This window comes from Bidens hawaiensis, unplaced genomic scaffold (genome assembly GCF_021521415.1).
Source record: "Bidens hawaiensis isolate Kalapana, Puna unplaced genomic scaffold, B.hawaiensis_p1.1 tig00004818_1, whole genome shotgun sequence".
Lineage (NCBI taxonomy): Eukaryota > Viridiplantae > Streptophyta > Magnoliopsida > Asterales > Asteraceae > Bidens > Bidens hawaiensis.
Window position 1 is genome coordinate 1,374,562 of NW_027491301.1, and position 72,089 is coordinate 1,446,650.

Here is a 72,089-nt window from a genome sequence, read left to right on the forward strand (position 1 = left end):
TAGAACACGGTGTGATTCCACAGCGTCATCGGTGGAAGAATCGGATAGAGTTTCTTCTGAATCTGCCACAGAAGCAATCGACGGGCCCACAGATGGGCCCGTCACAGAAACCTGTACACCAGAAACTATCACAGATGAGACTTGAACCTCAGCTTCCGGATGAATTCTTTCCATATCAAAGAAGCCTTTCCCTCCAAAGGCAACTTCAAGATCAACTTGTTCTTCTGGGGCCGCAACAGGGTCAACAAGAGGTGTTTGTTGTACCACAGGTGGTTGAACGACAGGAGGTGGTTGTTGAACCACGGAGGTGTTTGAGGGATATCGGCCTGTTGCTGTGCTGGATCAAGAATATCATCTTCTGGAGGAGCAAAATACGCAGGATTCACCAAGTACCCAAACAATGTCGTGTGCCTTGGACGTAGCTCTTCCCTGCTACGTGCACTCGATGATCGACATTGAGCAAAAATTCTCTTAGAAACACTCTCCACATTAGAAATAGGACGTCGTTGTGGCAGATTGGGAGCTACATGATTTAGAATCATCTGGAAGAATCTCGGGTACATCAAAAATCTTTCCCGTGCTACTGCACGTCTCTGACGATCGATCTCATAGAAAATCATCTGACTAAAACTGTAAGGCTTGTTGTATGTCAACGCAGTCATCGCAGATTGCATCGTCGCACCCATACCATCTGCACCAGCTTTGCGACCGGTCATGCACATAATCATCACATGCATAAAGAACCACCACTGATCTAACAAAAACCCCTTTCTCCTATAAGAGTCCCCCAACGGACCCGAATATCCTGTGCGAAGAAACGCACCATTTCTGAACGTAGCCGAAAAGTCCGTGGGATTCTCAGTTGTCTCACCCCCAAACTGTAGAGATTACCTTATCTGATTTGCCGAGAACTGTACCACCTGATTGTTAACTGTGGCACGCATCACTGGAGGTTCAACCCTACAATCGTATTCAACGGTTCTCCAAAAGTCTTCAATGTTCGGTAGTGAAATAGGAAGAGTAGTAGTAATGGCATGAAAAATACGTGAGCGAATGAGAAATGAAATGATTTCACGATAGTCCTCAATTCCCCGAGCATCCGGATCCAATGTGATATACATGTTGTGACCCGGAAAAAACTATCTCCTATCATCTCCACCTTCATCACCACCAGCGCCACCAGCACCTGCCACATCAGCCATATCTGCACAACAAACGAGCTAAGTTAGACAAAAGTATGGGAACAGTTAACAACTTCGCTAACTTTGAGTTGGGCGAAGTTGTGAATGTAGCAGATGACAACTTCGCTCTGCAAGATACAAGCGAAGTTGTAGCTTTAGCGATGTTGAGATACAGGCGAAGTTATATCAACTTCGCTGAAAACCTAACTTCGCCACATAAACGACCAATTATTCACATCCTATTAAGTCAAGGAATGGCCAATCAAAGAGTATTAATAAGAAAAGAGTAATGCGATTAGAGTGTCGAATAACTTATTATCACCAAAAGAGCCTTCAATCGGACCGACATAGTGTGAATAGGGTTTGATACACAAACGGATTCAAACCAGATCATTTAGAAACTGATTAACTACATACAATATGAATTATGAGTTACAACGATCAGACAACCTTGATTACGGATTAATAACTGATAAAACGAGGTGTGATTCAACAAGTAAGCTCGCCGAGGGTTTAAGAGTATAAAAGTTTGACCAATTTTGACCACAGTTCCCTCTTATATAGTTTTGGAAAAACCCAGGGGCAAAGTTAAATTAACTTCGCCCCTTCTGTTAACTTCGCATAAAGTCAAACCAAAGTCAACTTCGCCCATAAACACGTTAAATAAAATTAAGAATGAACAATCAAAAACAGGTAACCAAGTGTTTATGAAAGCAAACCATAAGACATAACACATAACAAAAGTTAAGTAATTAAATAAACGGGATCAAATTTCAGTCTTGCAGAAACCCAATATGTTTTTAGAAAAGATCCTAACAGGAATCATACTGATTAAGAGGCTGTCACACAGATCCATGTTCAGCGGTATTATGACATAGAGAGACAGGTTGTAGGCAGGTATAAAACTTAGTGTGGTTTAATTGCTTCTGTGATACGGATTAGGTTCAATTAAGCTCAAAATTTAGATGGACATCACATGAGAGATTGTGATGCCTCCTATGTATTCTCAAGGCGTATTTGGCTTTCCCCAAGTCACCCCGAGTAGACTTCAACCAGTAGTGTCTGATCAATCAATATTCACTTGTCGGCTGTCCGATTCGTCTTCCAGAACTTTCTTATACTTTGAAATATGAATTCATGCCTCTTTCATGATATTTATAACCAAATAATCTTCATTAGGCTTAATGATAATAATGAAAGTATATATTTTTTATTTATTTATTTATTTTTTGATAATAATACAACTGCACATCTGATACAACTGCAAGTCCCGAATCTGGATCACTGCAGATACATAACACTATCTTTGCGGGAATCAGAACACTTACGGGCTCGTGTATGACTGGGTAATCACTTTTCTGCCTATCATTCGGAGGGATGTATGTGGAGACATGCACAACTCAAAATGACTCTCCACAGTAAATCGAGAAGATTTAGTTTGTATCACTTCTACTTTTACGCATCATAGAAAGCTACCATAACATACAATGGCTGTTCTAGAGTCTTTTAGGCCTAATTACTTCACCGGTTAAGCACACAAAATCAGTTTATCTATCACTTTCCAAGGTTGGATCAATTTTCATTTTAACACCAATATTGAAACTTCTTGCGAAGTTATAGACTGAAAAATTATAGCATTTCCCAAAAAAAAAAATTTTAATTCAGAAGCCCCGATCAAGTCAAAGTCTTTAGGTAAACGGCTATCCTGAAGATCGAGTGGATCAACAGGACCAACCACATATAAATATGTGTCCCTCCGACTAAGTATAATCGACTAATTTTTCAGCGAAAGAATAAAAAGTCATCATAAAACGCCCCGGTCACTTTCAGTCATCTGGTCAATGGCTATCCTTATCATCTACATGTAGATGTAAGGACCAAACATATTCATGGAATATGTCCGTCAAACTTGAGCAACCGACATAATTTTGAGCGATAGTGATGTTTTTTTTAAAGAAAACAAGAAACAAGGTTACTCGGGATTGATCATCCCATTTAGCTCAACAAGGTTTTGAAAACGGGATCGGTCAAACGCTTTTGTAAAAAGATCGGCAAAATTATCCAGTGAATCAACCTTTTCAAGCATAATTAATTTCTTCTCAGCACAATCCCATATAAAATGATGACGAATGTCAATATGTTTAGTTTTACTATGTTTAATGGGATTGTTAGTTACTGAGATAGCAGCAGTGTTATCAATGCAAATAGGAGTTTGAGTGAAATTCAGACCATAATCGCGCATTTGTTGTTGTATCCATAAAACCTGGGAGCAGCAGTTCGATGCTGCCATGTATTCTGCTTCGCAGGTGGATATGGCTACTGAGGTCTGCTTCTTGCACTGCCACGACACCAATCTTCCTCCGAGAAACTGACATCCACCGGTTGTTGACTTCCTGTTCTGATTGCAACCTCCATAGTCCGAGTCGGTGTATGCAACCAAATCCAGTTCTCCTCCTTTCGAGTACCAGAGTCCCAACTTGGGCTATCCTTTTAGATATCGCAAAATCCTCTTCACTCCTTTCATGTGCGACTCCTTCGGGTTGGCCTGAAAAACAGCACAAAGACAAAATGCAAACATAATGTCAGGTCTAGAGGCAGTTAAATACATTAAAGAACCTATGATTTCCCGATACTGAGTGGGATCCACATCTTCATCACTGTCAGAATCAGCACCCAGTTTGTGGTTGACGCAGATTGGAGTGTCAAACGGGGTACTGTCGTCCATCTTAAAGCGCTTAAGCACATCGTGAACATACTTAGTTTGATGAACGAACATGCAATCTTTCTTTTGATCTACCTGTAAACCCAAAAAGAAAGTTGATTCGCCCATGGCGCTCATCTCAAACCTCTTCTTCATGATTGCTTCAAACTCCTGACACATAGAGACTCGCGAGGCAGCAAAAATAATGTCATCCACATAGACCTGGACGAGAAGAAAATCTCCCCCTTATCTTTTTACAAACAAAATATTGTCGATCTTCCCTCTCTCAAACCCATTCTCTAGCAAGTAATCTGACATAGTTGCATACTAGGCTCGTGGTGCCTGATGTAGGCCATACAATGCTTTGCTCAGTTTGTTCACATGATCAGGAAAATATGGGTCAGGGAAACCTGGAGGTTGTTCCACGTATACCACTTCATCGACTTTTCCATTAAGAAATGCACTTTTAATATCCAGCTGGAACACTTTCATCTCTTTGTGTACAGCAAATGCCAAAAACAGTCGAATTGCCTCCAATCTTGCCACAGGAGCAAACACTTCGTTGTAATCGATTCCTTCCTATTGATTAAACCCTTTAACTACCAAACTTGCCTTGTTGCGAATGATTACTCCCTTCTCATCTCTCTTACACTTGAATACCCACTTTGTACCGATAGCGTTCACATCTTGTGGTTTTTCAACTAACTGCCATACTTCCATCTTTTCAAACTGTGCCAGTTCTTCCTGCATGGCTTCAACCCACGAGCTATCCTTCAGTGCCATTTGATAATTCTTTGGTTCTATCTGACTGATGAAGCAGGCATGCAAGCATTCATTTATAATACCAGTGTCTTTAATGCTTGCATATACACATGTGTTTTCATCCAGACTTCTTCTAGTATGTACACCATCAGAAGGATTGCCGATCATATTTTCTAAAGGATGATTCTTATGAATTTTGGTGGTTTGTACCGGACCGACTTCCAGATCATTCTCAAGATTTGAAGAGAGTTCATCAGAGTGATGCTGAGTGTGAAATGGATTGTAGAATTCATCTTCATTCGAGACAGCTGGAGTTTCAACCGCACTTGACGAGGTTGGTTGATTTTCATTATATTGCGGACGTTGTACAATGGCCTCATCTTTGTCAAACAACATCTGTGTGGCCATTTTCTCATCTATGTCTCCAAAATCCAAGTAAGGCACATTAAAAGATTTGAATAGCTTATCATAGTCAAAAGCCTCTGGTGGTCCCATGCTAGGCCTAGGTGATTTGTAACTAGTGATGTCAGTGTTACAGACCACCTCAACCTTGCTGTTTGATAGATTAAAGGCTCTTCTGTTGGGTGTCCCAACAACATAGCCGACTAAGATACCTTCGTCAGCTTTTTCACCAAATTTAGAGTTAGTCTTTAATATCGAACATGGGGACCCGAAAGGCTCAAGACCTTTCAAATTTGGCTTTCTACCATGCATAAGTTCATAACAGGTCTTATTTAATCTTTTAACAGTTAAAACACGATTAAGGATATAACAGGCTGTAGCAACAGCCTCAGCCCAGAACACCACGGGAAGTTTAGCATCTGCCAGCATGGTCCTGGCGCCTTCAATTAGAGTTCTATTCTTCCTTTCAGCTACTCCATTTTGTTGCGGACTATATGGGGCACTGTACTGATGTTCTATCCCTTTCTGCACACAAAACATCTCCATCTGGTAGTTCTTGAACTCTGTACCATTATCACTTTTGATGTACTTAACCTTTCTCCCAACAATATTTTCCACCTTGGTAATCAAGTTAATTACCAACTGAACTGTTTCATCTTTTGCCTTCAGAAAATAGACCCAAGAGTACCGCGAGTAATCATCGGTCACCACCAAACAGTATGACGTTCCTCCTAGACTTTTTACATTCACCGGACCAAAAAGATCCATGTGAAGCAAATTCAAGGTGTTGACAATTGAGTTAACCTTCTTGGAGTGATGTGGCTTTTTGTGCTGTTTTCCTTTCTTGCTTGACACACATTGGTCTTCAAAATTTAAGTTCTTCAATGGAACCCCAAGTACCAGCCCATTCTTGACAATGTAATTCATCTTACGAAGGTGAATATGACCCATTCGTCGGTGCCACAATTCTGACTCAGATTCTGTTGCTTTTGACAGAAGACACGATTCTTCCGTCACCATGTCAGTTAACCGCATATCCATTACATATGTGTACTTTTCTCTTGGAGCCTTCATCACGATCCAGGTCTCTGGTATCTTGAAACCAGGATAAAGCACGAGTGCCTCATCTTTAGTAAAATGAATGGTGTATTCTTTGTCACAGATATGAGAGATACTCAACAGGTTGTGCTTCAACACTTCCACAAAATTCACTTTTCCAACTTTATTCTTCCATTTGTCACAGTCCCAATACTATTAATTCTTCCTTCACTTTCTCCTGCAAAACTAACCCTTCCTCCTTGAACAGTCTTCCAATCATGTAACAATTTCTTGTTACCAGTCATGTGCCGGGAACAGCCACTGTCAACAACCCTCATATTGTTTACAACCCTGCTTGACTGTTCCTGCACAATTAAAGAAATAGATTAAAATCTAGGGACCCAAGACCTTCTGGTCTTGGGTTGATTAAACCTGTTATCCGGCATCCAGTACCTTGGTTACCCAGTGTTCTTTTGAGGAGAGTTTCTATAAGTTCTGTAAGGAAAATTTATAGATGACTGGCTATGAGGCCATCCAAACCTTCGTGAATTTCTAGAATTAATAGAATTATAATTGTTGGTTTGGTAATTCACTGGGAAAAAACGAGACTGGTTTCTTTAAAATCTTGGATTAGTCCAATGATTGAAATTTGATGTGTTAGCATTCTTACCAGCATCATATTTAGTATTCGTTTTATTCTCAGTTTCAGTTGGCCTCATATTTCTAGATTTCCTGTGTTTCAGAGGACAGTCACTGACAAAGTGTCCTATCCTGTTGCATCTAAAACAACTTCTGTTCGAACTATTCTTGTTGTTTTGAACATTCGTCTCAAAAGTTGTTGTAGATGATGGGGTTGTGTTACTATCAGTTTGCCTCACATACGGTGGAACAAAAGAATTTATGGAAGATTTCTTTTCATCAAACTTATAGTCCTCCCCTCGTTTTAGTAACACGACCTCTTATTTTATCTCACCCGATTCAGACGATTTGTCCGAATTTGACGAGACGGAACTTGTGACATTAGAACTTGTCTGACTTGCTTCACTCTCATTAACTTTAGTTTCTTTAGTAGAGACTTTGATTGGAACTGTCTGACTAATTTCAACATTCACGGATTGTTGATTACTAGGATTATAAGTATAGTTATTATTATATGGTGGTGGAACTTCTGTGAATCCAATTCCCCCTTTGTTTACCGGGGAACGTTGAACACTTAAAACATGGTCCAGCACTACAGAAGAATTTCTAAATTGTTCAATTTTCCTGTTCAGTTCCAACACTTTTACCTGGTAATCAGCAATCTGTTTATCTTTTTCAGCTATTAGTTTGGTTTTTTCTTCTAACACTTCCTAGCTAAGATCAATTACTTGTACTTTTTCAGCAAGTGTGGCTTTAAGGCTTCTGATGTCTTTTTCACTAGCTTTTATTTTTACCGAGTAGCTATTTTCTTTAGTTTTAGAATAGTGATGTTCTTCTTTTAATTTTTTTAATTCAATGTCCAAACTAACAAACTGATCAGTTAACGCTTTCAATTGATTAGACAGTTTTTCACATTGTTCACACTGAGATTCAGAACATACCTCTGAGAGCTGATCGTTCACTTCTGCCATGTATGCTTGATTCTCAACCGACTCTTTGTCACATCTTCCAGTTTCGATGTTTACCAGATTTGCCTGTTCGAACACCTCTTTAACTTGTATATTCCAGTTATACCCACCGTTCTGCTGTGATACCATAGCCTTGATTTCATTTCCACTTCCATTCTGTTGAGTTGGCCTGTTATGACTTCTTTCGACTCTCTCATTTGTACATTCTCTAGCAAAGTGACCATTTTGTTGACAGTTGTAGCAGCGAACCTTTGATTTGTCGAAACCAGGTCTCTCTCCAACGAATTTTCTACCAGTCTTCTTCATAAATCTTTTCACCCTTCTCACGATCATTGCCATTTGCCACCGCAAATCCATTTCCTCCATGTCATCAGCACCTATCTGATCATAATCCTCATCCGAGGTTGCAGGGTCGACAATCTTTCCCTTGATGTAATTCTCATATGAGGCGATGAAGGATGCATAAAAAGCAAACTGTTGTTCAGCTGATTTCACACTCAGAGGCATCTGTGAGTAACTTTTGTTAGAGGCATTTTCTGAGGAGTTACTAGCTGAGGATTGAGTTTTTGACGAACTACTTCCACCCGCTACAAAGCATATGTCACCATCCATATTCATCACCACATGACCATCTTGTGTAGAGTTTGGTTCACCTCCTGAGTAATACGCAGTCGATTCAGATTTAGAGCTTGAGTTTGAAGACCCTTCGCACCATACATTCCCAGATCCTGAACCTGATCAGTAAGCGTCTCCTTTCCAACCATGTTAAGTTCAAAATTACGTAACTTATTAACCACCTTCTCCAAGTCAAATCTCTAAAAATCCTTATCTTCTCTCATCAGAACTGTGTACATCTCCCATTTTGGTGGGAGAGCATCAAGAAGCTTTTCCACTATCTCTTGTTCCTTGTATTCAATGGAGTAGTTATTTAACTCGGTCATCAGGTGATATGATCGTGTTATGATGTCATCAAGTGATTCATTTTTCAGATACTTGAATACAGAGAATTGAGTTTTCAGCAGCTTTGTTTTGGAGGTACGAATCCCAACGTTTCCTTCATAGCGATTTTCAAGCGCTTCCCACAATTCTCGAGCAGTCTTGTACTTCTTAAAAGTATGGAGAATCTCTTGAGGAAATGCCATTGTAATGGTTGCATGTGCTTTACTTTCTGCTTCATACATTTTCTTTTCATCATCCTCCATCTTACTATACTTCTTAATTTGCTCTCGACCTTCAAACTCAGTAGTTGGTGGAATGTACCCATCTTGAATGCAGACCCACATCTTTGCATCTTGATACTTCACATACTGTTCAAACCTATCTTTCCATGCAATGAAATCAGTACCTTTAAGCAGTTTTGGAGCTTTAGTTACTGAACCAGCTTCAACCTCCATCTTTACCAGTTCTATGATGTTTATCGAAGTCATAATTGAAAGAAACGAGACTTAAAAATAAAAAACAAGATTCTGTGAACAGTAAACAGCGAAGTTAATACAACTTCGCTAGTCTTCAACTTCGCTGGTTAATAACTTCGCATGTTACTAACTTCGCAGGTTCCTAACTTCGCAGGTTCCTAACTTCGCCAAAACCCTATATGTTCGCTAAAACCCTAGTTTGAGTATCGGCAACTTCGCCAAAAGAATGAAGCTGTTTTACAGGTTTTGCACGGCTGATTTCGAGGGTTGTAGGAGTGATGGGTAGGTGTAATTGATAAGTATTGTTGATAAACTAAAAAAGGAGAGGTATTTCAACGTAAAACAGTTCCGTGAATCGTCGAACGGAGCAATTTTAACACTCGTGTGATAATCCCGAACCACACTATCACGAGCAAAATGCTCTGATACCAATTGTTGGTTCCGGTCCGGATCTACACAGGAGTATCTCGTAACACGAGGGTGCGGAATCCTCTACGTATACGATACGAGTGCTAAGATGATGAACACGTAAATCACACGCAACACACAAGTATATAAGAGAATACTAGTTATATTGCCAAGGGTAATAACCAAAACCAAACACGTGACACAGAGTATCACACAAAAGCTAGCCGTCTAAAAGTTGTCTCAAAAGAGCCGAAGCTAGCCGTTTAAATAACCTGACAACTTCGCCTAACATACTAGGCGAAGTTGTCCTAACTTCGCTCAACCCAAGTTCGCTGAAACACAAAGCGAACATAAAAGAACAAGTTCAACACAATCTGAACAATGTAAACAATTATAGACAAAAATAAACACGAGATACTGAACTACTGGCATTATGCACCAACAAAGCCTCTTCTTGAAACTTACCCCAATTGAATACTACCGAATTTCGGGTCATACCGTTCAACGGTGCGGCTATCTTGGAGAAGCCTTCGATGAATCTCCTATAGTATGGCTATCTTGAAGAAGCTTCGTATATCAATTGGATTCTGTGGAGTCTTCCAATTCGTTATCGCCTCAATCTTAGTTGGGTCCACTGTAATCCCTTCAGGATTGATCACGTGACCTAGAAACTGCACTTCTCGCAACCAGAACGTGTGTTTCGAAAACTTAGCATACAACTTCTCTTCCTTCAGAACCTTCAATACTTCCCTCAGATGCTCGACATGATCAGACTAAGTCTTTGAATAAATCAATATATCATTAATGAAAATGATAACTGACTTATCCAACATCGTCCGACGCACCCTATTCATCATATCCATAAATGATGCGGGAGCATTGAGAAGACCTACCAAGGATCTAGCCGCGTCGATACATCTATTAAATAATAGGGAACACGAATACGTTAAATACGGTTTATTGATAAATATGGAAGAATACATTATGGAGAGAAATAACTTAGACTAGGATCTCACATCTCTCGTGTGTGTGATCTCACTATGTACATACACCATCAATTATGAACGGGAGCTACCTATTTATAGGCTAAAGCTCCCATTCGTTAAGTTAGTCTAATTCGTTATAGTTTAGTAACAAATCAGATTCCATTCGTTATGATTCCATAACGAATGGTAATAACTTAACGAACTAGCCATCATTCGTTATGCCTCCATAACGAATGAGGCCTCCATTCGTTAAGATTCCATAACGAATGGGCTTATAAGTTAACTAACAGTCTAGTCAACTAACGAATGGGCCTCATTCGCTATACAATCCATAGCGAATGGTCCATTTTACATTAAATAAACAACCTAGACTATCTATAACTTATTCGATTGCGCTACGGACACCAAAACCATGCACCAACAATTCGTTAGACCGAATAACATCACGAGGGACTCGTAGTGTCCATACCGCGTCCAAAACGCTGTCTTAGGGATGTCTGCCTCTTTCACTTTCAACTAATGATAGCCTGATCTGAGATCTATTCGAGAGAAACAACTCGAACCTTGCAGTTGGTCAATCAAATCATCAATCCGTGGCAACGGATATCTATTCTTCACCATAAGATTGTTCAACACACGATAGTCAATGCACATTCTCATACTTCCATCCTTCTTCTTAACAAATAACACTGCGCCCCATGGGGAAACACTTGGTCTTATAAAACCTTTGTCGAGGAGTTCTTGTAGTTGGGACATCAATTATTTCATCTCGGAAGGTGCTAGACGGTAAGGTGCTTTCGTGATGGGTTGGGCTCCTGTTATTAAATTTATCTGGAATTCTATCTCACGCTTCGGTGGCAACCCCGGAAGATTCTCAAGGAATACTTCTGGGTAGTCGCACACGATAGGAACATCTTTAATTTCTTTCGTCTCGGCTGTAGCTTTAACAACATACGCCGGGTAGGCACTGCACCCTCGTCGTAACAAACCTTCGGCTTTTATCATCGAAAATGACATTAAGCCCTGAACTTTCTATATCACCATACACCGTCACCGTACAACCATACAAGGACTTTAACCTTATATCCTACTCTTACACACTATCTGAGCTTCAAACTCAGATAACCAATCCATTCCCAAAACCACATCGAACCCTCCTAAGGTCATCACATATAAGGTAATAGGGAACTCACGTCCCTCAAACTCTATCTTACAATTCTTAACCTTTTTCATTATTTTAGCCGAGGTGTCACTAGCGGTTTCTACTATAAAGGTTTCAGGCACTCGGCAACATTTCACTTTAGCTAATTTACTAAATGATGCAGCTATGAAACTCCTATTAGCACCCGGATCAAACAATACTGAAGCAGAAATACCGTTTACTAGAAACGTACCTGTCACAACATCTGGGACCTGCGTGGCTTGCTCCTGGGTCAGCATGTAAGCCTTGGTCTTTGGCCTAGCTTGATCAGTATCCTTCTTACCACTTCCTCCAGCTCCACCATCGGTGCATTCCTTATCAAAATGAACCGTCTTACTGCACTTGTAGCATGCAGGCTTTGCAGTACAATTTGGAGCATAATGCCCCACCTTTCCACACTTTTAACAGACATTCTGTGACACTCGTCAATTTCAGGTTAACTCCGTTAATCCAAACTCCGTCAATTCAAACTTAAGATCACTTTATCTATAACGCACATCTCATTACATTTAAACTAGGGTTTTAAATGACGCATGACAATCACTACACATGTAGTCTTTCGGGATTGCACCGAAACGTACACGAGTCGACTCAAACCATTGGTGAAAAAACGACAACCATCAAAACAACAAATACGTGATAATTATGTGTTAACATATATGTTACTTGATATGTTATGTGTAATGCTAAACACAAGAAGCAAGAACTAATTGTTTACACTAGAAAATTAATAACTAAAAGTAGAGGGGCCATTGTGTAACATATTATCATTATAATAATTAAAAAAAACCCTACACTCCCTCCCCTCTCCCTAGACCGATCGGCCCCCTCTCCCTCTCTTCTTGGCTGCCGTAAACACACACACACGCATACAAGGATTTTCAAGCTTTTGTTGAAGAATTAAGGTGCTATTAGGCAATTAACTACTTCTCTATGCATTCTATGTGTTTAATTTTGATATTGAATGGGTTAATCAAAACCCTAAATTCTTGAAAGTGATGATTAAGATGAGTTAGGGTTTGATTGTATGTTTGATGATGATTTGCTAGTGAATTGATAACTAGTTGTGTTATAATTGCTTGTTAATTACTTGTTCTTTGATTTTAAACTTTCAAGTAAAACCCTAACAATGTGTGTAACGTAAAATTGATATGCATGGTTGGTAAATCTTGTGTCTAGAGTGTGATATGCATGGGTTATGGTTCATAGATTGTGGTTATGTTGAGTTCTGATGTAAACTTGTACTGGCCAGATTGTTGATTTGATGTTTAGACGACTGTAACTGATGTTAATATGGTAATTGGTCGAAATTATTAACATTACAGTGTACTAGGTTGAGTCTAGTTTCTAAAGAGTCCAAATTTGTAATTTTTGGACGTGTAAAATTAACTTTTATTATTTTACAAAAACATAGCGCAAGTCTGAATTGTGGGGTCTGCTGTTAGGCTGTTTTGAAATTATCATATCTCATAAACTACAAGATCAAATGGGTTAGTTCCACTTCTGGAAGTTAACATATTGAGTTAAGAATCTAACCCACTTGGTCTTGCATTAATTGAATTTACCATTTAACAGGAATAACAAATATCATTCTGTTGCGCACGATTTTGACTGCTGTGATTTTACTGTAATGTTTTGGTCTTTGTGAGAAAACTATGTGGAATAAAAATATTTCTGATAACCTAACTCATGTGTGCTTTTGTGACGATTTTTGGTGAATTAATTGATATATTATGATCTGTTGAATAGAGTAATCTTTCAAGTAGAAATCTGTCTTGATAAAACTAGCTGCTGAACTATGTGAAAATTCATGAAACGTGTTTGTTAATAGATAATTGCCATGTTTTGATTAAATTGCCCTTGTGGGGAGATAATTTTCTAGTAATGTACAATGTTAGTATTTGATGCTTAAGTAGTTGTATACACATGTAACGTGTCACCAATGTGTTTGTCGAGTCACACATAATTCACAAACGAAACACAAAACGTATCTCATGCATAGGTATTATGTGCCGAGTCTAGAGACTCAATAGCAGTTTAAATACTTATAGAATCTCATTTTTGTTTTAGAGCACTAGTGAGGATTTTCTTTGACGCGCATCTCTCGGATTTTTTTTTGAATTCTTCGAAAACAGTGAGTTTCACGTTCCCCTTGTACTCTTTTAAATGCTTTTTACTTGGGGGAGATAACATACTCCAAACACTTTAGATTTTGTTATTGGTTATATATCGCTTGTAAGGCTAAGTGGCAAACAAACCAACTAAAGTCCTTCATAACATCGAACCGTTTAGTATTTGTATAATAGCGAGTCACTGTTGAGTAGTACTACTGGGTTTGACAAACCCCACCCAACTCTAAACTCGACTGTAGGTCGAGTGGGTGTAATCTTGGCTAACACATTACCATGGTCGTGGTTGACATGGTGGCAAGGCATATGATAAACAGTCAGCTTCGGTGTCGAACACTTAGTAATACTTGTTTTATAGGCTAGCTACCTATTGATATATAATTGACTTAACATTATCTGGTAACGCAAACGCAAACACTTAAACGTAAACGTTTTCCTTTATTTATATATGTGAACTCACCAACCCTGTGTTGACACTTTTAGTATGTTATTTTCAGGTAGCCGAGGCAGGCGCGCGGTATAGGGACATGCATTTCATTGAACACTATCATTTTGAAAACTTGCTTTTAAACTTTTATTAATTTGGTTTTAAGTCGTCCTGTGTGACGCAACACTTGGCTTATGATTTACGCTTCCGCATTCATTAAACTTTAATATTTGTGGTTTAAAAACTTTGAATATGATGTTTGATTATAACTAATGATTCCGATCCTGTTAGTTCACACCCTCTGACGGTAAAACTCCGTTAGTGGATTTTGAGGGTGTGACACATTCGACCCAAGCATGCATTCTCCACCATGAGCCGTACCACACTTATAACAAACATCAGATCCTTTACTCCACTTTCACTCACCACCATGCATCTTTCCACAGGTCTTACACGACCTCTTCTCCCAAACTCTCGGCTTCTTGTTCTTAGAGTTCCACAACTGAGTACCGGGTCGTTTGACAGGAGCGAACCATTTCTTATCTTTCTTTTCTTCCACCACCACATCGTCTACTGCCAAGTCATCATAAACCATCCCTGCGAGTTCGACAACAGAGTCAAAAGTAGTCGGTTTATTTGCCCTGACTAGCGTGCGGACATTCTGTGGCAATCCTCTCACATAACACTTGATCCTTTTGGCTCAGAATTAACAATATCAGGCACCAACCTAGACATTCAGTTGAATTCAGTAGTATACTCACGATGCGTCATATTTCCCGCTTTTAAGTTCAGAAACTTCATTTCAGCCCTTTCAACTTCGGCGTCAGCACAAAACCTCTTCATCACCAACTCCTTCAGATCATTCCACCTCATCGCCTTAATATCATCCTGACTCTTCCTCTGCTCAACCGACTCCCACCAGTACATTGCTTCATCACCGAAGGATTGGGTAGCATAACCCACAACTTGGTCGGGACGGCACTCGCTAATTCAGATAACTTTATCCATTGCAATTATCCATTGGAGAGTAGCGATTGCGTCTCCTAAAACAATCAGCTTCGGCGGGTCACAGCCTTTGAAGGACTTGTAGCTACACCCGCCTTGGCCTCTCTTTCTGTCATCAACCTTCACATATCGAACTTCACTTGAATCACCTTTCTCTCTTTCATCATCTTTCTTACCGTTGTCACCAGATCTTCCAGCAGTTCTTACATGACTTCCAGCAGACTTTTCAGGATTTCAGTTCATCACTGCAGCTGCTACAGCTTGAGCAATGGCGGCTTGAACAGCAGGGTCAAGTTGATACCCTTCATTCTGGCTTGGCCCTCGCAGTGTCTCACTTGGTCCTTCAGCAGAGCTAACATCTGGTTCTACAGAAGGTTCTCAAACAATGGGTGGCCTACCACGACGTCCCATACGCCCTCCCTTTCCAGCAACTTTCCTAGCTCCAGTCATTCGTATTCTATAAGGAAACATAAACATCATCACTCAAGGAACTATTTAGTACAAGGATATTAAGGCTAACATGTAATAACAGTGGCCAACTGTGATTCGCTGATCACGTTACTTTCCGTGTCCTATACACTTCCCTTTATGAGTCTATTTGTGCTAAGTTCTACTTTTAAACAGTTAATCAATCAGACAATCAATTAATCCTATCCCTAACATTCACATATCCTTTCTTTAGTAATTAAGCTTACATTAACATACATTATTTAACCATACCTTTACCTTTACTTAGCTTTCTTGAGTGACACATGGCTATCTTGAACTGGCATCTTCTTTCTTTTCTTACTTTAATCCCATTCTCTGTTCGATCTAAGCATGTAGGATGCTTAATTCTCCCGAACTTTGCTCTGATACCAACTTGTAAGGCCCCGTCACCGGTGCCCTACACTAGACGTTGGATTTACTCATAAACATAGTTCTACATATCAGAGTTAATTAAAACTTTACGCGGAATATTAAACTTTCATTAAACATTCATAACATTTCATAAACTTGTCTTTATCAAACATTCTTGTCTTTCAATTTAAACATCAATTCATAAAAACGACTTGAGTTTTCAGATGCCAGCTTCTTATTCACCTGCCATGTGCCTTGCTTAAGCCAGCTGCCTCATTTTACTCACCTGCGTACATACTAAAAGTCAGCTACGCTGAGTGAGTTCTAGTTAATCGTTCAACATGCAATACATACACTTACCTTCATATATGCATCCGAAGATACACATTAAGTAATTTACTTATTTCTTTCATTTCATACATTCTTACATATGTTCATACTTTATTACTTCTATACTATATACTTACTGTTCCTTATATCTCAGATATTCTTAGGGACTGATCTTTTTCCTTTTCTATCTCAGATATCATTAGGGCATGATCCCTTTCTTTTTCTAACTCAGGTATTATTAGGGCCTGATCCATCTTTCCTTGTCTACCACAGATATTATTAGGTTCTGATCCCTTACTTCTCTATCTCATATATTATTAGGGTCTGATCCCTTACTTCTCTATCTCAGATATTATTTGAGTCTGATCCCTTACCTTCTTCCACACTCGTGCATACTTTCTTTACATACCCATATCGTACTGTACCTTTATATATATATATATATATATATATATATACTTCCTATAACATTTATACATACTCACATATCATACATATACCTTTCATACACATTCATATTTCATATACATACCTTCCTTGTCAATACGTGTAATATCCGAAGATCGTTCACGTACCGACAAGCTTTCGTTCACATTCAATATATATATTATTTATCTCATAAATCATACATGGCATACACTTACTATTTAACGTAAGTGTATTAACTATCACATCGAATATGCACACAGCCCCGAAAACATAACAAGGACATGGGGCTAGAAACTCACCTGGATTCTGTTACGTTGTCCGTTAATCATTATCCCTCTTTTTAACTGTGCTCGGCTAACTGTACATTAATTACATGCATCAATATCTGTCCTATTCACATTATTCAAGTTTCAGCCAAAATGGCTAAGTCTGGTCTATTCTAATGGCTTTATAAGGTATGGTTTTTTATTAGAATACAATTTACTTAGAATCCAATACATTTTACTTAATTTTGTATATTGTATTCAAATACGTTGTATTCTAAAGTGTCCATTGTATTCGAATCTTTAAATGTATTCTAATATGTTCATTGTATTCGAATCTTTAAATGTATTCTAATATCTCCATTGTATTCAAAATCTCAATTGTATGCGAATTCTCAATTGTATGCAAAGTCTCAATTGTATGCGAAATCTCCATTGTATGCAAAAATCTCAATTGTATGCAAAAAACTCAATTGTATGCGAAATATCAATTGTATGCAAATCTGGCCATTGTATACGATTGAGCTGAAATAGTTTGGTCCTTTAGGGATGTTTTTCACGACTTTAATACCCTATTATGGTCCAATATCATCCTATAAACGTTTCCCCAACCGTGTACGCCTAAGACTTAACCCGGTTATTCATAAAGCTTGAACCTTTATGGGTTTAAAACGTTCAAAGGCTAGATCTTGGGTTTCTTTATGAGCCGTATATATCCGTGAGTTCGTTAAGTCCATTTTAAACATCAATTTTGCAACTCTATGGTTCATTTAGACCCGATCTACTCTAGGTTTAAGTTTCAGGACAAACCATTCATAAAACGTAATCTTTAAGGATAAAGAACATACCTTTATGTGTTTTTAGGCTACAGTTAGCTTTGAGGTTCAACAAGGATCTTTTATCTTGCTCGTATAGTTAAGATTTATCAAGATTTCGCTTGATTTTGATCTCGGATCTTCTTTCTTGCTTGCGGCCGTGTATAGATATGTATGTGTGTGTTTTAGAGTGTGTAGAGAATAAGGAAGATAGAAATGAGGGTTTTAGGGTTTTAGGGAGGTTTAAAGGGGTATTTATACCCTCTAAAGCCCATGGATCTAAGGCCCATCCCATCCCTTATTCCATCTTCCCACCCAAGTCCATACTCTTTATTTTATTTAATTCTTTAATTAAATATTAACACATGTTCACATAAACAAACTTCATTTCCTTTTATTTATTATTATAAAATTTAGGATGTTACACTTCGAGCATGTAAATCGTGCACTGAGATTGCCCATAGGTTTGAGGATGATGGGCGGTGCTAAGATCCAATCGAGTTCTCAACACGGTTTGAAGCGATGATCGGGAATGCGAAGTAAAACAACTATTACGACCGGAAATGATACGCAAACGTATACCATGATGACAAACGATACACTGAACATAAATATGAGAAAGTTGATCAACCGAGAACTTTTCGTTGATTGGGATGAAATGTGCAGATTTAGTTAAACAGACGACTATAACCCAGATACCGTTGTGGCGGTTTCGAGTAGTCGGAAGCTTGAACACAAAATCCATAGGAATATCCTCCTATTTCTAAACAGGGATTTGTGGTTGAACGAGTAAACCAGGAGGTTGCAGGTAAGGCACATTCCCACATATAACACGATATCTTTCTTCATACAGGGCCACCAAAATGTGGACCGTAGATCGAAATACATCTTATCCGCACCAGGATTAATAGAATATCGAGACTTGTGAGATTCTTCCTGATGAATGTGCGAAGATCGTCACGATAAGGAACCCGCAAACGATTGAGGTAATACAACAAACCATCGCGTTTAGTTTCAAGTTGATTCTCGGCACCACAAGACATTTCATCGTACATATAACCCTCGGTGACAGAGACATGTTGGGCATCAAAGATACAAAGTTTGAGATTGGTTTGAATGGTCTCGCTAAGAAGCGGAACTAATTTCACATGAGTCTTTTGACTAAGGACGCCGGCTACAGCATTTGCTTTACCAAGGTGGTAACGAATTTTGTAATCGTAGTCACTAAGTAGTTCGGCCCATTGTCGTTGCCGCATATTTAGATCTTTTTGGTCAAAAATATGTTGAAGACTCTTGTGGTTGGTGAATACCACACACTTAGTGCCATAGAGGTAATGTCTCCTAATTTTCAACGCGAATACAATGGCACCGAGTTCGAGATCATGCGTTGTATAATTCCTTTCATTAATCTTAAGTTGTCGTTAAGCGTAAGCGATAACTTTTACTTGTTGCGTAAGGACACAACCGATGCCTTGATTGGAAGTATCGCAATAGATAACAAAATCCTCATTGTCCTCGGGGAGTACAAGGATCGGTGCATCACAAAGCATGCACTTAAGATTTTGAAAAGCTTCATCTTTCTTTAGCCCCTATCCAATAAGGTTTATCTTTGTAAGTTAAAGTGGTTAGGGGCAAAGCGATCTCGGAAAAATTAAGAATAAAACGACGATAGTAACCCGCAAGACCAAGACTCAACCAAAACTCAACGGTTGGGGTCCTTTATAATAAAGGATTTGAATCAACATATTGGCATTACAACAATGTGTATGGAAATCAATCTTCTCATTAAAGTTTGGGTCTCCCTTGAATTTCTAGAGACTAGGGACCAAATTAGGGTAATCTTGTAAAATAGAATCTGGAAATCAATCTTCATTTCGTTGAGGTCCTTTCAGTGAGATTGTTTTTCCCGGTAATTTCAACATGTTATGTTCCCAGTTTCAAGTATTCATTAGAATTGAATTATCCTAAGCTTCCCATAACGCTAGTATTCTAGAAATATAATTGCTTGAACAATTTTTGAACCACTTACTAAAAATCTTGAAAGTTGAGTATGCTATTTCTAGATGAATAAATACTACGTAATCATACTCTTACTCAAAAACTTAAAATTTAAAAAGTCCAAAAATCGTACTAGAATAAAGCCGTTTCTCAAATTTCAAATGCAAAGTACGACTAAAGAAAATGGGCTCTTTAATATAAAGTATATATATATATATATATATATATATATATATATATTAATATATGAGTTTGGATTAAATACAAATGTAATTACTCTATGATGTAATTACATAATTAATCTACTTGTATATATAATTACTCTACTTGATTCACACAATTAGTACGTTAATTTCATTTGTACGTTAACTTTCCCCTTAATATATATGGTTTATTTAGAGCCCCGGGTTTCTTGAAGCTTTATCTATACTCTAGTTATTATGTTTTTGACCACCCGATGGTTTGGACATTTGAAATTTTAGGGAAGACTTTATTTTCTGGTACGACTTTACATAATTACCCTATGATGTAATTACATATTTACTCTATTTGATTCACACAATTAACACGTTAATTTCATTTGTGCATTAACTTTCCTCTTAATATATATGGTTTATTTAGAGCCTCGGATTTCTTGAAGCTTTATCTATACTCAAGTTATTATGTTTTTTATTACCCGATAGTTGTTTGGGCATTTGAAAGTTTAGGGAAGATCTTTATTTTCTGGTACGACTTTTAGAATTTTAATATTCAAAATTTATTTAGAGCCTTGGTTTCTTAATGCTTCATTAGTTTTCCCGTTTTTACGGTTTTTACTACCAAATATGTTTAGACGTTCAAGTAATCGAGCTAGATTAACAAAATTTAACCATTTAACATTCAACAATAACTGAGACATGAAAAATTAAAAATGTAATCAATTAAACATATAACTAAGAACTAATTGATTGATAGACAATTAAGCAATTAAAAATACATAACGTTTAGAAACTAACCCGGTGTGCAATCGTATTGGAAGGCTTTGAGAAATGAGAAGCCGGGCAGACTATTTGTATTCGACTATTTCACCACTAGCCGAAGAGCAGCCCAAAAAAGAGAAAAAAATACATGAAATGAAAATTACACCAATTTTCCCAAGCTACAAATCTATATTTAGACCTATACTTGAACCAAAGAAAACCACAAGCCTTTATGTCTCCTATAATCTCTTCCAAAATAACCTCCTTTCCTCCAAAAACTTTTTTGTTTATCGCCATCCAAAGTCTCCAACAAACAATTATGATAATTCCATGAAACACCTCTTTTTTTAGGACCGAGATTGATGGTCTTGTGAAGCTTTAGAAGGTCTCTAACCGAAAAGCCAAAACCTTGCACCACCGACTTAAATTATCCCAAACTACCGTCGCTACCCCACATCTCATCCTGATATGATCCACCGTCCCCCCCCCCCCCCCCGGTATCGCACAAGGGCACACGCTTTTTGTAACCCGTATGTTCCTTCGTTCAAGAGCACCCCGAGTTGGAAGTCTATCCATTTCTGCCCTCCAAACATGAATGTTTCATTTATTCAGAACCCACCCATTTGCTCCACTTCGTAATATAGTAAATTTCTACATTTTTATTTTTTGCAATCAACCTTTTAACCAAGCTTACCGGATATTCGCCATCTTTGTCTCGGTTAAACATAAATAAAATAGATCTATTTGTTTTTTAAAACATAATTGGGTTAATAGGGCATAATATAATATGTTACTGCGTTAAAGGTTTATATTATGTTTATCAATTTATTGTGCATAAGTGTACCCCTAGTATATTTGGTTTTAAAAAGCGTGAGATGCACTGAGACGACGCGCTCCTGAGCCAAGGCACAAAGCGCAACACTTCTTGTATGCGAGGCGCAAAATATTATATAAACCTTTATATATTTCCTATAAGTTTGTATAACATTTTCTCAATATTTTTATATGAAGATGCTTTATATATGATTTAATATACAAATTGTACACATGTACAACCCACAAGGCTTGCTATGCAACTTCCTAGTGTAAAATATCAGTGTACAAGGGGTATGTTTGGCAAAACTAGCTGTTAGTTGTAGCTGGAATCTGCTAGCTGTTGGATGGAAGCTGGTAGCTTTTTAGAAATGTTTAGGTGTTTGGCAAACTAACTGAAGCTTTTAATAGAACTAGCTAGGTGCATGTGCGGAGCACTATTCTAATCTGAAACATATTCTGACCTGGCCCCTTTCGACTCAAAACTGTACCAACACGAACCGAACTAAATTAGCCATTTGTGCATCGACTCGTTTCAACCCTAATTTGGTTTTACACATGACCCGAGCTAGTCTGACTCGACTTGTTGCTTATCCTAACCAATAATATCACATAATATGTTAATTTTTTAAAGTTAAAGAAGTATAACAATACCATACTCAAATTAAACAGAATAAAATGTCCGTTCTTATTATGTAATTTTAAAAGAAAAAATATTAACGTGTGAAAAAGTTATGAACTCTTAAAAAGTCATGGAGGTAGTTACTTTTGAATAAGGGTTAAATGTGTAATTATTATATAAATTAACAAAAATATGATAAAAGTTCAAGTATCAAAATTGTAAAATTTTAAATCCAAAAGGCTTGTAGCTTTCTCTAAACTCTACAAGTTGAAGCTTTTAACTTCAAGCTGTTTGTCATAACCTAAAAGTTCAAGCTATGTAACTAAACAAGACTTTTCATTAAATAGAAGCTTTTTTCTTATAAAGCTTGTAACTAAAAGCTCTTAAAAGATGGGAAAATCCAAAAATCTTGTTGTTTTTTCTAAACTCTACTATTTATATGCATTTTAAATTTTAAATAAAGATAAAATGGCAAAAGACGTCATTTACGTTTGCACGGTTTTTCAATAGACGTCCTTTAGCAAACTTAATGACAGAAAAGATCCTTTATGTTCAGAAAACGTTGCACGGTTCGTCCTTTTTACTAACGAGTGTTAGTTTTTCTTGTTAAATCCAATCATGTGCACCTCATGTGAGGGCAATTTAGTCATTTTACCCTCTCAGGGGCTATTTGTGTGATTGACTTAAAATTTTGGACTTTAAATAAATAAAAGCTTTTTTTTCTTTTTAACCATCTTCTTCTCCAAATCTTCATAACCCACCATCAACCACCACAACCAACCACCACCCATCATCATCATCCCATCCAAACTCCCACCACCACCGACAAAACACCCACCTCCGTACCCGCCGTTGGACCACCACCACCCTCCAACCGTAAAATAAAAACACACACTCTCTCTCTCCTCTCCTTCTTCCTTCTTCAACCCACCCACTTCATCCTCATCTCCATTACAATCCATCCAATCCACCAACCAAACAACCACCATTATGTTCTCTCTCTCGCTTACTAACTTCTCAACCACGATCACCAGTTCCGGCCAGCAGCACGGAACCGACGACCACCCCCACCACCACGACGGCTCTCTCCGGCGACCACAATAACGATCTACTCATTGTTCAGAACCATCCGCGGCGCCTCTCTCTGTTGTGAAAAGCCATAAATTGCAGGTATTGTGTTTGTCTCAAACCCTAGGGTTTCCAAATCTAGGGTTTGTGGACGAATCCGGTGGCTGTTGTTCCTGATCGTGGCGGCTGCAGACGAAATCTAGGGTAATATAGAGGCAAGTGGTAGTTGCTGCGGTGGAAGGTGATGGGGGTGGTGGTTGTTTGTTTGGTAGGTGAGTATGGTGGTGATGGTTACTGTGGAAGAAGAAGATGAAGATTAGAGAGAAAGAGTTTTGTTTTTTATATTTATTCTTTTAGATTGTTTGTTAATAAATAGATTGGAAAATTACAAAATTACCCTCATGTGCGTTGCACATGTCCAGATTTAACGAGAAAAATTAACGAGGTTAGTGTCAAAGGACGTGACGTGAAATAGATTTGAAACATGAAGTATGCTTTCTGTTATATGTTTTGCCAAAGGACGTCTATTGAAAAACCGTGCAAACGTAAAGGACGTCTTTTGCCATTTTGTCTTAAATAAATATGGGTTTCTTTAAACCATTATATATATATATATATATGATTGATTTTTTTTTGAACCGCTTTGAGTTTTAAGAACTCGAAAGAACTCAACGTAACAACTTTTTTTTTGATTTTTTTTTCACATGTGTAATACGTAAGTGTAAGTAATTTACAAAAAATTACCGTAATTTTTTACACACCGAAACGACTTTTTACACATGTGTAACTAAAGTTTAAACTTGTGTAATCAACAAAAATCTTTATTCTCTCTCCTTATTATTTTTTTATTCAAATTTTATCTCATCCACATATTCTAACTCATTTAATTAAATGTGTGGTCTAAAATTGAGTTTTTAAAGTTCTTAAAACTCATCAATGTTCTCAAAATATCCCTCCCATATATATATATATATATATATATATATATATATATATATTGAAATGTCGGTGCCACAAGTTTTATTTTTTAAATATTATATTAGTTAAGTTATAATATTTATTCAAATTTTCTTAACAGTTAAATAACTTTGTTTGTTTGCCTTGATGAACGTTCTATATTTGTGTTAAGTCATAGGCTATAATTCAAGTCTCAAGTTCTAGTCACCGAGATTCATTATGCAGCCATTTTTTTCTTACTTTACTTACTTTTCTTATTTTGTTATTTGATGTATTGTTGTTTTTTTTAGGTATATTGGTTTTTATTAATTTCAACTGTTGTTTTTTGGTCACTGTTAGTCCCAACTAATAAAGTAATTATTAACGGTCCCAGCTTTTTTAGTATTTGTTCCTAATGGTCCGCGACTAACAGAATCCTAACGCCGTTAGTTTCAAGTCGCCGGAAAAACGTTTTTCACCAAAAAAGTCAATTTTTTTTGCAGGAAAACTCAACATTTTCGTCTCAAACATTTTGGTAACTTTGTATCGGACCTTTATGAACATTTTTCTAGTAATAGCCCCAATTATTGAGGTCACGGGAAACCAAAAACCATCGTCGGAATCGGTTGATGGTGCTCAAGTGATGGTTGTTGGTTGGCGGTGAGTCATAGGTGGCAGTGTTCATGCCACACCACCAAATGACTCACCGCCAACCAACAACCACCACTTGAGCACCATCAACCGATTCCGACGATGGTTCTTGGGTTTCCGCGACCTCAATAATTGGGGCTTTTACTAAAAAAAGGTTCCTAGTCCAATACAAAGTTACCAATATGTTTGGGATGAAAATGTTGAATTTTCCGACAAAAATTTGACTTTTCCGGCCAAAAACGTTTTTCCGGCGACCTAAAACTAACGGCAGGATTCTGTTTGTCGGGGACCGTTAGAAACAAATACATTAAAAGTTAGGACCGTTTGTAGCCACTTCGTTAGCTGGGACCGACATTGAACAAAAGATTTATTCTATTTGTTTTACATATTTTAACTTGAAAGATTTATTATTTGCATTTATTTTCGGAACCATAACGAACATATCCGATACCGGCCGAATTCACATCGACTCACCGCCGCAATGTGCGAATTTTAACGATCAAGTGAACATCACTTTAAATATATTATTTGTATCATAAGTGGCATCGTAACCAAGTTAGTGTCATTTTAATCATAAGTTGTACGTGAGCCGATACAATTTTAAACGTTTACATATATTTTGCGATTTAGTGATGATGGCGTAACGAACATAACTGATGCCGACCAAATTTACATTTCAGCACCGCCGCAAAGGCGGCAAGTTGTTTTCCTAGTTCATTATAAAACCCACAGAATTGGTGGACAACCTTTAATTTAGTGAATTATTATAACTTATTTCTCAATTACTTGCAGTGGCAACTTGAATCAACGTCAGCCAAGCTGGCCGATATCAACCCGCCATTACCAAGCCTCCACGAGTACTTCAACAAGTAATAATAGTACATGCTACAATAATCGCATATTCTAATCGCACAGAAAATTGCAACAACATATACAAACGCAAATGACACTCATATCACTGCCTCAGGTTCATAGAAATAGGCCCCGCACTCGCAATCATGCAAGCAAATCTAGTAATCACTCACAGCGAGCTGCTGTCAAGACAGGCGCATAGACCTCCAATTGAAAATTATTAAATTATAATTCACAAGCACTGAATCACTGACACTTTTTCAAAATGCAGCAAATCAAAGCCACGTGTCCAGCTATAATCACAGTCATTTACATACACCGCTCGTGGTACTATGTCAGATGTAACAAGTGCAACAAGAATGCATACTGACCAACAACGGACCACTTTTTCTATAAGTGCAAGGACCATGGAGAATATTTCAGAGTAAAATGCATGTAAAGCACAACACCGACCTAATTACCCCTGACCATCAACATACTAAAACTAACCAAACAACACTTACAGGTACCGTGTAATACACTAATTGCAGATGTAAAAAAGCCTTCTTTTTCGACGAAGCAGTTACTGAATTGCTCAAGATCAATTGCAAAGATGTGTCACAAAACAAAGAAAGGATGCACCGACCCATAATTAGTTAATAACGAATGATATTTTCACAAACTGAGGCATACCATCTAATTTACTAATCACTACAACTTACCATGAAAAAGGTTGGGACGACCTATGTCAGTGGAGCAAAACGACAAGCATCAATTACTCCATCCACACCTAACGCGAAATGAATCATACCAAAGAGACAAATCGAAGAAATAACTACCAAGAAACCTCGCAAACAATAGATACTAATTAACACATATAAAATCAAATAAGGGTGAATCAAGAAAATTAGCAAAAGAACAAAGACGTAGAAGAACACATATTTTCAGGCTGCAAACACTTTTTGAACATTAGCAGCCCCAATCACCAACAACGTACAAGTCTAGGACAGTCTTTTACAATACAAAAAAACGCCCTTTTGAACATCAGCAACTTTGTAAAAAAACATGCATATGCTCAACCTACATCACCTGGCTGAGGTAGTAAATAAGTACAAAAATTGTATTAACCATATACAATTATGTAAACTTGGGGACAATTTTGGTAACTCATAAGTGTAGTTACAGTTATGAAATAACATAACACCCATTCCCCATGCTGCATCTTTCAAATGAAATTAGTGGCACATCAGTGACCATTTTGAATACAAAAACACCAAATAAAACCATTGGGAGGTAACAAAATTAAAGACTCAACAAAAAATAAATTTAGAAAAATTATAGTTCATTCCTCAAGAATTCACACTTCATTAGGCGCAGTCCCTTAAGTTTCATGCTTTATACTCTAATCCTTGTTCTTTGATTTACCGCCAAATCCTCTACTCGTGTGTATTCAACTTTGACCATAAAAGTAACCTACACACAAACTTCTCATAATGAATTTTAAATTCTTTAACATTCAAGCATTTTAATGATACAGGTTTCAAGTGCTTCCCACCAATTCGAGATTGCTCGAAATTATTTAGTTTTTGGATAAATAGTAACACCCATACAATTTCAAATGAAAAAAAAAAGATATACAAGTTTACCTGGTTTTAGTTATTGTGCATATCCCATATTTGTTGCTAGTAATGTACCATTCAGTTCTTGTCTGAAAATACATTTTGTCATATAAATTCAAAAATTCATCAATGGGAAATTATTATCAAGAACCAGATAACATACTTGTTACAATGGTTGTTTATCAATAGGCTCCTTTGGATCTACAAAGTTAATCCACTACGCCAGTAAACCCAATAATGTGCAGACCTTTCAACGGAAAAATGCTCTGTGGAAGATGGCTTATGCTCGTACCTCTATTTTTAACTCTATTAAACATTCTAAAAGTCCAAGCTCCTCTGGCAATTTCTCAACCCCAATACAATGAGAGAGATGTAAATACTTTAAACATTTCAATTTACAAATGTTGTTTGGAATATCTCGTAAATGTATACAATCTGTTAGGATTAGCTTCTTTAAACATTCTAATTGACCAAGATCATCAGGTAACTTCTCTAGTAGCAAACATGATTTAAGTTCAAGAGATTTTAGATGTTTCAAGATACATATGCTATCTGGAAGATGCTTAATCGCTTTAATTGACAAAGTTAGATCTTCAAGATGTATACATTCTTTAAGATCTAACCTCTCCAAATGTGGAGTCAGCCCAAGGTTAAGGTTACTCAGCCTAGAACCACTTAGGTCGAGGAATTTAAGATTTGGACATTCAACCGGCACGTGGAGTTCTACAAAATCATTACACCCTCCAAGATCTAACCTCTCGAGATTTGGAGTTAGACCAAGGTTAAAGGTTCTCAACTTTGAATTAACGTTAAGGATTACAAGATTTGATGAACTTTCATTAGGCATATCAAGTTCCACAAAGTCATTGCATCCTTTGAGATTCAATTTCTCCAGATTTGGAGTGAGTTCAAGGTTAAGTTTACTCAACTTAGACCAACGAAGGTCAATTAATTGGAGCTTTGGGCACTCAACAGGCATGTGAAGATGTACAAAGTCATTACATCCTCTAAGATCTAACCTTTCAATATTTGGAGTCATCACAAGGTCAAAGGATTTCAACTTTGAATAAGCCATGTTAAGGAATTTGAGCTTTGAGCATTGAGCATGCATTTGAAGTTCTGCATAATTATTACATGCTCCAAGATCTAACCTCTCAAGATGTTGAGTCAACATAAGGTTAAGGTTACCTAACTTTGACCACCGAATGTCGAGTACTTTAAGCTTTGGACACTCAACGGGCATATGAAGTTCTACGAAGTCATTACATCCCCGAAGATCTAATATCTCAAGATGTGGAGTAAGCCCAATGTCAAAGCTTCTCAGCCTCAAATAACTCAAGTTAAGGAATTTGAGCTTAGGGCATTCAATGGGCATGTGAAGTTCTTCAAAGTCATTACATCCTCCAAGATCTAACCTCTCGAGATGTGGAGTCAGCGCCAGGTTAAGATTACGCAACTTAGACCAACGGAGATCTAGTATTTTAAGCTTTTGACACTTCCATGGCATGAGAAGTTCTACAAACTCGCTACATCCTCGAAGTTCTAATCTCTCAAGGTGCGGGGTCAAATGAAGGTCAAAGGTTCTCAACTTTGAGTAACTGAGGTTAAGGAGTCTGAGCTTTAGACATTCTGTAGGCATATGAAGTTCTACAAAGTCATTACATCCACCAAGATATAATTTTTCAAGATATGGAGTCAGTTCAAGGTTAAGGCTACTTAACTTGGACCAACGAAGGTCAAGTATTTTGAGGTTTGGACATTCAACAGGCAAGTGAAGCTCTACAAAATCATTACACCCTCCAAGATCTAACCTCTCGAGATGTGGAGTCAGTCAAAGGTCAAAATTACTCAACTTAGACCAACGTGCGTCGTGTGATTTGAGCTTTGGACATACAATATCCATGTGAAGTTCTACAAATTCATTACAACCTCGAAGATATAATCTCTCGAGATATGGAATTAGCCCAAGATTAAGGTTACTCAGCTTAGACCAACGAAGATCAAGTAATTTAAGGCTTGGGCATTCAACAGGCATGTGAAGTTCTTCAAAGTCATTACATCCTCCAAGATGTAACCTCTCAAGATGTGGAGTCAGCCCAAGGTCAAAGGTTTTCAACTTTGAGTAAGTAGCGTTAAGTAATCTAAGGTTTGAACATTTAACGGGTAACTGAAATCCTACAAACTCATTACATCCTCCAAGATCTAAACTCTCAAGATGTGGTGCCATACCAAGGTTAATGTTTCTCAACTTAGAGCAATGGAGGTCGATCAATTTGAGATTTGGACGTTCTGTAAACATGTGAAGTTCTACGAAGTCATTGCATGCACCAAGTTCTAACCTCTCAATATATGGAGCCAATCCAAGGTTCAAGGTTCTTAACTTTGAAGAACTAAGGTTAAGGAATCTGAGATTTTTAAGAACCTATCATATGCAAACAAAAAAAATATATAAATATCACTATAATGAGAAATACGAACTATAAAGCATAATGGAAAACAACTCGTAAATCTTCATTTTACCTTACTTTCTCCCTCTTCCCAGAGTTCAGAGATATTGCTAAAACACATTTCCAGGCTAACAAGATTATTTGCTTCAAATGTTTTAGGTAAACTCCAAAAAGGGTAATAATACCAATGTATAAATCGTAAAGCATTTGGTAAGTATTGGTTAATTTCATCAAATTTCCAACCGCTATTTAAAAAATCATTATGACCTTTACGAAGATAGAAAGATCTATTATTCACGTAAAGATATCTAAGTTCCTTCATGTTTCGAAGACCTTTCATAATGATAGTTGGATGGAGATCCCCGTGCCGTAGTTTTATGCATCTTGTTGCTTGGGTTCCCTGTGAGTAAAAAAGTAGAAGCGTGATTTTTTTGTTGTAATGATAAATAAAAATGTTAGTATTCTTCTTTACATATGAACTTAAACCTTACCACATCCTTAACCAATATATCTTTAATTTCATTGTCAATCCATAATCGACTATGCCAATGAGGTTCAGTAGGGTGTAAACGGCGAATAATACTCTTGCCCATTTCTTCAGTGTGGTCATGTAAGCACACACGATTACCAGAAATGGTTATCAAAGATTTCTTCTCAAGGACCCTTAGACCAATTTGAGCATTAAATCCACAGCTTTTAAGTATTCTTATTACTTCTTCTTTCATTTCACCTTTTAGTATGCACGCAACATCTAGGAATATTTCTTTGTGATCATTCTCTAAAGAAACAAAGCTTAGTTCCAATTTTTCTAAGGTTTGCTTCTCTGGAATTTTGTTTAATCTTTTTAGGGCATCTACCCATTCATGATCAGTTTTACCACAAAGAAATGAACCTAGAGCTTTAACTGTTAATGGAAGACCAGCAGCATAATGTACAACTTTTTCTGTTATCTCTTCATAGCCTTGAATCGGAGTCTCTCTCCCAAATGCATACCTACTAAAAAGGCATATTGCTTCCTCGTTTGATAATAAATTCGCTTCATGAATAAAGTTCACCCTGTGAGCTGCTAACACTTGCTCATCTCTTGTTGTGATGATGATTTTACTTCCAGATTTAAACCAATTAGGCTCACCTGCTAATGCCTCAAGATGTTCGATACAATCAACATCATCTAAACAAGAAGAACCTTTCTACTACGCATCATCTTTTTTAGAATATTTTTTCCTGAATACACACTTGTTACTCCAATGCTTTGATCATTTAACACATCTGTAAGAATCTGTTTTTGTAATTTCTTTAAACCAGATAAAGACTCTTTCGAAACTCCACTTACATTCTCAACAAAGCTTGTACCTTCGAACCAAATGCCTATCTTTGTTAGGATTAAACGCACACACGAAACCGAACACGACACGAAAGCAATAAACGAACACGAGGATTTAACGTGGTTCGGTCTAAACTGACCTACGTCCACGGGTGGCAACTAGGTATATCTTTATTGAGTGACAAATATTACAAGTACATAATGTTGTTTATATAGAGACTGAACTAGGGTTAGTAAATTATTATGCAAGAAATCTAAACCGGGCCGGGCTTGGGCCCGACCGCCCACACCCGTCTCCTCTTTTGACTTCATATAATAAACCGGGCCAACAAGGCCTACGAACCCAACAATCTTATCATAAACCGCTCTCGCTAGAGTTGTCTGCCCACTACCTCCCATCCCTTTGATTCCTATCATGCAAACATCATCAAAACCACTTTCTAAAGATGAAACTATAACCTTTGCACGTGTCTCCATGCCTACTAATTTTGCATCGTCGCTGGAATTAATGAATCGTAGCTCTAGTGAAACCTGTTCAACAATCTTTTGGATAAATTTAGCTTCATGCCTGTTTGTTAAAGAAGTAACACAATTAAATTCAAATCTATACCGTACAATAATAATTTGACAACAAAGTAATATACACACCTTTCATGTTCAATCTTTCAAAGAATAAAATTTGACTTATAATTCAACAATATACAACGTGAGCCTTTTGAGCATAGATTAGCTAGAAAGGAACGGAAAATATAGAATATAACATGAACAAATTACCCATCAAGAGTATTCTTCAACTCCCACCCAGCGAGACTTGCTGCTTCTTGAAGAGCCTTTCTCCATCTCCTAGCATCTTCCTTTTTATGTTTGGCAAATGCTTCTCCAACTGCCCCAACTTGTTTCCGGATTTCGGTGGGTTCCACATCATAAAACACGGGGTAAGCAGTGTGCTCGATCGCCTCCTGGCACTCCATAATCTTTACGAGCTCGTCCAAGCACCACGTTGAAGTTGCATAGTTCTTGGAGAAAACAATGATGTAAAATTTCGAGTTTTCGATGGATCCGATAAGCTCGTCACTTATCCGGTTCCCTTTCTTGATTTTCTCATCATCTTTGTAAGTTTTGATGCTCTTTTGCTTAAGAGCATAATAAAGATGATCAACAAAAGTCTTACGGGTGTCTTCACCCCTAAAACTCAAAAATACGTCATATTTGAAGCTTTTTTGAATGAACAAACTTGAAGCAGATGCCATTGAATATATGTTTCAATGATCTAATAAACTAATATCTTTGTTGGGGGGAATTTATATGAACTGACTGCAAACAAACTTGGAAGAGATGACTAACCCTTCAAGAGTTAACATATTAGTTAGAAGAAAATTAACTACTACGTGGAAAATGTAACGCCTTTCACTTAGTCAAATGGATTAGATGCCTATGTTGAATTTTGGTGTTTATATCTCTTTTAAAAAAAACATGTTTTCCACACGTAACCAAAAGTCAAGCCGTGTCATTCTGTACACAATTGATGTTCAAATTATCTTAGATGACACAAAAGAATAAAACAAAACATGATATTTTGTGATAATCTTTCGAAGAATTGTAGGTGGTAGGTTGGCCGCATTCTATTTTGGGAATGATAAGGTAGTTAAGGTGTAAAATTAGGGTTCAACCTCTATATAGAGTATAGAGTATAAAAATGTAGTAGGATAACAAAGAAAAAGAAAAAAAATGGTAGGCTGGCCTTCTATCCCAATTAAAAGTAGTATAAATTTTAGCAATATTTGTACATGAGTATACGAGTAAAACTGGCCTCTAATCACCGTTTTTTTCTACCAGCTAACTAATTGGGTCTAAATTATGAGTGCATTTACCAATTAATTGGTTTTAGCCTCATAGGAATATAGGCAGCTAATCGAAACTAGTTATTTGTCAAGCTGGTAAATGACGGTACCGTTATGGTTTTCGAGTGGAAAATCTCTAACTTGTCTAAGCGGTTTCGGTTATTCACGTAACCGGCTAAAATAGCTGGTTTTATTAAAAACTAATAATCAACTGCTAAAATCTCCCTTATATACATGTCCTGGTTTAAGATGTTTTTGAAGTTCATAAGCATATTCCGGATATTAAGCATAAAAGGAAGTTGGTGCAGTTTAAAATTAGAGTGGCTTGTTGGTGTATTTGAAGAATTCAGAATAATTTATCTTCGATAATAAACCGATCAAGGTTGAGAACATTCTTGGAGACATCAAATTGTTAAGTTTTTTATATATTAAAAATAGGTTAGAAGTTTGAACGCATATTAAAATGGAAAGTGTTAGTTGTCTAATTGCTTTTTCGGGTGTATCTGCTCAGGCCCGGCTCAAGGGGAGGGCGAGGAGGGTGATGGACCTAGAGGTGTTCATCGGATCGGATAACGGATTATTAGGGTTATTCGGTTCGGGTTATTCGGATTTGAAAATTTTTAGACCCTATCCAAAATCCGATCCGATCCGAATTAGAAATATTCCTATCCGATCCGGATCTATCCGAATTAATTTCGGATCGGATTCGGATAATATCTGAATAATCCGAAATAAACCTAAATTTTTTTTCTATTTTTTTGTTTCTAACATTTAATAGTTTAGAATCACAATAAACATACAAACCGGAAAATAGGAATTACTCTTAACACAAATTTAAAGTTTAAACTTCAAATAACAGCCTAATGAATATAACAAACCGGAAAATACCACTAAAAACATGTTTTTTATTCGGATTAAACGGATATCCTAATAATCCGAACAATCCGAATTTTTTCAAATTTCATATCCGAATCCGATCCGAATCCGAATCAGTTACTCGGATATTCGGATTAGTCCGATCCGAATAAGAATTCGAATCGGTTTATTTGGGTTTCGGTTTCGATTCGGATTTCGTTTTTTTCGGATTTCGGATTTCTTGAACACCCCTAGATGGACATGGACCCATGCTCACTTTCCCGAGAGACCCATAATTATTAAAAAAATAAAATTTTTATTTTATATATAATTTTGTTCTAATATAAAAGCTTGTAAAATGTCTATTTGGTTGAATGAAATGTGTTTTAAACTATGAAAACGAATGTCATGGGTTCAATTCTCCCAATAAGCATTCTTGTTTTATATAGAAAAAGAGGTTGTGCTAGGGACACCACAAACACCCCTTAATATGGGGCGTATAGAGCAATACGCCCCATATTAAGGGGTGTTTATCCTATATGATGTACCTTATATGCGGAGTATTGTACAATACACCCCATATTAAAGGATATACGCCGCATACTGTACAATACGTGGCATATAGGGTACGACTGACAACCTATGACAGTCCTAGGTTGTCATATCGTACCCTATATGCCGTGTATAGCACAATACGGGACATATAGGTTTAGTTTGAATAATTGAGCCATCCGGCTAGCTCCCCCTTTCTTCTCTTTATATATATATATATACATAAATGATCCAATACAATAATCCCTAATCGTACATTACGTAAGCGAATCGCATCCCCGTCGATTTCAATTAACACGCGGTGGCAATATTGTAATATCCATCAAATCGTTGCTCCCATCGATTTCGTCCACCTTCAACATGTCCGTTCAGCAATCCGTCACCATCCAACGATCTTGTCCACCGTCCACCGTCCACCATCCAATGATTCGTTCCACCGTACACCATCTTCCTCCGTCACGACCTGTTGATAAAATTGACCAATTGAAGTTGAAATTGTTGAATTAATTGACCAATTAAACTTTGAAATTGGTCCAATTAATCATCAATTTGAAGTTTCAATTGATCAATTTTGAGTTTTGAGTGATGGGTTTTAACTGAACGTTTAAAGTTTTAAGCGCCATTTGCAGAAACCCAGTTGCAGATGTTCCATATTTTGTTCATGTGATCGAATCAATGATCAAATTAACGGTCGATTAACGATTGTTTTGATGATTATGAGATTATATGAAGTGATTTCAGTGTTCAATTTAATGATTATAGGTGTTTAATTTTTTTTTTGTTAGTTTTAGAAGTTCTGAACACCTAGAACTTCTTAGAACTTCTAAACTTTATCAGAACTTCTAAACTTTTTTTAACACCCAGAACTTCTTAGAACTTCTAAACTTTATCAGAACTTCTAAACTTTTTTTAACAAACTGAACTTCTTAGAACGTATTAGAACGTTTAAAGATGTTCATTGTTTTTTGAACACCCATAACTTCATTGAACGTATTAGAACGTTTAAAGTTGCTCTTTTTTGGTCAGAAAGTTTAAAGCTCTTCAGTTTTGTTTCAGAACGTTTAAACATAATATTTTGAACCCTAATCAGAGCTCGATTGAGTGCGATATTTCTGCAATTCCATAATCGATTGATGATTCTAAAGTCTCTTACACATCAATTTGATTGATTAAATCATCAATTTTGGTGTTTATTTTGGTCAGAACGTTTAAACTTTGAGCAGAACGTTTAAACATGAACCCTAATCATAGCTCAATTAAGTGTGTTAATTTGTATTTTCATAATCGATTGATGATTCTAAAGCCACTTACACATCAATTCGATTGATTAACTCATCAATTTTTGATCAATTTGAAGATTTTTAATGTTTAGGGACGTTCTATTTCAATTTTGGTTTTTGACTTTAGAGATTTCATACTTTAAGCTGTGATTAGAGTTTAGAAATTAGATTAGATTGAGCGACAAGTTCCGAATTTTGATCGGAGTTGATTTGTAATCGACGAATTTTGATCGCGAACTAGTGTTGGGTTATTTACAAAATTGCCACCGCGCGTTTTTTAATCAAACGCTCTGAAATGTCGCATACCTAATGTATGATAAGTCATTATTGTACGTTAACTCACCCCTATATATATATATATATATATATATATATATATATATATATATATATATATATATATATATATATATGGTAGGGTTAATGTAAAAAACAATATTTTTGTGAGAAGAATAAGAATAGATATAGGCCTTTGAATCTATGATCTAGTGTTTGAGATTGGTAGTTTCTAAATAATTGTATTGTTTTATATTAAATTGTATAGTGTCATATTTAGGTGGTTTCTTTTATTTTAAAGCTCTTCTCACACTTCTCACAAAACACTTGTTTTTTATTTGAACTCTTTTATATATATATATATATATATATATATATATATATATATATATATATATATATATATATTTGTGTGTGTGTGTGTTACCATACACAAATACATGCACACACAATTCACCATCACCTTTCGAGAATCAAAACCAAAAAAATAAAATGTGGTGGTTCGACAATATGTTTTCTGACAACGAGGAGGAGCCGTGATACGCGCCTAACGATTAGCCTAGCGCGTCGGGATTTACATATTTCTGTATAAAAAATTGGAATATCGTTATACATGTTCCTGTATATAGATTAATATATTTCTGTAAAAAGTTTTAAAATGAGTGGGTGTTCGTTTGTATGATAATAATAAATATAAATAATAATAATAATAATAATAATATGAATAAATAATAATAATAAATTACAATAATAATAAATAATAACAATAATAATATATAATAATAAATAATTACAATAATAATAATAAAGAATAACAACGATAATAATAATAACAATAATAATGAATAATAATAAATATTACATAATAACTAGTATTCATCCCCGCCGCGTTGCGGCCGGGAAGGGGTTAAGATGTGTAACACCCAGTTTTAACGGCTTGTACATTAGTATAAAACGCGCAAAAAATATTAACTTTGAACCGATTCCACCAAATAAGTATAATTGAGAATATAATTAATATGCTTTATATAACAATATATGATATAGCCTAAGTATCATGAAATCCTAGTTTTACAGATTCTTACAAAAGAATTGATTAGCCATCTATAGTCATTTACAAAAGGTTGTGGTTTGCTTGGCTGGTCGACAGCATCATATAGCCACATTATGTCAAGTCCAAGTTAGTCATTTACAAAAATCCACCAAAAGAGTTTGCCTTCATTTAATCACCAAAAGAGATTGTTTTCCTTTTCAGTAGTAAGTCTTGGTCATTTGGTTCCCTTGCCATTGTCATCTGCCACTGTTTGAATAGATAGGTTATTAAGTTGAACTATAAGTAATTGAAATTGATATTCGAAGGAAGTTATGGTAGTTACCTGCTGTAGTCAGTAGTTGCCTCTTTTAAGGTAAGTTTTTTTAGGATTGGATGTTGCGGGAGGCATTGATATGAATGTTTCGATCTCGTTTTGTAATGCAATCGTCTGATTGTTGGCCATGTTTGTGGCCTTGGTGACGACAACTGATTTGTTAGATTGCATTACTAATTCAAAAGGCTTGAGTTGGCCGTGCAACTATTTCTGTGGTAGAACCCGTGGATCAGTGTTCCCACCTGCAATGCCCAACTTTTTGCAGCTAAAAGTCGTAAACTAAACCCTTAAGTCAACAAAATTATTCAAGCATTAGACAGATTGACCAAGCTGAGTATTCTTTAATTATTCTACAACTACTAAAGTGATTGGTGCAAAGAGCATGCATGTACTATTATCAGTTTATTAACATCAAAATGGATCTACACAAATGATACTAACAAAACTCTTTCTAAAATGGTTTTCATGCGAGATGCTCTTCAAAAATTTTATCCATTGTAAATCAGCTCTGACTTCGCTATATATGAAACGTTAATCAAGCTAAAAACAAATAAGCATAAATCTTTTATGTATTAACACCCAACAAAATGCTCATAATAATAAAAAACTTTTGACCCAATGGCCCCGCCAAATGATCTTTCTACACACATTTATTTTAGTCTTAATTATAATTAGCAAGGATGAATGCATCTTTTAAACTTACTCAAATAGAGAAAAAGAGATCATGACTACTTGCTAATTACCACAAACTTTTGTCTAACTTTCATTAGGTTTGCTAATTAACTATATTTTCTTTAATAAGTAAAGACTATCAGCTAATAATTGATGGATGCAATAGATAATATTACCTCAGCATGAAGTTCATGACTTCAAAAATCGATGGAATGTCATCTACAACTCTAAACTATCTCTTGAGGGCATCATAGTTTTTTTACAACTGTTTAGTTTTCCATCTAGATTTTCTGTTGTAAAACCAAATGGCAATACGTCTTGGTTGCAGTCCAGGTGGCCTTTCATCATCTGATAAGTAATCTTTAGGTAAGGATCACTTGCTCCAAGCATCACATAAACAGGTGCTTATGCAGTCCCTGTAAAGTTAAACTAATGATGAATATGATGCTCTTCTTTAATAGACTGCAAAGATCAGTTTAAAATCAAATGATCAACAAACTGAACAACGCGCACCTGATCATGGGAGACTCAAGTTGAAGCTCCGAGTCAAAGCACAGTACTTTGCACGCTTCATTGGCTATTCCCCCAGTTGCCGCAAAACCTTACAAAAACCATACAAATCGAACTTCAAATTTCATGTGTGGCCAAACCAAAATGTTTTCAGCTCAAGTTTGGTCTATATCAAATTAGTAGATCGATAACATATGCCATAATACACCTATAAGGCTATAAAACGAACCAATCGACATATAATCACCGAGCCATCAACAATCCGACTTTAGGCTCAGATCATATTCATGGTTGCAAATTTATAATGAAAGAAAAGAGAATCAATATTTGTTAACTAATATATGCTTCATCCAAATGTTTTTTATTGATCTAGAAATTTATGACACAAACCGAGCATCTTAAGTCAAATATAGCAGGCTGATGTTTTTATTTTATTATATTATTAATCCAAATATAAGGGTTGAAACACATTTAAAAAAATTGGTAGCAAGGACCAGCAACAAACAACAAAGCAAACGAAAGACGCACACGTAGCCATAAGCAACTGCTAGCTAGCTAACTAACTAACTAACACGAAGTAAACACAAATCAGCAAGCAACAACTAAAAAGAAAAACCCAAACCATGCTACAATTCACCAAGAAAAGCACTATAAAAATAACCTACGTTAAATGTTCTTTCCAAAGGCTCATCAATCTCACAGATATCCCAAAAGTCAAAAGTAATAAGTTAATAGTGTCAAAGATCAACAGAAAACCACATAGGCAGGAATTTATGTTGGCTTTTTAATAAAAAATTAACCCCCACCTCTATCACTATCACCAATTGCAGAGGTACTCGGTTAGCTCAAAGAATGCGGAATAAACCCGATTGGGAACGTCGGCTCCAACATCGCCGTCGCCTAGGGTTCCATGCAGAGGTACTCGGTTAGCTCAAAGAATGCGGAATAAACCCGATTGGGAACGTCGGCTCCAACATCGCCGTCGCCTAGGGTTCCATGGAACCCGGCAACAGTTATGGCATCGCAGTCGCCTAGGGTTTCCAAAATGGAACCCGACAACATATGAAGCAGAGTCGCGACAATCTAAATCGAAGAGATTTCCGTCGCCACAATACACCGGTGGCGGATGATTGTTAAACAGAAACCATCATAAAAAATGGCAAAATATAAGTTCTATGCGAAGGAATAAAGTTCAGTTTCAAACCATCATCATATCAAAAATGAATTAAAATAAATCAACGGTACAAAACAAAGGCTCAGATCTGCGTTACGGTTGCAACATATGTTGCCATTCCAAATAATGGAGCGTCATCATAGCGAAATTCACAATGTGCAAACAACATAAACAGACCAATTATTATAACCACTAAAGTTCAACCAATCTTCTATATAATAAAAACAAACAAATCGCATAAGATCCATATCATCACAACCTACATCAAAATGAAGATGAAATTAGACATAAACTCGAAAGAGGATTCCAACACTGGGCTCAGACAACATCATTGCCACTATTGTTTAGAAAGCAACAACCGACTTTGTTTAATAATATAATAGACTCAGTGCTCAGGTAGAAATCATCGCATCACAAACAAAACTTATCTTTTTCAAATATTTTCTACAATGTAGTTTGCACCTTTTGGTTTGTTAATTGTACCATCTGAACCGAACTGGGTTCCCGTAAACAACCCCGTCTACCAATCTAAACAACAGCAACAAAGTTGAAGGCAATGATATACATCTATTTATACATCTCGAATCCCATGTAAAGTTATGTTTATTTAATATTTTGAGTTCGTTTTAGTTCGAGTTTTGTTAATCTTTTATTAATTAAGGTTTTTGAGTCAAGTTTATTATATGTTTACATGTTTTTAATCGTTTGGTGTCTTACATGATAAGTCTTAATTCTTTCTATCATTTCATGCGAAGCTTATGTTCGTTTTATTCGTCAACGGTTACATGATTACTTCACTTAAGAGTTTCGATTTATTTTCATGTAGTTGGTGGCTTGGTGATCAAGGGAAAGGAAGTCTAGAAGTTTCTCAATGTTACTTGGAGTTCAAGAGAAGATTAATCAAGATTTAGCAACAAATAAGAAGAAAATAACAACAAAATCCGTATGCCACCAAAAAGGGGCGCCGCGGCCCGCGGAGGGGTTTAGGCGCGGCGCCTAGGGCTCACTGTTCACACGTTTTGCAAAGTCCAAGCCCGATAACTCGTTTATATAAACATCATTACATTCCCAGCTTTAAGGGAGAAAGATTGCAGCCGATTTTGAGCCAGAAACCATGGGTTTGAAGGAGTCTTAGAACTAGGAATCAAGGAGGATCAAGAGAGCTTTCATCCGGGTGTTCGAGGATCAATTGCAAAGGGTTTTATCGCTCTAACTTTCGTTCCTTGTTCATTATTTATCATGTCTTGCTTCTTTGTTTTTAAGACTTGTTTAGGATTGTTTTTAATAATGATTCTAGGCTAGACTTCATGTCTACCTAGGTTTGATGAACATGTTTGAGACTTGATTCTTGCTTTGGACTTATGTTTCGATTATGGTTTGTTAATTTAATAGTAAAAGACTTGATTTTGCTTTCATGATGCATATGAATGTTTATTATCTTGATTGATTGTTAATTATAGCTTCACATGGATCTTGTTTTCTATTGATTGTGTTCTTTAGATCTTAAGGTTCATGTTTAATCTTTACTTGGTGTTTTGATTATTATGGTTGAATAGGCCTATTAGATCATAGAAGCTTGTTGATAGTTCGTTAGGGTTTTAAATGTTTTGCTAAATTCCAATAGCTGTAAGGTGAGGAGTTGTTCGTGTGTCTTGGTCAATTACACGCTAGGATAGATTGTGACAATATTCTTGCTTATTGTGTTGATCCATGTTCATGATGTCATGTTAGTTTATTAAGTTATTTAAGGTTTAGTGTTTCGTAAGATTGCTTGCTATAGATACTATTAATTAACCCTAATTGATGACTTTGCGGAAATCAATAATACTGATTGCTTAATAATCTAATAATTGTTCTTTGGGATTTCACTTGATTCAGTCAAGGGTCCTTAGGGTTTTGTTAGATGAATATGCTTTAGAAATCAGTTTCCATAATCATGTTATTTGTCCATTGCTTGATGATTGTTGATACATGGGATTCTTACCTAGGTAGATTCCTTCTCTGATTGGTTTCGATCTCGTGATTAATTGCTTGTTTCTAGTTTACTTGTTTATTTGCTTTCTTAGTTTATTATTAGTTTAAAAATCCCTCTTAAAACATTAATAATAAATAGTCGTGTCGTAAGTCGAGTCTAATTATTTAATTAACATAATTTATAGAGTCCTGTGGGTTCGATATTCCGGACTTACTTAGCTTAGTACAATTGACCGGTTCACTTACCGGTGTTTTGTTTAGTTGAGTCTTATGTCTTGTTTTTATTACTTGTTTAATTTAGTTAATATTTATTGACTGTTTTTAGCACATCAAGTTTTTGGCGCCGTTGCCGGAGACTCTTGGCGAATGCGTTAATAGCTTTACTTGGACTTACTTGCTATATTCGTGCTATTTGTTTTATTTTCGTTTGAGTCGTAGGGGTCTAGTTTAAGTTTTAGTTATTTTAGTTTATTTTTAAGTTTTCGAGTCTACTCACTTGGTCTTTTGCGTTTTCAGATTTATGCCACATCTTCGTTCGCAAGGACCACCACTACTTGATCTTGAATTTTCTTCGTTAAAGACCGAGGCTAGTTCAGGAGGTGCCAGGTAAGTTTTACACGTTGAAATAACATAAATTGAGCATAGGAAAGAGTTGGTAATTTTCTAAATTTTTTTTCTAAGGAAAAAAGAGGCATAAAAACTTCAAAACTTTCTGCTAAAACACCCCGCCGCGCGCGCGACGGGGTTTTTTTCGGCCTTGGCGTGCGCGGAGAACAAAACAGAAAAGCAAAACACCCAGCGCTGCCTAGGCGGCCCGCGAAGGGTTCTAGGCGCGGCGCCGTTCTAGGCGCGGAGAACAAAACAGAAATAATGGAATTTTTTTATTTTTCCATTATTTCACAATTTTTCACCAATTCCTTGTTTTATCATTTGGGTGTGATTCCTTGTGTTTGGTTTGGTATCTTGAGTCATGTTTTCGGGTCTAGTTTTCCGAGTCTTGTACGAGTCATCGAGTCGCTAACATAGTTTTTGTAGTTCGACTTTGTTTTGTGGTTTTGAGTTTTGCTAGTTTGAAGATATTTTGAGCTAGAGAGATGATCCCCAAGAAAGAATTTAATAAAAAAGACAAGTGTGGGGATGGAGCAGCCGAGCAGTATACTTTATGTTTTATTATTATTTGCTCATAATTATTCATGTTTTATTTGTTGGGTTGGTAAAATACTTTGAATGCTAAATATCTATCATTATGATAAGATATATATATTTAGATATGTTTGTTTGTTGAATTTTTGCCGCTTACGTTCGTGAGATAAGGAGTTACCATTTGCTGCGCACGTTCGTAGTTGGAGGGCATTCATAGAAGAAGACTTTGGCATCATGTTTCACGCGCATATTACCAGCTAAGTATTTTTCATTATCTAGCTTATTAACTTTTTGCTTTTGCTTTTGTTTTTTAATTTTTAGTTTAGTTTTTGTAGTCCGACTTTATTTTAGTTTTATTTTTATTTTGAGTCGTCCTTATCCTTGCATTGAGGACAATGCATAATTTAAGTGTGGGGATAGGATATTTGAGTCGTAGTTTAATTTTGCTTTAAATTAAGAAAAATAAAAAAATTTAAAAAAAAATTAAAAAAAATTTAAAAAATGTTTTAATAATATCCCTTGAATTTAGTTTTTTGCGTTAAAGTGGGAGATGATGATTTTTATCGGAAATTGTTTTTTCAAACTACTAATAATATGAGATAAATAAAAGAAAGCGCACTTAACTTGGGATGTGTCGGTAGGCTCAGCCTTGAAAATGAAAGGGCAATTTTATAAAATGGGTCGGAAATCTCTTGTGGGTAAAGCGTTTTGTCCGTAGAAAATAAGTAATGAAAGGTCAGCCATACTCAAGCCTCAATTATTGGTATGAAAAAGTGGAAATATCAAAAATTTTAAAAAATCTGAATACGTTATCATATGATGCTTGGGTAGGTTTAACGTTAGAGTATGCCGTGTAGCCTGTGATATAAACTTAAAACTGCTAGTTTAGTGTTTTACACCTCATCGGCGTATGGTTTTATAACCTTAAATCCTGTATTGATGGGATGCTTCGGGTCCGGAGACCATGGGTCTGTATGCCGACTATTCATATGGGTATTCACAATTCCTAAGTGGGGTTGTGGATATTTAAAATTGAGTCAAAAGAAGCAAACCCTTATAAGTCTATAAACATGATCACAAGAGTACAAAAGTACAAAATTCACTACAGATTTGATCATCCACGCTGTTAGCCATGTGGGGTCCCCTTGCTCGCGTCTCATTACCATTAAGAAACGGACCACAAGGGACACGCTACATGTAAGCCCTACAGATGAAGTTTTGCATACTCACCTATGGTGAAGGGTTCGGGGTGTTGCTTGATAACGGGGGCATGTCATGTTGTGGGGAACACTAGCTATAAATTAATTGAACCTTAATCGTATCTATTGGCTGCTTGGTAGACTTTGATGCTTAAGCTTAGGTGGATAAACAATACTCTTGATCGTCTTAATTATTCATAAAAAAATAGAGCAACAAAAGTTTTAAATTTGCTAATTTTGAGGTTTAAGTCAAGTTGGGGTGGTCTGGTCTGGTAATAGCTGAAAATAAGCGGGTCTTAATTGTGTAAACCACTGAGTAAAAAATTGTCGGATCATATTTGTCCCAGTAAAGATTAAGGCATGGGTTTAAGTGGACAACAATATCGGTGATCGCGGTTTTTGCGTTTTTCTAAGCTTTAAAATTTAACCTATATGTTTGCTAGACTGTAATTTTCCGATTATGATCCAACTGCATAAGACTTTTTCAGGGACGAAAAAAGAGTAAGTGTGGGGATATTTGATATACATCTCGAATCCCATGTAAAGTTATGTTTATTTAATGTTTTGAGTTCGTTTTAGTTCGAGTTTTGTTAATCTTTTATTAATTAAGGTTTTTGAGTCAAGTTTATTATATGTTTACATGTTTTTAATCGTTTGGTGTCTTACATGATAAGTCTTAATTCTTTCTATCATTTCATGCGAAGCTTATGTTCGTTTTATTCGTCAACGGTTACATGATTACTTCACTTAAGAGTTTCGATTTATTTTCATGTAGTTGGTGGCTTGTTGATCAAGGGAAAGGAAGTCTAGAAGTTTCTCAATGTTACTTGGAGTTCAAGAGAAGATTAATCAAGATTTAGCAACAAATAAGAAGAAAATAACAACAAAATCCGTATGCCACCAAAAAGGGAAATGAAGTCTAGAAGTTTCTCAATGTTACTTCGAGTCTAATTAGTTAATTAACGTAATTTATAGAGTCCTGTGGGTTCGATATTCCGGACTTACTTAGCTTAGTACAATTGACCGGTTCACTTGCCGGTGTTTTGTTTAGTTGAGTCTTAGGTCTTGTTTTTATTACTTGTTTAATTTAGTTAATATTTATTTATTGTTTTTAGTACATCAGGCAACAACAACCATTAGGTATAAGTCAAACACAAACAAATGACAGTAACAACATCAAACAACCACAGGTCCAAAATCTCATGTTGGCAAACTCAACATAGCAACAATCATCAACAACAATACATCACAGATTACAATAACAAACCATACCTTGAAGGTGAAATAGAAACACCATTCAATGTAATGACCATATAACCAAAGTCACAAACAGAATAGGTCCCAAACCCCCATCCTCAACCAACGCTAGGGAAAATCTAGGGTTTTATGTGGCAAACACTAACCACCGCTCTTGCTCTGCGCCGCCATAGACGTCCGGAAATGGCCACCGACGATAGCAGGACAACCCATTATTTTAAGACACTTGTACGTCCAGTGACCGAACCACCGCCACCACACCCTTCTGCCTGTCTCCCCCACTAAAAGATCATCGGACCACCGTCGCCACCTAGAAATTCCAGATAGAAACCGGCAACAGAAGATGGCCTCTTGAACACGGTGGTGTTGACGACCTTGTATGGTAGCCGGAGAAGAGAGAGAGAGAAGATATGGGTGTATCAGATGGTATCAATTCAGAAAAAGGAAGGGATGGGCATCTGATGGATTACCAGGAAATCGACGTGTGTATAGAGACAAACACGTGGAAAGCAGCCCAAAGTACAACATTCAAAGCACAAAAACTATTAGAATAGTTGTCTTTTAATACATTCTTATAATAATAATAATAATTAATAATAATATTCACCATATATGGCCTCTTTTAACAGGGGGTGGTTAAAAGGAGGCTTATATGTCGTGTATAGCCCTATACATGACATATAGGTCCCTCTTTTACCATTTTTTTGTTAAAAGGGGCCATGTATGGGTTAAAAAGGGGACTTATATGTCGCGTGTAGTGCTATAACGGGTATATAAGGCCCTTTTAACACCCCCACCCCCACCATTTTGTTAAAAAAAGTCATGTATGGATGTGAATATTAATATTTATTATTATTGTTATTATTTATTATTGTTTATTATTATTACTGTTATATCTTATTATTATTTAATTATCGTAATTTAAATATTATTATTGTTATATCTTATTATTATTATTATTTAATTATTATAATTTAATTATTATTATTATTACTGTTATATCTATAGTTTCAGGCCGATACCGACCATTCCCATAAATATCCACGCCTTCGACAGATGACACCGCATTACAACACGGTCATCAGTTGGTCATTTTTAGTGGCTTGTGATGTATGAGATCAAGTGGCCGAGTACGTTACAACACGATGCTATCTCCACCTACTTTTAACCACGAGGCGAGCATGTCGGGCGTTAGACGCGGACGGCGCGACGGCGTAGACGATGATGGTTAGGGATCGGGCGTCAGACGTTGGGCCGACGGCCACGTTGATGTTCACAATGCGACTTTTATGGCCCTGACATCGACGACACGCTGTTTTTGTAGTTTGTTTATATTTTGTACAAAGTCAATGTTTTTAATATAATAATGTTTTGGTTTATTGTATATACGTGTTTATTGTTTATTGTTTTGATAAAAAAATTTGTTATAAGTCACATCTTTTTAAAAAAATTATTATATAAAAATAATAAAAAAAGAAAAAAAAAACAAAATTAAAACATAAAAAAATAAAATAAAAAACATAATAACGCAAAATTGATGGTTTTTTTAAAAAAGCCCTCAATATGCCCGTATAGGGCTATATGGAGCATATTGAGGGTTTTTTTTTTAGAAAAACCCCATGGTTCCCTTAGAAAATGCCAAAAAAAACTTTCATTTGTGTTTTTTATCCGTTATTTTAGTAACCTATTTATTACTCCGTATTATTTCTTTGTTTTGAGTGTTTGAAAGTCAACATTATTGATCAAATTGTTAAATTATTTAGTACATAATTAAGAATGCGATTTTAGGGCCCAATTTTTTACTCGTCCTAAGAGCATTCTTATCCTATCTGTTATACATTTGTGTGGAGAGTTTGCAAATAATGAGGTGATATTGTGAGTGATTATGAGTGTAAATTATAGAGTATAGAGATAAAGATAGTGTTTTTTTAAAAATTTGAGGAAAAGAAGTTTGCCTCTATTTATTTTTTAATAATTGTTGAATTGGTTGTGAGTAAAAGAGAATAAAGATATAAAATAAATTATTTGATTGAATAAGAGAGATAAATATAATGTTTTTTAATATAATTATATAAATAGAGAGAAAATATATTGAGAATGCTCTAAACCCCAAAATTTGAAGGGTTCTAAAAATTCGTCTGTATCTTTTAGGCTGAGGGGTGTGGGGGGCGCGAGAGGGGGTGCGAGTGGGGGCTCCAGCCAATAATATTGTGACGTGTGGCAGAGAGAGAAACTTGATAAGATGGGTGTTGGTTGTGGTGCTCGCGCCCCGGGACATGGTGTGGAGGGGCGCGAGAGGGGGCGCGAGCGGTTTTTTTTTTATTTTTTTTATAAATGTATTAAAAAAACGTATTATTAAAAAAACTCATAAATTATTTAAAAAAACACACATTAATTAAAAAAACACATTAATATCTAAAAAAAAATTAAAGTACTAAAAAAAACATTATTCTTATTCTTCGGCTTGGTCTTCTTCGATCAACCTCTTCCGGATACGTTCCTTTTGTTTTTCCATCAGCATTTGGTCGACCGGATTTAGGTTACTGAAGTCTCTTGTAAGGAAGTCCAAATCTCTCATTCTTCTTTTTTCCTTTTTGTCATTAGAGACCACATCCATGGTTTTGTTGAATTTATTAAGGGATTCAACAAGATCGGTGATGTTTACAGCTTCCCCCTCAGCCGGTTTTTTCCCCCTGGCGTCCCTTCCCAATGGCCGCCTCCTCGGCGGTGAAGACGTTTCCTCCCCCGCAACGTTTAGGTCGAATCCAATCCGGCAATCCGACCCGGCGGAAGTGCTATACGCTCCAGACGAAGTAGTTTTAGTCCGTTTTGGCCCTACTTCCGCATCAAGGTCCGGCGCCACCAGCTCAACCCACTTAGAACACCTTCTCAACCTCTCCCACACCTTTACATCGTCCCACGTCTTCACCGTCCCATACCTCCGCAGGCACTCCTGCTTCCACTCTTCGACAGTGAAATTATAAACCGCCAAATCGTCACTGCCACTTGGTCTCATACGACCGGCGTTCCTGTTGAACAGATTAGTAAACAAGCCGACAAATTTTCTGATTTCGGTCCACCGACCCGAAATCATATCGGCGTTCCGCTCTGTACTCCCAACGAGCGAATAGAACGTCTCCCTAACCTTTGTCCAAAAGACCTTGCTCTTTTGGTAGTCCGCTGCAAAATGCATAAATAAATTTGTAAGTCATTAACTTTTTTATTTAACTTTTTTATTAAAAATCATTTTTAAAAACGTTAAAACAATTACCGCAACGCCGATCCTCAGAAATGACTATCCAAGCCCGACACAGGGCTTCCTTCTCATCCGATGACCACGGAGTGGTTTTCCGTTTCGTCCTTCCAGTCGAAGCCGAACCCGACCCGTCCGTTGCAACTTGTTTTTTCCGGTGGACGCGTCTTCTTTGTCCCGCAGCTTCACCTTCTGGTTCTTGTGTCTCCGGAACAACAAAGTTAGGAGACGGTTGTATGTTGGATGGTTGAAAGCCGGATGATTGTTGCGACCCCGAATAAAACATCGGTTGGTCCGGTGCCGACCATAAATCGTCGTAACTGTAATCTGAATCTAGGTTTGGGTACCAATTTCCAGCCATGTTTTTAAAAAAAGGTTTGGAAGATGGGGTGATTTTGGGTTTTTTTGAGGTTGTGGTAAGTATTTTATGTGATTTTGGGTGTGGTATGTGATATTGGGTTGATATTGGTTTATATAGGGAAAAATTTTTTTTTTTTAATAAACTTAAAGAGCCAACGGCTCTATTTCTAAGCCCCAACGGTCATGCACGCATTCCCAAGCCCACTTTACGCCCATTTTCAGCCGTGACTGCCTTGCGCCCGCCTTGGTCTGCGTGCTCGCGCCCCTTTCGCCCCTCTCGCGCCTCGGTGGTGTGGTGCTCGCGCCCCGGGGCGCGAGCGGATGGGCTCACGCGCCCCCTCTCGCGCTCCACACCCCTCAGCCTTAGCCCTTCCTAGCTTCTTGGTAGTGACTAGTGAGGATGTTTGGCTTATATTAATGGAAATTTTCGATTTAAAAAAAATAAATAAAAAATGCATGTGATGCGAGAATGTTACCAACTTTTTAAATTCTAATTGAACGCGTAATGACACATGTTATTAACAATTAAAATTCTGTTTACAGAGTGGAATTTTGAATTTCGAGGTGCTCGACATCACAGGGTTGTCAGCTAGTGACGTACCATTGACGTGGCTTCATCATTCACTTGGGCCTCCCATTTTCAGTCCAAATTTCAAAAGTAAAACTACAGTTCTAGAATCATATACAAAATGACGATAAATTATTAAAGGTGTTTAAAGATTGTGAAATATGATCACGTATATAAATGATCTTGTATACATGGTAAAATTGTGTTTTCCAATGTGATTATAATAGTAGGAAATATGGGTTTCTTAATATATATTCAAGTTCAATTCTCACTTACAACATGTTGGGGGTACATGGGTGACTCAATCAAGGAAGATTGAGATCTTTGTGATCTCTATTTCGATCATAAGAGCGTCCAGATTTTATCACCAGCAGACCTTCGGGCGGTTGAATTTTCCTCAGGATGGAGATAATTTGAAGGTGCTTAAGAGATCCTATGGCTAGGTTGGGTCAGCTGGCTGTAACCTAATGCTAATGGGTCACACATTATACAGTACCTAATCATTTTATGTTGGTTAATCATTCAATAAAAATATTCATGGTAGAATTAATAATAAGTTGATAATTACGAAAAACACATGAAAATGTAAATCTAGTGTCGTTGGCAGATCTAGTATATATGGTGCAAAGTCAACCAACCCCAAAGTTTGTTCATTTTTATTCACAGAATATTTACATTTTTCGATTGACAATCGAGATTTATGAATGTGGTGCCTCAAGGTTTTTGAACATATTAAAAAGAATAATAATAAGTTCTATTTGAAAACAAACAGGGAAAAATGAGAATTGAATTTGATTAAGTAGTTCATGTATGTTTTTTAAATGATTATTGAACAATGCATTATCTTTTCATAGTCATTATTTTCCTTAGGCAAGGGCTAATGGGGTGGAGGAGTCGGCGCAGTCCAGGTGGCGGCCTACGTGGCTCGCGAACACCACTACACCCATCAAGTGATCAGGGCCGCGGACGAGCCCCGTGGCCGGGACCGCGGGGCGATCAATTAGCCGTTGGCTAGTTAAATTTTTTAAAAATAGTCGTTGGCTTTATTAAATGTGATTTTTTTTAATTCAAACCCACTATAAATAACTACCATATTTTATAACAATAACACACCATTCTCACTACATTTCTCTCTAATAATTTAAAAACCTCTCTAAGTTTCTCAAATTTAAAACCATGTCGGGCTCGGGTTACGGTAATATTAGCACACAACCGGAGCTAGCTAAACCCGCAGAACAATCCCAAAATGGCAAGGAGAAGAAAACCGGAGAAGCGGGATTGGTGAAGCTCGAGATAAAATTTAACGAATTGTCATGTACCATCCTCTCGATTGGTGAAGCTCGACATACAAAAAATCGGTTCAAGAGTTTGGCATTTCTAACTAAAGACTTTAGCCACCTACCGCTATCCGACTAAGCGATAATGGAGGAAGAAAAAGATCTTATTCAGAAGAAATTGGCGGAAAAAAATAAAAACGCTATTTGTATGTATTTTAAATTTATGTTTTTAATTTCCTTTTTATTTTCCTTTTTATTTATGTTTTAATGAAGTATTTTAATTTGTATTTGTGTGTATAACAATAAAAAAAAATTAATCAAGCCTCGGATCACCTGGACCACTACACCCTCTAAGGCTTGGTTGAGGGGCTTGATTCAGGGTCATGTCATCGCTTACATGTTGGGTTTTGATTGGATCACTTGGGGCTCAATCAAGCCCCATTACCTTTAGCCTTAAAAGTGTTATTGTAGCTTTTAGTTTTACCGGTTTTACAGACAAACTATCATTATTTATTTGACTTGTTCGAAATCGAAATTCAAATATCGAGTTAAAAGACATCCGAGCACCGATAAACCGACCCTAGTTGGAAAATAAATGTCAAAACAATTTTAAAATCACATATATGCATTTTAATTAGTTAATACTTATAATAAATATTGTAAGAATATTTTTTAAACGCCTAATGAATTCTTCAAATAAACTACTGGCAAAATTCACCATATCAGATATCGGGATACACTCGTCTTCGAACTGGGAAAACCCTCACCTAGGGCCAATGCACGTGAACACTCTCTCCACGACAGTGCGTTGAGATAAAACTCGCTTAATTCAGTGGTCGAACTAGTAATCGATGCATACTCACCTAGTTTATCACAATCACAAAGTGCTAGCTGTCGAAATTAAATATTGAGGGCAGAAATCAATCCGGAGTTAATTAAAACACCATATCTATTCATTATCATTTTATCACCATCTCATTGAAAAATACTAACAAGAATTAAGAGTGTTCTTGTAATATGAATATATTATTGTTTTTGGAAGACAAAATGGCAAAACAGGTCCTTTATGTTTTCATGGTTTTTCAATAGTCGTCATTTGGAAAACTTAATGACTGAAATCATATTCTATGTTTCCAAAATGTTTCACGTTACGTCCTTTTCCACTAACACAGTTAGATTTTTTCGTTAACTCTCATCACATGAGATGCACGTGAGGGTAAAAACGTAACTTCATCGCCCAGATCATTTCCCCCCTTTTATAACACTCCCCCGTATTTTCCCTCATTCGATTAGAAATTAGGGTTACCAGCCGTTATCAAATTGGGGGAAATTGGGGGAATTACGAGCCGTGAATGATGGTGTTCTGTGAATGTGGTAAAGAAGCCGTGATTAAAACCTCTTGGACGGATAAAAATCCAGGTCGACGGTTCTACTCATGCCCTGTCCAGGTACAATTTTCTATTTCTCTTATTGAATTAGGGTTCTGTGAATGTGCTTAACATGAGTAATTATATGTTTTTGCTTGAAATTAGGGTTCAAATTGCAAATTTATTGGATGGTTTGACCATAAAAAGTGTCAAAGGTACATGGACATCATACCTGGTCTTCTCAGAGCTAAGAACAGTCTTGAGGAAGCTAATAATAGTCTTGAAGAAGCTAAGAACAAGCTTGAGGAAGCAAACAAGAATCTGGGATACAAAGAAAGCAAAATGAAAGGATGTTGATTGCTAGTTGGATCTGTTTCATAATCTATGTACTTTTGTTCTAGATGAATGTAGCTTTTGTTTAGGTTAATAAGGTGTTTGTGTTGTCTTGTATTGTTGATTGTTGTTGTTGTTGTTGACTTATGACACCATCCTAACGTAAGTTTTTTAAGGTTGATTGCCCTTTTAAGGTTGTATTGGTTGTTCTTCAGGCTCCAATTGTTAATTTTGACTACACACATTTGCATTTGACAATGAGTTTGTGTATGCAAAAACCAAATGTGCATTTCACTAGGCATATGTTGACTGCAGATAACTAACTTTGACTGCACTAGACACATTTTGACTGCACTAGACATATGTTGACTGCAAATAACCAAAATGGGACTGCACTAAACATGCTGAATGCAATAACCAAAATGTGAATGCAATACAAAGTCAAAAAACAACCAAAGTCATTACCTCAATTAGTCAAAGACATTTACTAGAAAGGGATTACATAAAGTAAAATAAAGAGACTACCAATGTCATTACATAAACCATTCAAATAAAGTCATTACATCAACTATTCAACCAGTCATTACATATCCAAATTCAAAACACCAAATTATCATCCTAAAGTCATTAATCCAAGTTCAAAACACCAAATTACCAACATCCAAACTACCAACATCCAAAGATACATTAACACATACATAAACTAAAACACACTCCAAAAGACAAATCATCCTTACATCCCGCCCAATCTTCTAGAAGACCAATCACCTTGCCTGCTTGCATGTCCTTATGTTGTGTCTTGTGGAGCCACACTTTGAACAAGCTCCTTTGGTTTCTTTCTTTGACAATTTACCACCTTGAGTTAAGTCCTCTAACTCAAATGCTGATCTCTTCCTAGCCTTCTCTGGTCTACCAACTTGTTTGTTATGTTTGGGAGGAGTAAGAGCTGTAGGAACTTGAGACTTTGGCCACAAGGGCCTGCCATTGATTGGATTGATCTTGAAAGAATAAACTTGTCTCCATGTGTCCATTCGATGCACTGGATTAACCCAGCTTTCCACTGCACCAACCTTTCCACCATTAAGAGCCTTGTGCCAAATTGCTGTCACCACATGTTCACAATGAATACCTGGGTTGCATATATAACATAGTTCAAACAATTGCATAATTTAAACACTACCCAACTACCCAACTAACTACATAATGAAATACAATAGACAATTGCATACCTGTCAGCTCCCACCTTCTGCATGTACATGTCCTCTTAACCAAATCAACAACTCTTTGCTTACCTGGTCTGCCACTAACCTGATATAGATCTCCCCCATTCCACTGAACAGTATAATGTGCTGCGTTTGTCCTGAGTTTTTGCAACTCAATGGTGGCAGTGGGTGTAAGCAACCCTTCACTCTTGTCTATAACCTCCAAAACATTCACTATCCTTCTCATTAAGTATTCCCTTATGTATTCAAGTGCTGATATGATTGGCATGTCTCTGCCTTCCACAATCTTACCATTAAAAACTTCACACATGTTGTTAATCAACATATCAGACACTGCCCTCTCTATGAACAAATCAAAGTAGTTGACATATTAAAGATGACAGTTGACACATGACACAGAGCTAAAGATGACAATTGACACATTAAAGAGATAAAGTACATACCTGAGAAGTGTGACTTAGACCGGTGTTTAGGATGAATGTTGGACAACCACAAGTGGGCATCCGGGTTGAATGCTTTCAACTCATCCATTGCTGTCTCAAATTCAGGAATTGTTATTGCATAAGCACACTTATATAAAAGATCTTTGTACAACTTCCCTCTATAAGTTGCTTTAAAGTTCTCATGAATATGCCTAACATAAAATCTGTGCTCAGCACATGGAAACAAATTTTCAATAGCAGGAAGAAGGCCCTGTTCAAGAAAGTTACAACTTAAATCCAGATATAGTGTACAAGAAAGTTATAAATTAAAAACAAACACAAACTAAATAACACACATTTTGCCTATCACTCATGAAAGTGAAACATGAGTTTGGACCCAAATCCAGATCATCTCCTAAGTTTTCTAGGAATGAAGTCCAAGAGCTGAGATTTTCTATCTCTACAACTGCAAAAGAAACTGGGTAGATTCCAGTTTTTGGGTCAACTCCAACTGCATATAAAATTTGACCTGGGAATGGTCCTTTCATGAATGCACCATCTAGACCCAGTAGATCCCTCCCTATTGCCTTAAACCCTTGCTTTAAAGTACCAAAACAAACATAGATCCTTTTGAACCTTCTAGTTGGTAGATTTGTGTCTGTGTCCTCCTCAACCTGAATTTTTACAATGGTACCTGGATTTTGTTTTTTTAATTCAAGCACATAATCCCTAAGCATACCATACTGTGTTGTGTAATCCCCTTGCACCATTTTCTTGGCTTTAGCCCTAGCTCTGTATGCTTTTAATCTGGAAATTCCTAGTTCATATTTTCTTTGAAATTGCTCTTGCATAGACTTGACAGGTATTTCAGGAGTGAACTTGATCTAGCAGTTGATAAGATAAAAAGGTGGATGTGCAAGCACTAACTTTCCTTGTTTGAAGGCATTTTTCTCATTATTTAATTTGCTCAACACCCAAGATTCAACACCTTTTGGTTTCGAAACTAACATTGACCAGGGATATTGAAATTTGTCTGGGAGTGTCTTTTTTCCCCTACCACCAACATTAATTGGGCCCTTACTCTTACCTACTCCAACCTTTTGTTTCCCTTTTCTAAAGAATCCCCCTTTACTTCTCTTTGTTTTACCAGCATGTCCTTTGGCTTTTGGTTGACTGCCAATATGCACTCCATGATCATCAATATTAAAATCTGGTAAAGAACCACCACATTGTACCCTTAATCTGACTTTATCATCCTTTGCAAAAAACAGCTTCCTCCTACTTTCAACTGAATGTCTTTTAACCAACAACTTCACCTCTTGCTTGTCCCAAACTCTTGCCCTATGAAAAAATTGACTCTAGATTCCTTATCCTTATTTCCATTTGCCCTTCTAACAGTATGCAAGTGGTGTTTTCTAATACTAGTCTCATTCTCATCAGATTCTGACCCGCTAGGTATTTTGTCATTGTCTTAAATTTCATCTTGTATATCTATATATTTAGGGTCAGGGTTCTTATCTTTCACTTCTAAGTCAACATTATTAGTGTACTCCCTCATATCAACTTCAGCATCATCAGTAAGTTTGCACTCATCACCTCTAAAATCACTATCACTATCATTCTCACCCTTATGCACAACCTTTATTTTCACATTGAAGTCACAGTCACTATCATTATCACTATCATCCTCACATAAATTACCTTTAAAGTCACTATCATCACTATCATCTTCACCATCACTATAAGTCTCAACCCCACCCTCAATATCACTATCAACCTCACTCTGTAGCACAACATCCTCATCCTCACCATCTGGCCTAATATCACCATCTAGCCCACCTTCACCCTCTGGCCCAACAACCTGTAGCCCAACATCTGCATCAACATCTAGCCCAACATCTGCACTAACATCAACCTCTGGCCCAATATCACCATCTATCCACAATCACCCTCTAGCCCAACAACCTGTTGCCCAACATCAACATCAACATCTAGTCCACTATCACCTTCTACCCTACAATCAACATCTAGCCTATCAACATCTAGTCCACTATCAATCTGTTGCCCAACATCTACATCATCACTCTTTAACCCAACATCCACCTCTAATCCAACACCATTTGACTGCCCAAAATCAATTGACCTGCCAACACCACTTAACTGCATAACAGGGACAATAGCATAATGTCCAGGCTCATCAATTTCTTCAATAGACAATGATATGCCTATTTTTGGCTTAAGTGAAGACCAAAACTCTTTAATATTTTTAACCCCATGTTGAGTATAGACATTAATGAGCTTATGCTGTTCCATATGTGTAGCTAACCTCAGCACATCTTGGTCACTACACAGGTCTTCAAGACCATCATCTAATCCTTTCTCAGGATATAAAAGTTGATATAAGATAATATCAACAGTGGAATACCCTAAAACATTCATCATTTCACTAACTTCGTGAACGGAAAACCTGTCAATGTCAATCAGGTCCACGAAATTAAAAGTACCTCCTACATATGTGCGATTTGGAGGACTAGTCAATCGACCACCATGATGGATCTTTAAGCTAAAAATATTTGGATAACCAGCTGCAAAATACCATAACTTTGTAAGTAAAATGCCAAAAAAACCCTTGTTATCAAAGAAAAAAATCGTAATTTCAGTAAGCCATTACCGTATATTAGGCCAACATCATAATCTTCCCGAGTTTCGCGTATTTCCCAGGTCATTTTTACATGGAATAGATGATCGATGATGGTGATCGTGGAAGATGAACGTCGATGATGGTGATCGTGTACCGGAAAAGACGAAGAGGTGGAGAAGATGAAGGATTAAAAGTGAAATGAAAAGATGGGGGAGTGTTATAAAAGGGGGGAAATGATCTGGGAGATGAAGTTACGTTTTTAACCTCACGTGCATCTCATGTGATGAGAGTTAACGAAAAAATCTAACTGGGTTAGTGGAAAAGGACGTAATGTGCAACATTTTGGAAACATAGAATATGATTTCAGTCATTAAGTTTTCTAAAGGACGACTATTGAAAAACCATGAAAACATAAAGCACCTGTTTTGCCATTTTGTCTTTTTGGAATAAATATATATTCGTAATCTGGAATCTACTATTATAATAAACAACAATGTTGGTTGAACCACAAACCTCTTAGTTGGTCTAATAATTTGCCAAGTGGCACTCTCATGTATTTACCTATAATTTCTAATTAAATTTATTAATTTAAAACTAAAATTTAATTAAGATTTAAAACATTCCTTATCTAGCCTTATCATTTTCTCATTCATTCCTTATATAGCCTTATTATGAATTACAACCAAGGGAGTTTGATTCATATTATAAAGTCATGTTCATTGCACCACTCATTTGATTGATTATGATTGTCACATGACTTATTTACTCTTCTCACAAACCTGAAGTATATTGACTATTGGTTTATATTTTGTTCCAAGTTGCGTGCAATAGATCCCCTTTGTCAATGACATATTTGGATGTTACCATGATAAAATCATGATAAAAAAACATTAGCGAGTTGGATAGAAACCAATTGATCAGATTATTCTAGGTTATTTTGACCAAAAAATCTAAATTTACAAGATTAAAAACATAAGCAGGTTGGGTAGAAGGTCAAAGTGACTAATTTCGTATGGGCCGGTTCAAACCGGAAACTCCTTGTCCAGCATTTTGATTAGCAATATGGGTGTCACATAAGAATACAAAAGCCTTATTATTTTGAAATCGAGCTGAAATGAATTTAGCCAATCTTTCTTTCCTTCTTTTTTTCTCCATCTTTCGATCGATTTGACTGATTATGATGTACAAATCGAACTGAATGAATGAGACAAGTGTTGGGGTATTAAATCATGGGTTGTTTGGTTATTCTTTGTTGTGAATTGCAAGTAATAGTAGAAGCAATAATTAGACATCAGATGGTCCCATCAATGGTTAGGGAAACTAGCAATTAGTTCAAATAAAAAATTGTATATAATTTGTATATGTTTTGTTGCTATACAAAGTATGGTTTGTTAATGTTTCAGTAAAATTACTGTAACATTTTATTTTTATATATAAAACTTGCAATTTGTTTGTAATTTTAGTGATTTATGAACTTTTCATTTTTCATTATTATAATACGTAAGTTTAATCATATAACGTATCTAAAAAGATTTATCAATTATACCGTTTTTATTGTTCAGCCCGTGTAATACACGGATTCCTAACTTAATAAATTATATACATAATCTCTATAATTATTTTGTAATGCATGACTTTTAAAACGTGTGAACACATTAAATGATTATACCGAAATACAAACACATGGGCATGTCTACGAGCATGAAGTGTTGCAGTTGTTAATGGCTATCATGTGTATGACAGATGATCGAGGAGACTTGATAACAAAGATAATAAATATTAAAGGATCGAGTTTATCATTTCCACTATACCACAAGTAACCTCTTAACATTTAAAAGGATATTAAATTTTATTCATTAAATGGTCAATAATAATTTCACCTTTAAAAAATTCTTGTAAACACTTTCACCATTTTTATATTATTTGTTTTCGTTATGCCCACGTTAAAGAAAAATAAAACTTAACTCTGGTAAGTTCTTTTCCGAATTGCAAACTATTGTTATAGGTTTTTTTTTATCAAATAAGGATATAAGTCGATTGATGTAAAAACAATTCTTGCAAAGTTATATGCTAGTTTTATGTGTTTCATTATTATAGAAGTTAAGAAAATAAACCTGGCAATTTAACACATACAAATATTAATTAAAAGGGGCAATTTCATAAAATAATTAAAAGGAAAAATTTATCTAATGTCCTTTTTTTCGTTAGGAAACTTAAAAATACAAGACCAATTCATTTGGTTTGCTTACCGTAAACATCATATGTAAGATGGGTATATGAAATCGAGTAATGGCTTCCAAACCATGTCGGCATGTCATGCATGTGTATATATGCTTGCATGTATTGTACTCTTGTCACATGTTCTGTTCAACTTCAAATATAAGAATCGAACATGTACATACATATAATTAAATAACCCATATTGCTACATCTAGTTTATGTATGTTTTCACGAGTTTTCATTTTATGATTAGTGTTTGCGTATATGTATAAAAGATGGATAATTTGAGAACTCAATTGAATTGTTGAAACTCGAAAAAACTCCACTCAACAATATTTGAAAAAATCATTAAAAGTTAAGTTATATTTAAAAAAAATAAAAGGAAAGTTTTTAAAATTATGTTCACTACAAGAAATTATGTCTGACATGACGCCCTATAGCGACTTGTCGCTGTTATACCCTTTAACAACGACAACTCGTCGCAAATATTGTCGCCTCTAAGTGATGTCGCTATATATGTCTCGAGTTCGTCGCTACAGGGTCATCGCTACAGACCATACCCATTGCGACGACTTGACGTCTTTATAGTGTATCGTCGTTAACACTTTGTGGAATAAAAATTAATATTTAATAACTTTTTTAACAATTGTGACGACTAGAGGTGCACAAATAGGGTATTAGAAAAACCTGTGTTCGGGTATGAAATTGGGTTCAGGTGTAATCGGGTATTAAAAATCGGGTAATAGCAAGAATCGGGTCGGGTATTGGCTTGATAAACCATAAACTTTGTACCGGGTTCGGGTTGGGTATTGAACCGGGTCTTAAATACCCGGGTATTTGAATACACTATTTTCGGGTATTGAAAAAACCTGTTTTATGGGTTTTGAATACCCAATTTTTCGGGTATTAAAAAAACTCATTTTCTACAAATTTCTTCAGTCAACGGCTTGCTTCATTTTTTTACATAACTCCATTGTTTTCAGGTCCCCGATTTCAGCTGGATCTTACTCAAATCATGCCATAACTCACACAAATAGATGTGTCGACAAGGGAGTTGATGACGGGTTGCTATATTTAGAAAGATTACCGTTTGTTAAAGGCGGAATCAATAACAAACATAAGGTTGCTTAATCAGTATTCAAAGGTAGCCAACACAAACAAGATTCACTCAAAAGATTTCCATTTATATAAGATAAATCATACAAAGTGGATAATCGATTTAGGGTTTCTTGAAGGAAGGTTTTATCCGACTATTTAAGACAGTCGTCACACACAATATTCTCTCTCAATTAATGTGTCTGTCTGCCCTTTTTTGCGGCGTGCCCTAAAACATTCTATTTATAGACCTGCCACCCTATGACAGCTGTCATTCCTTCTAGAAACCCTAAATGATAAGACATATTCAAGTTACATATTCAGAAATAATCCTAAGTGTAAAACAAGTCTTCCGGGTAGGCTTGCATCAATCTTGTCTTTCCGAGTATGCTCTGCCATTCTTTAGGACTTGGTAATATAGAAGTGTGCTTGGAATCAGTTTCCGGGTAGACTTTACTTGAAGAGTATTTTAGCAAGTAAAATACTCACCGGGTAGACTTCAATCTTCTTGGCTTTCCCAGACTTTGCCCGACAAACCCTTACGAGCAACCTTGTTCTTCAATGGTCCCTTCAACCCTTTGCTAGAGAATAGCTTACTAGAAAAGTGTGCTTGGTAGCACTGTTCCTTGCTTGAGTTGAACCTTGCCCGATCATACTTGAGATATATCATTAAATCATCAAGCCTACTTGGACCATACTTATTAATGAATACCTTGCCCAGTCTTCCAATTACTTGGCTTCATGAGCTTGGTTAGCCTAAAGCTTACTCAGAAGTGAACTTTACTTGGCTATGAAGAACAAACCTGCTTGATACAGTGCACCATGCTCGGACTTGCATAAACTGGTGAACCTTGCCCGGTAATACACTAATTTGCAAACCCTGCCCGGATTTCCACTAAAGAAGACTTAAAGAAGATACCCTGCCTGATAGACAAAATATCGTACCCGGCTAAGTAAAAGCTTGCTCGGAAGTCTAAGGTGTGCCCGGATCCATACTTAGCAAGTTCTGACGAGGTTGAGAAGATTCCAATCTTCCATATGTTCCATAGAACAAGTCTTTGACTTAACAATCTCCCCCTTAAGTCAATTTCTTGACTCAACAATCTCCCCCTAGATTGGAAAACCTCAGCTGACCCAAAACACATCTATAGTTACTTACACAGGATTAAAATACACATCAAATTAAATTCAAAGTTACATAATCAAATTACATAGACAGTTACATTTTCAAAAGTTGTCAAATGACATTACAAATCAAATCTTACTCTATGAATCTTGTCTTCTTCTTTCATTGTAGGCATCTTGTTTTCTGTTTGTCATCACTGATGCAGCTCTCATTTTAAAGATATTTAGGGCTCTGTAATGAGTATGACCTTCAGGTATGACTAAGTCCCTTATAACCATTAGATCTTCATTATGCAAGCAATTCAGATCTTCATCCTTCTTGATTATCCCCAGTACTTTTCCATCAGAGTTTTTCAGCAAGTAATGGTCATCTTTTTCTTTGTATTCAACTTCAGTACTGATGCCATTTCTTTGGACTGTGTAGTTGGGGCGTGTCATTCTTCTTCCAAGGCTTAAGCATGCATTCAAGTTTGACACTGGATTCCTGTATCTGACATTCATTTGGTAGTACAGTTCAGCTTGGTCCATTTTTATCAACTTCTCTGACCTTTTCGATCTGTGAAATTGAATCATTCACCAACTTCTCTTTTCTTTCAAGAACCGGAATCCCTGGTCAGCTTCTTTCTTCAAAAACTTTGAGAGATCATTCATTTGCCTACCTGCCATCTTGTTTCTGTCTCTATAATCATACAGGTCAAGTGTGGCTATTCATTCTAGTTGTTCTTGAGTATAATCATAAAAGTCACTTCTCACAACTATCTCTCTTAGCTTTCTGCTTTCCATAATCACACTCAAGCATTCAGATTCAGAATCATAATAGAGTTCTCTTGGAAGATCCACATTTGGTTGTGGTCATGTTGTTCTTTGTAGTGCAGATCTACTTGATTAAGCTCTTCCACCTTCACCTCTTCCCCCTTATGGATGTCTTCTTGAAATTGGAGGTCTAAATGGAATAGACTTCATGGGTTTTCTCGGCCCCATATTGAAGGTTTTGATGTAGATTGCCTCTACCATCTCAGGTGGAAGGTTAGCTAGTTCAACTACATCTTGTCCAGCTAGTTCTTTAAGATTGAGCAACATTTTTGCCATACCAGGTCTGTTTAACAGACCAGAAGGTACAAATTTTCCATCCACAAAGCTTCTAGGGTTTTCTCCTTCCCTTAGAGCTTTCTCCCAATCAGCCTTTTGCATGTAGAAAAGATTTTTCAAATCTTCCTTTTCTAATTCATCAAAAGAGGCTTCATCCATTCCCCTTTGGTTTATCATTATTCTCCTTAGAATATTTATCATTTCTTCATTCTCTCAAGGGACAATTCGTTCATCTTCAGGAACAGGCTTATCTTCTTAAGGAGTTGGGGTTTCATCAACAGTTACTTCCTTTGTCATTTCCTTTTCACTCTGAATCTTTTGTTTTTCCCTCAGAGTCATTATCTTTCTTTTCTTTGTTGGAGGCTCAACATATGTTTCAGATTTTTTAGCAGAGCTCTCAGTTTGGACCCTCTTCAGTTTTTCTTTTCTTTTCTTTTCAGTTTGTTGTATTGGTCCAACACTGATTCTCTAGATAAGTTCTCAACAATTTCAGGCTTCAAACCTTTCTCCATAAGGTATCCACACATACCTCCAAACTTCTCTTTCAAAGTTTCCATCTTTTCAATCCTCTCATTCTCTCTTACACATTTCTCAATCAGTTTTTCTTTTTCACTGTTGTAAAGGTCTTGGAGTTTATCATGATTGAAATGGCTCAAATCTTTTTCAGAGTATCCATGCCTTCTCAGATATTCTCTGTGTTTCTGAGTATCTTTATTCTTTTGTTGCATGGCTCTTTTGATCTTTTCATTTTCCTCATCAAGCCTCTGATTCAGCTCACTATCATTCATATGAGCCACACTTTCAAAGTTCACACCAAGTGCCCTTAGCTTCTTAATCAAAAGATTGTTCATTCTAGCATTCAACAAACTCTGATCAATGTTTACTCTCTGCTCATTAGTGATTTCTACCTGTGGAGTCTCAACATTTGCAGTATTGACACTCTTTCCTTGATCATCATCAGGATTATCATCATCATCCGAATCCTCAAATTCATCCTCCTCTTCACTTAAGTCATTTACAACATCAATCTTGGGTTCATCAGAGGGTGGATGCTCTGTATTTGGTTCAGTTCTATTGGGCATGTTAGGAACATTTGGAACACCTTGCATAAATTCTTCAGGTCTTAGAGTTTGCAAAGGTATTGCTCTGATTGGACTTGCCTCATCATCAAGAGTCTCAACAGAGTACTTGTTCTTGTCATCCCATCTTCCTTTCTTTGCAGACTTAGTACCTTCAGCTGGCATAAATGTTTCTGGTCTATCCCTTTTTCTTGAGTACTTCTTTCCATACTTGATATCATCCACATACTCCCATTCATCAGGATTTTGTCTAATGTCATCTTTAATTTGTTGAGCCCATTTCTTTGCAGCCATTGAGGCTATGGACTCACTAATTTTCTCTTCAACCATCATATCAGTATTCAGATTTTCTGGTTCAGTAGTCTCATTTGACTTTATTTCTTGTTGACTTTGAGTTTGAAACATTCTGACCACCATAGCAAAGGAATTGTCAGCTTCCTCTTGCTCTTTTAACTTAATCAAGGCTTCAATCACCTCTTGATCAGCCACTTTTTCAATAACTTCTTTTGCAAACTTGGCTTGGTTGATTAAGTTTTCCTGCTCTACCAACTCTACAGGGTCTATGGTTTGGACCAGAATCTCTCTGTCCCTTGTTTCTCTTAAAATATTTTCTTGTTCCCTTAAAGTAGCAGCAACAGCTTCAGCATCTTCTGTAAACAACAAATCCTTTTCTGGATAGGCCTTAACAGGCTCTTCTTCTGTGACCTTTTCTTTGCCTTTATCCATCCTTTTAGGCACTACTTCCTCTTCATCATCAGATAGTTCATACTCATAAATTTCCTTCTCAAGTGCTTCCAATTCAGGATCATACTCTACCCTCTTGGAGCTTTCAGGTTGTTCACCTTCAGTAATGATTGGCTCCTCAGTAGCAGTAATCCCTTGAATGATTTCATCAGTTTGATTTTCTTTCTGCACATCAGTGACTATATCAGTGGTGGTCACTATCTCTTCATCATTTATCTTTTCAATATTTTCCACTGTCTCCTCTACATTCTCTTCATCCCTTTCCATATTTACTATTTATCATTGTAATCATAGTCCTGTTCTCCAACCTCTGATCTATAACCTTCATAATTATCATCTTCAATTCTCCTTTCCTCACTACTCTCCTCTCCATCATCATAAACATTCATAATCAATTTTAAACTGTCTACAGTCTCTACACCTGTTCCAGTTACAGTCTCAACATTCACACCAGAGTCAGTTGGCATTATTTCATTCTTCCCCTGTTTTGGGGCAGTTGAGGTCTTCTCAACCTCCTCCTCCAGGGTTTGAATTCTTACTCTTGCCCTTACCAACTGATCTAATAACATGACATTCTCCATAGTGACCTCCTCATTCCTTCTCTTCAACTCAGCATTTCTTTTAACAAAGTCAATAAGTCAGTGTCAGTGGGTGGTGTTGTGGGTGGTGATGTAGAAAATGGTTCATTTTCAGTTTGTTCTTGGGTTGTGGTGTGAGTTTGGAAAATTGATTGTGGTGGTGATTGTGTATAAGGTGGGCTTGGAATTAATGGATCGGAATGAATTGGGCTAGATGTTGGTGGTGTTTGTGGTGTTGGGGATATATGTGTTGATGTATCAGGTTGGCTTCTGATTAGGGTGTGGGGTGGGGATTGAGTGTTTTGATGTGGTGGAGTTTGTGGTGGTGAGGGTATAATGGGTTGATTAATGTGTGGTGGTGATTGTGGTGGAGTTGGAATAGGTTGATTCTCCCCCTGATTCACTGCATCATCAATCATGGCTCCTCCATCCCCTCCTTCATCTCCATCATTATTATCATCTTCATCATCAGAACCATCATCATCACTCTCAACATCATCTCCTCCTTCCTCCCTTGAGCTTAAATCAGGCACTGGCATTACATTCAAGTCATGCTCCAACAACTATGGCAAGATCTCAAATGGAATGTTTGAGTCAAATCTATTGGCCACACCAGGATTTCTGATTCTTTTGAAAGTGTCAGGATTCTGCAGTAGGTGTGTAATGCCAATAGTGGATAGATTTTGCAATTCACGGTTGAAGATTATCTGTAGGAACCTTGGGTACTGCAGAAATCTATCTACCTCAGCCTTCTACAAGTTTGATACCAATCCATCAAAAATCATTTTTGAGAAATTAAAAGGCAAATCATATATAATCCCCACACTGGCATTTGCTAGATCATGACTCATCAGAGTCCATGATCCTTTTCGTGGAGCAAATCCCTGTATCACATGGTGAATGAGAAATCTATACAACATAGGGAACATTCCCTTTTGAAATTGTCCATCATGGACTGTTCCCTGATAACCTATTGTTTCTTCAAATATTTTCATCAGGTGTGCCGTATTGAAGTTTATTGGATTATGGTCACCATCATTCAACTGCAAGCATCTTCTTATCATCCTTTCAGTTATGTGTATTTTTTGTCTTGCAATAGTTGCTTCGATTCTCTTTCCATTGATATCTTCAACAAGTTCTGCAGATCTCCAGAAATCTAGTGAATGATTTCTGTAGATGACAGGACATTCAGTGAAAGCAAAGCTGACATTCGATCGAGCCATCCAAGTAATCATTCTCGCCACCGGCTCGTTGTCAGGTGTGACTTGCAAAAGTGCACACATGTTATGCTTCTTTTCAAAGAAGTACTTGGGCTGTTCTTCTGCCATATCTGAACAACACAATCAAACACATTCAAAATGAAATTAGTCATAAAGTTCAGTACTTTAAGTAATTTCAAGGTATAAAAATGAAGAAGAAAGAGAGAAAAATCATCAAGAACCTGTTCTTCGACAAGTTTATAACCTAAACACATAAACAAAATATTAGTAATCGAATACATAATCAAAGCCCATAATAGTCTAATCGTGATCGGAAAACACATTATTAATGCTTACCGAGTCGGAATTAGAGGGCTGATTCAAATTAGGGTTTGGATTAAGAATGAATGCGATAGGTCGGTTTGGGTTTCTTTGTGAGTAAGCAGTTGCAGTGGAAAGAGAGAGAGAGGGAAATGTAATGTTGAAAATTTTGTTTAACTCCCTCTTATATACCTTTTGAAAGTGGGTTTTAAATGCCTTTTGTCATTTTGTGAATTATTAGCTGTCAAATAGTAACATTATCCACTTGATATTTTAAAAACAATTTAAAAACATATAACTTTTTATCATTTTAGGCTTAGCAGACCTTACTCGGAAAAGTAAACCTTTGCAAAGTCTACTCGGTATACTTCCACTTACACAAAGCTTACCCGAAAAAAATATTAAATCTTGCTTGATAACATTTTCTTTTAATCTTATAAGGTTTACCCGATTTCTTGTTATTCACAAACATTGCTTGGTCAAGCTAGATAATTTAAAGTCAAGACATTATGAAGAAAGCTTACCCGAAATACCTGATTCCTTGAGAACTTAATCACAAGACAGTTAATCAAGTATAAAATATCAAATAAACATCCTTGCTAGGAATTAATTAAGATACCCAAATAAATTTCTTAAATATAAATCAAGTAACTCAATCTAGCATAAACCCTATCAAAATTAGAAACACATTCAATCAAACACACTTTGATGAATAGTGTGACCGACCAACCTTCATAAGAGTACAATGTGTGTCCGAACAGACTTTCCATGCAAAGTATACCCGAATAACCTTCCTAGAGTATAAAGTGTGCCCGAAATAATATCTAGCAGATAGTGTACTCGGAAAGTCAAATTTTGAAATTACCAAGTATATTGAGGGAACAATTTTGTACCCGGAATATAAAGTGTGCCAGGAAGACAAAGTCTGCCCGAAAACACTTGTAATTTCAAAGAAATCATAATCACAAATAACACATAGCATGCTCGAAAATAGATTAAATATAAAACACCTAAGTGTACTATAGTTTAAAAATTTCTAAGAGCTTGCCCAACAGTCCTATGTTAGCACTAAGCTTTCTAGAACAATCATATTCAAACATCAGGTATGCCTGGGAACTAAATTAAACAGTTTAGTCTATCCGAGAAAGTTCAAATTATCAAATCATACCCGAAAAAAGACAAACTTAGATAAAAGTACCTAAGTATGCCCGGAAAGGTTATAAAGCATCAAACCTTACCCGAAAATACGTATTCAATCATAAACAATCAGGCTTGCCCGGAAAGTGACTAAAATAGTAACTCTACCCGAATAGTATCAAATACATCAAAGCATGCCCGAAAATAGTAAACTTAGATAACAACATCTAAGTGTACTCGGAAAGGATATAAAACATTAAACCTTACCCGAAAAATACATATTCAACCATATTCAACTCTTTTGTACCCGGGAAGATTTGAGAATATCAAACCTTACCCGAACTTACATATTCAACCTATTAAAGGAAAAATGCAACACTGTTTGACTTAAACCACTTGTCAAAGACATTTAAATGTTTGTGTATCATTTCAGATCATAGTTTAAGAGCAAATGGTGCATATAGAGATCAAATTTCAGTTATGATTCATTTCAAAACAATTTCTTTTGTAAACTGAAAAGATCTCAGGAATGAGATCATATTGACTAAGTAGCTTTCTCAATACTTCATTCTCAGCATTATTATGACTGCAAAGACAGGTCAACAGCAGGTCTAGACTTAACATGATTTTCATTTCTTTGGTGATATGATTAATTTCAATTAATTTTTGCAGAAAATTCAATGGATAACACATATTGTTTTCTGATGCTCCTTATCTATCCTCAAGGCTTATTAGGCTTTCTCCAGATCATCCAATTTGACTTTGACCCCCTGGTTTTGGTTAAAAACTTTTAATGACAGAACATATTTTTGAAAATTTATAAGATATTTCTTTTCAAATCTACAAACATATGTGAGGTTGAACGTTGGACTTACATGCCACGCAAGTCGGACTTACAGGCCTTTCATTCAGGATGTTTAAAGGACTTATATGATTGCCTCCACCCTTGTAGTTCTGGAATTAACCCTCATGTTTGTATTTTCTAAATAAAAATTTGTGAACAAGTGTCAACTTTTGGTTGACAAAATTTTGAAATTAAAGTAGTTCACAACTGTTCTTTGTCATTCTTTTAAAAAAAATGTTTCATTTTGGGTAACCAAAGACCAACAGGCTTGTGTATGATTGGGTAATCACTTTTCTGCCTATCATTTGAAAATATTTATCTAGGAACATGCATAGACAACAATGTAACTCCACATAAATCTTAGCATATTCTTTATGTTTATATCACCTTAGATTTTACATATCATGAGAAAGCAACCATACATGTCAATGAGTGTACGTAGATTCCTTTTAGCCTAATAAATCCATATGTTTGGCTAAGTAGTCAATGTACTATCATTTTCCATAATATTCAGTTTAATATTCAATCACCCCAATGTCTCTTAATTGTCAGGTAAATGGCTATTCTGTTTGACCACAGGTGGTTAATAGGACCAAACATACATTGTGAGTATATGTCCATTCAAAGTCAGAGCAATTGACATAGTTTTAAGTGAAGGAATTGAAAAGAAGTTATAATTGCCCCAAATGCTTTCAGTTTTTCTGGTTAATGGCTATCCTTTTAATCTTTTCAGATTGCAGGACCAAACATACACAGGTGTATGTCCTTCCAACTGGGCAAATGACATAATTTTAAGCAAAGATACCTGAGACTTTTCATTGAAAAATCCTCCTTTTAAGCTTCTTTAAAGCTTGAACTGAATAGTATTATCATGTCTCATCACCATTAACAACATGCTCATGTTTTGATTCAAAATATAGTATTTATGTAAAATTCATTAGAAAATTCATTTTATCACTTAATTTTGACATAAAACACATTTTGACATAAACAGTTGCAGCACATAATCAAATCTTAATCAAACATAACATCATCAAGACAAGCAGACATCACTAACATTCAATGTCTATCCTATCTTAATAACATCAGAAGATCAGATAAAACACATATTCAAGCAATCATAATCAAGTTATTACTCATGACATCAGATAAGCATTTAATCAGTTTAATCAATCTAAACTACTTATCATAATGTCAAAACAGTTAACTGACCAATAATCATTAGCATCAATGACACATAAATAGCACAGATAATCAGTTAAGCACAAAGCAGTTAACAGTAAACAAGTAACACATTCAAGACATATTCATTCAACATTCAAAGTATGTGATCTCAAGCAAGAATAATCAATTAGCATATTGAGACACATACTAAGCACACATCCTCAATCAGACCTCATCTGAGTTGATCATACCCAGAGCTTTCAGAAGAAAGTTGAATTTGGTTCTGTCAAGTGGCTTGGTGAATAGGTCAGCCAAGTTGTCACTTGTGTCAACTCTCTGCATTTCAATCAAACCTTTTTCATTACAAATTCTAATGAAGTGATGCCTGATTTCAATATGCTTAGTCTTTGAGTGTTGGACTGGATTCTTTACAGTAAAATATGCAGCAGTATTATCAATGAAAATAGGGGTATTTAGAAAATTCAAACCATAATCCAGCATCTGGTTCTGAATCCACAGAACTTGTGCACAGCAGGCAGATGCAGCAACATATTTAGCTTCTGTAGTTGATATTGAGACAGATGTCTGCTTCTTGCATTGCCAAGACACTAGCCTTTCCCCCAAAAATTGACATCCACCTGAGGTTGACTTTCTGCTCATGTTACAGCCATCATAATAACTATCTTTGTAGGCAATCAGATCAAAATATTTGTTCTTTGGATACCAAATTCCTAAGTCTGGTCTTCCCTTCAAATATCTGAATATTCTTTTAACAGCATTCATGTGGGAGACTTTTGGACTTGCTTGGAATCTTGCACAGACGCACACATCAAACATAATGTCAGGTCTTGTAGCAGTCAGGTACATCAGAGATCCAATTTTGGCTCTATATTCATGTTCATCCACATGCTCCCCCTTTTCATCAGCAATCATCTTTTCCTTGGTGTCCATTGGTGATATACTCAGTAGATTATACTGAAGACCTTCAACATGAAACACATTATCAAAAGAAACCTTTCCATTTGTTAAGATTCCTTTCCCCACAATCTCTCCACCATTTTCATCACTCCCAAAGGCTACAGGTCCTTCATACTTTTCTTCATAATTGACAAGTGATCTTTTGTCACAAGTCATGTACCTAGAACAACCACTATCCATATACCATATTTCATTCAGAGGAGTGGACTGTTCCTGCAAAAACGAAAAAGTTTGATTAGTTGAGTGATGAAGTGCAGGCTTCTATAGCTTGCAACTCATCATTTTCAGTTTCTATGACAGCTTGGGAAGTGAGTGTTGTTGGTTCATAATCTTCATGAGTGACTTCTAAGTTGTCTGAATTATTGGTTTCATAACCACACTCTCTTGGGGTTTTAACAAGTGAGGTTGAGTTCTGGTACTCAGCCGAGTCAGTGGCATACTCCTTAATCACATAGTCCTTCTTTTCTGAGTAGTCTCTCACATCAGCAACTGTCTCAACCTTAATCTCAGTCTTAGGTTTCCAAAGAAAACCTTGTGGTTCATATCCATGTTTCAATAAGAACTTCTCATCACCTGTTAGTTATGTTGATTTTTTTTTGAAAAGACACCTTTGTTTCTTATCTTTTCACTTCTAGGTGATCCTTGAGATTCATCAGATTTAACTGATTGAGTATCTTGTTTGATTCTCAAATGCTGAGAGTTCTTTTTGGTCACATTTTCATGCTTCTTAGGAGATATACTTCTTCTTGCTGAGTTAGTCCCTTGCTTCTTTGTTTTGACATCAGCTTTCTTTTCAAACCTTGTCTCCTTAGCAGATTTGTTTTCTTCTCTTTTCATGGTTTCATTTCCACACACCTTTCCTTTTACCAGATATACATCATGCTACTGTTTGTACAGGACAAAGTCTTGGCCATACTTTGTTCCATCTAGGACATGAAATGGTTGAAATTTCAATCTTTCATTGCATGAGTCTGTGTGGTGACCATATTCATCACACTTCTTGCACCATACCTTGCCTTTGAATATTTCATGTTCTTTTGGTTTCTTGAATCTTTCACTTGGCTTAGGTGACTTGACTCCTAGAGTCTTTTGATTCTTTAAACTGTCAAAGTTAATTGAGAATGGCACAAACTCCTCAATCTTGATGTCTTGTCTTTCAAGTTTGCTTTTAACAAATACAACTTTCTCCATAATCATAGGTTCTTCATCAATACTTTCTTTAAACCTTGACTGTCTCTTCTCATACTCTTCCATAGTTTCTACTTCTCCAACATCCAATACCTCATGACTAGAAAAGATTGGATAAACTGGGATAAAATTTTCTGTATCAACTTCTTCAGTCACCATCTTCTTTTTGTTTTGTTTTATCCTTTCTAATACAGCCTTGCTTCGTGGCCTGACTGCATTGTAGCTTATCTTCTTCCTTTCACAAATTTAAAAAGAGACATGTCCTCATTTTATTTTATCATTTTGTTTCTTCATTCTTGGTGTGACTGGTGGATACTTTGGAAGTTTATCAACTGATTCTGGTTTCTTGTATTTTCTTTCTCTTTCAGCAGATTTGATTTCTTCATCAGTGATTTGATCACTTAGATCACTTAAATCATCTTGATCCAATTCAATAGGATCAAAGTCATCCTCAGAGACTTGAACTCCAACTGACTTATCTTCTTTTACTTCTTCCTTAATCACATACTCACCTTCTTCATTCACTTCTACCTTTTTGTACAAGTCAACAAATTCTTCTTTGTCTTGAAAGACATCT

The 72,089-nt window shown here is 36.4% G+C and overlaps 1 protein-coding gene and 1 pseudogene across 1 annotated transcript; both read right to left on the reverse strand.

Moving 5' to 3' along the window:
- Nucleotides 1-25,768: 25,768 nt before the first annotated feature.
- Nucleotides 25,769-32,457, reverse strand: LOC143628144 (TMV resistance protein N-like; annotated as a pseudogene).
- A 20,646-nt stretch (nucleotides 32,458-53,103) lies between these two features.
- Nucleotides 53,104-55,577, reverse strand: LOC143628145 (uncharacterized). Its single transcript, XM_077097806.1, has 7 exons — nucleotides 55,507-55,577; nucleotides 55,085-55,451; nucleotides 54,467-54,994; nucleotides 54,132-54,381; nucleotides 53,695-54,030; nucleotides 53,234-53,594; nucleotides 53,104-53,131 (listed from the first exon to the last, which is right to left on the reverse strand). Exons 1-7 carry the CDS (start codon nucleotides 55,575-55,577, stop codon nucleotides 53,104-53,106), a joined length of 1,941 nt encoding a protein of 646 aa, XP_076953921.1.
- Nucleotides 55,578-72,089: the final 16,512 nt, after the last annotated feature.

Bases quoted from the DNA above. Each gene is read 5' to 3' on its own strand.
- LOC143628145 (XM_077097806.1), bottom strand. From the start codon at position 55,577: ATGACAAAATACCTAGCGGGTCAGAATCTGATGAGAATGAGACTAGTA. The intron at 54,382-54,466 runs GTGTGTTATTTA...TTTCTTGAACAG, and splicing joins TCATGAGTGATAGGCAAAAT to GGCCTTCTTCCTGCTATTGA. The intron at 54,031-54,131 runs GTATGTACTTTA...ATTTGTTCATAG, and splicing joins GTCTAAGTCACACTTCTCAG to AGAGGGCAGTGTCTGATATG.